Here is a 67,668-nt window from a genome sequence, read left to right as displayed (position 1 = left end):
TTTTTTGTTTACACCAATGAGATATTTCTTAATTATTTTACTTGAATTTGGTAAAAATGTTACTCTCTCCTCTACGTGGAATTTTGCACTGTTTCCTATTTTGATCCGTCTCATTTAATTTGCATTGCTTTTATTTTTAGATAATAACCATCACTTTTTTTAATCTCATCTATACATTTTAACTTTTTTAATTTCACCCACACAATTCAGTATCTTTCTTTATTTATTATCACTTTCTTGAAACTTATCTACTTCCTCTTTGATGAAAATCAAAAAGGATATATGAGTATTACTTTTAAAATTGGTTTACACGAAAATTGTATAGATCAAATTTATATAAAAGATTTTTTAAAAATTACTATTAAAAGTGATATATTTCCTCAATTTCATTAAACTTGATACTGGTATTGATATTTTTTTAATGAATCTATCACCATTAATTGTAAGCATTGAGAAGAGATAAAATATTTTATGAAATTAGTTATCAGTTGCAGTAGCAATTATTACTTGCAAGGAGGCAAAGGAGAGCCACATAGGCCCTTATTATCAACAAAACCAAACTTGTTCAACCCACTTGGAATGGGCCCACAAAGCTGATTATGTGAAAAATTAAACATAGTAAGCGATTTCAATTCCTAATGAATCACATTTTAAATCACTACAATACAAAAAAAAAATAAAAAATAACAAAGTAAACAAAATAAAATAAAAAAATAAATAATAAAAAAGTTCTCATCATATTAAATCTTACGACTAAGACCTTCTCGGACCCGACAGCTTATCGTGAGAAGGATTAATTTCTTTAAGACTCTTTAACTGTAACACTTCTTTTGGAATTGGACCCTTTAAACTGTTGGAGTTAAGATCAAAATGGTACAGTTTCTGGAGTTTCCCTAAAGATTTGGGAATACTTCCGGTGACGTTAACGTTATTAGCTATCGTTAAAAATTGGAAGAAAGGGAGATCACCGAAGTCTGACGGAATAGTGCCGGACAGTACTCCGTTGAGGGGTAAAGTGACGGCGGTGACCCGTCCGTAAGTTGATGATCCTTCTCGGTCACATGCAAGTTTTCTCCTTTCGTAAATTTGAATTCCCACATAATATTAATCCCGACGAAATGGAGACAGAAAATGCATGTAATCAACTTTGGAGATAAAATGGCGATAAAAAAGAGACGGAAAAAGTCCACAGCCAACCTTGATGACAAGACTTTTCTGTCTTCATCCCGTCGCCAAGCTCAGCGATAAATTGTCTCGAACTGAGTTTGTTTTTATAATGACAGTAGTTGAAAGTCCAGTCGGAAAGAGAGCCGTTTGGACCACCGAAATGGTCTCTTATTTTTAATAGGACGTCGTCTTGGACGTGACACGCTGGAATATCAGCGTTGGAAAATTGTGGGATAAGAGGAGGGAAATATGGATTAACAGATAATGAAAATGAGAATGTTTTGGTGAAATCTCCATCATTGATGGATAATAATTAATGAGAAGAAGAAATAGGGGTAAAAGGGAGGACTATGTATGGAGTCGTGAATGATCAAAATACCTATTTATAGGCTTTCAAGTGTGGATGGTGTTAATTGTTAAATAATTCGGCTACCAACGCAATCAAATATTGAATTTGATAAGCTCAAATTACAAGATATGCTATATAATCATGATACAGTCGCGGAACAAAGATTTTAGAGGTTCTATTTATACGATATTTTTTGAAATTGGACCCTTAGTTATATTAAAAGATAAAAAAATGTATTATAACATTATATTACCTCAAATATAAAAAAACGTTTACAAAAAAATCATTTAAAAAGTATTAACACGATTTAATATTCAAGACCCCTTATTTTAAGTGGCCTTAGGCGATTGACTACCTGGAATACCCCTAGAACCAGCCCTTGATACAGATAAAATCGTGATATGTAAGTATGTATTTGATCGAGATTTTTATTTTGATAAGGGCATAGAGATATTTAGGGTGGTCTTTGATATTAGGAATCCAAACTGTGTGCGTAAAATAGTAATTTAAAGGTTATTATGATAAAAGGACAGTCAAAGGAAAACAAATCCGCCATAATCTAGGAGGATTTTATGTTAATAAGTAGTTATCTGGGAACAATTATCTGGCAGGGTTATTAGGGGATTTTGTATACAAGTTTAGAAGGTTAGTGTATAAGAAGCTCACGTGCATGTGAGGACACATGTCCTTCATTAAAACATCAATTATATGAAGTGAGATATGTGTTAAAAGGAGAGATTAGAAACGTCACAAAAGACAAACAAAATATTCGATTGTAATTAAGGGATTGCACGTCTAAAGGGGAGAGTGACACATTGATAGATCGTTTTACTACGAAAAATAATTCCTAATTCACCTAACTAGTATAGTTGGGAAAGTAGGGTCGAACCACTGTGGAAGGACAAGTAAAGTTACAATTTGAACCAAGTTCACTATTGCTAACGATCAAATGTTGGATTTTTGTTTATCTAAGTAGAACGCAAAAACAAGAGATGAATAAAATTCAATAATTAAAAACCTAGGGCTAAAAGGATTCACTATGCATCGATCATGATTCATGAACAACAATTGGGATAGGAATGAATATAGGCGAAGGAAGATGTTGCTCTCGCATACAAATTCGACAATCAAACAATAAAACAAGCTATCGCAATTAAAGCTTAATTGTTCAAAGAAGGAAATCGTTCACTCAAACTCGCAACTCTCGCTTATAGAATTGAGCGAATAAAACTTGCAAATTGGCCAAACATGCAATCAATCTAAAACCCATCAATTGAATCGCCTAAACAAACCAAATTTAAATCCTAAAATCAAACAAGAATCATGACCTTTTGCATAGTTTCACCAAACCCTAGAAATAAAACTACTCACTAAGCATATTAAAACTAACAATAGATTCAACTATTAAATTCATGGAGAAAATCAAATTCAAATTTAATGGAGAAACAAACATTCAAAGATAACAATAATAAACAAGAACAAGAGATTAGAATTGAAACTAATACCTTCAATATAATTAAAATTACAATGTCCAAGTGTTGATTAAAAATCCCCCATGGCAAGTAATATGAGAAATCCCTTCAATACCAAACCCTCAAAACAGAGAGAAAAACTGTCCCCAAAAATTCCCCTCAAAAGCTATTTATATCCTCCTTAAAAGAGATCGGAGGATATGGGAAGTTACTATCAAAAATAACTGCTGGACCCGGCCGGGTGCGAAGCAAAACTAAATCTTCAAGACCAAAAATTTTCTAAGTTCAAGAGTAAACCCGGTCGGGTATGTGGAAACCTGCCCGGGTACGTAGCAGAGCAATTTGATCTTCAATGGAAGCCTGGCCGGGTGTCTAGAAACCCACCCGGGTTTAGAGGATCACCCGGCCGGGTATGTGGAAACCCACCCGGGTATGAGAGGCTCACCCGGCCGGGTATGTGGAAACCCACCCGGGTGCGAGTGGCAACTTTTTCTTCCAAATGGCATCTTCAAATTCTTCTAAGTACCAAGTGCAAACCCGGTCGGGTATGTGGAAACCCACCCGGGTATGAGAGGCTCACTCGGCCGGGTATGTGGAAACCCACCCGGGTATGAGACCTGGTCAGCACAAAAATGACCCTTTGAGTAGCTTATGACCTTCCAACTTGCAAATCTCGCTCCAAGAGTCGATTCTTAGCATAATTAGAGCTTTGTACCTACAAAATAGATAGGAAACAAACACTCCAACCAAGCATAAAAACCAATAGAAAATTGAGCAAAATACGCGAGAAATGCTATAAAAATACAATGGGGGCATGGTAGAAAATAATATATAAAACACACACATCAAACTCCCCCAAGCCGAACCTTTGCTTGTCCTCAAGCAAACAAGACAAGGTTTTAAGAATAAAAGTATGCTTCACCCTATAAAAGCAACATCACAAAACACTTGTGATCACATCCTCTCAATCAAAGCATTCAAATAGTTCAATACCAATCCAAGAGTAAAATATCATACAAGCGAATTCAAGCATTATCACTAAGGAATAACGAGGAATCAAGGAAAGAGTTCTCACGGGTGACACTCCTCTATCTGTGGCGAGTATAAAATGTACTCGATCGCTCTCCGCCCACAAATATGCAAAAGATGTGCATATGAATCAATTTTTGTAGCCTAAAATGCTAATAAGGCACCCTCCCATCTCAACATCACTCATGTGTTTGAAGGGGAAATAATATCACTCGACCTATAAAAGTCGACTCGAAATGTGGCACATACTCTCAAATCTTGGCAAGATATTAAATCAAGGAAGCACATATGACTGCATGATTATCAAGAAGGTCTTTATTGAGCTTGTAATGGGGTTCGGGTTAAAGGTAGGATAAAATTTGAAAATATGCGAGCTGAAAGTCTATGTTGGGGGAGCATAATCTAAAAAGTAACGTAGCCTAAAGATGAGGCTAAAACAACTCCAAATAACTTCAACTAGTTGTTTTGAGAATTAGTTGATTGGTTATTGTTATGATAATTAGTAATGGTGATGATTGTAGCTGACTATGATAGTGATTGTGGTGGTTGTAAAATGATTAGTAGTATTTGTTAGTTGTCATGTGGTTATTGTTTGTTTAGTAACATGGTGTCATTGTTGTTAATAGTGATTGACATTGTTGATTCTGTTTATCGTTGTCGTAAGTTGCGTAAACTTAGTTTTATGATTTATCTAAATAACTTATTTCTTTTTCATTGTTACCACCTTAAACTTGAATAATGTAGGAATATAAAGTAATACTATCATGAGTATTTTCATTATTATTTGGTGTAATACATTGCATTATAGAGCTTAAGTCTACTAATTTCTAAAACTTATGCTAGTGCAAAAAGTATATAATTAGAAGCTTTTTCATTAGATCATACCTTGATATAGAGTTGAGTATAAATTTTGTGTTGTGGTTAGATTTGTAATATGATATTTTAGTTCATAAGCTAGTTTAGGATTAAAGTCATTGTGTGTGGCTAAAGTACTTGTTAGCACAAGTTGAAACTTGTTTGAATGGCAGTAGAGTCATTTCTTTTAAAGTAAGTAGCTCTTAAATAAGACCAAAAAGGCTTATTAGTTTTCTATCTCAAACTCGTATAGGTACTCAGTATATAAGAGGGTCATAAAACCTCACCTTGGCTAATTATTGTGGCTTTTGGTCGTATTGTAGCAGTTTCAGGTACGTACACGCAGTAATAACCCTTATATGCAATTTTCTTTAAGACATTATTGTTTATTTTGATAATATGCATTGTATTGAAACTATGAAGTATTAGTGAGTACACTTTATATGAAGAGCTATCGACTACGAAGTGCTTGCGCTTAGAATAGTTTAGAGAATGAGAGTGTTAATAGAAGGCGGGAACCACCCCCTTATTTATTTAAGAATTAGATTATGCGTAATTGGAGTTAGAATGACTCCTTTATAGGTGAATTTCATATTCTATTGAGTGGCTCAGTGGGTTTTGGCGCGCTGCTATCCCAGGGCGCTCATTAATAGTTGAGAGTGGAAGTTATTCCCATCTAATAAGGTACTATATTATGATTAGCTGGCGTGACTTAACTGGATTATGTCCGGTTGTTTTATTAGTCCCCTAGGTGAGGTTCGACGGGACCACCGTAAGGGGGGTATGAGCATGCTTGGGTCATTGGGCGCCGGGAGGCCGATAACGCCCCTTGGCCGAGGTGTTACCATGCGGGCCTTGCAAACCCCAATATGGTGGCCTCTTCACTGGTTTAGTACCCCAGTGTGTTAGGTTTTTCCCGAAGGTAGGACCCGAGAGGGTCAGCTGGAGGGGGCATGAGCTCATACTTTGCCAATGGGCGCCGGGAGGCCGATAACGCCCTTGGCCGTGTCACTATGCCAGGAAGTAGAGAAAAGATCCACTGATAGAAAACTATTCAGTGGTAGAAAATTTATTCATTGATCGAAAGTTATTTATTGATAGTAGGTTCATTCTTTGGTAGAACGCTTACGCGTTGATAAAACGTTTACTCTTTGATAGAATATTTATTCATTGTAGAACATCTACTTATTGATAGAATAGTTCATGCTAGTGAGAAGTGTGCCTAAGTTAAGTTACCTCAAGGGTATTACGGACTATGATCAAACTTACCTTAAGATAGACAAGCTCTATAAGGTCACGCGTTAGGTATTCTGTTAATGCCTTGGTCGAGTTGATGCTATACGTGTTTGCAGGAGTTATGTTTAAAAAGAGGATCGTGAAGATCTGCATTCTACCCAAGAACACATGGTTCGGGTTAGAAAGCCCGTAGTGAAATTAAGAAGTATAAGTGGCCGATAAACGGTTACTACATGTAATGGTGTCTTATGAAATCGTCTTATGCTGTTTTATAATCTAATGTTATCTAGTAGTTGGCCTTATTATATTTGACGCTAGTTACTGACGTGTACGTGTTTGTGTTTATGTTTAATTGTTGATGACTTTCTATGATTGTCCTGCTATGACACATTGGCCTTTGGTCTAATGTCGAGCAGCAGGAGGATCATAGACAAGCGTAGCAGGTACTGGAGCTTCTTATGTATTGCATTGCATTTGGGAAGAGTGATGAGGGCGAAGCATAACCTGTGTCCTTACCGCTATCTTTCGATTTTGAATCTCTTGTTATCTTTTGTAAATTTTGATTGTATATGTTTTGTTATGAGGCCTTGTGTCCTCCCACGTGTATTTGTATTTCCGCTGCGTAGTCTATAACTATATATGGTTTTAAGGAATTAAAACTTTTTAAAACGCAAACGTCGACACTGGAACCACGATCCATGTTTGGCATGTTGATTTGAGAGGCCGGCGACGAATCATTCCGCCGTGACATAGTTTTGATAGGCCGTTAGTGCCTTTACTTTATTAGCTTCTTAATTAACTTTTGTTTTTCTACAAAGGCGCACAGTTTTAAGGCAGATGCTGCCAAAATTTCCACTCACCTTTTTTAAAAGTCAAAAATTAAAGTTTATCTAAATTCTTTTCTTTTTTCTTTTATGTAACACCCGAATTTCCTCCCGTCCTTTACGGTTTTGGTTTCGTTAAAGGGTCGGAAATTCTGGGGTGTTACACCCTTAAAATATAGTGCCAGAGAAGAATTTAAAGCTTATATATAATGCTAAATTATAAGTCAATCACATACATAGAGAATAATTATAACATATAATCTTAAACGAGTCTGTTGTACAATGAAATTGTTAACATCCGATTTTAAAAAAAATAATAATAATAATAATAAAATAAAATAGTAATAATAAATCTATAAAAACAAATTTCAGAAATTTTTTAAAAAAAAAAAAAAATAACTCCCTATTAACAAATAACTTCTCACTTCTCCCTCTAAATCTTATAACTAACCTCATTTACCCACTATAAATTAAACCAATTACCCTTAATTCATTCACATTATTACTCACACTTCCTTTTTCTCCAACAAACTATTTCTCCATCTTCCAATTGCTTAAAATTTAATCCAAGAAAAGGCAAGATTTTGATATTAAAGGTATAAATTTCATCTATTTGTTAGAAATTTTTTTTATTCAAAACCCAAAAAAAATTTATGCTATTAATTGAAAAACACCCATCTTTTATTTGAAAAATAAAAAAAATAAAAAAAAGTATTTCTGACCTTAGTTTTCCGGCGATACTGCGGTCACCGGGATACCACCGGAGCCACGGCCGGCCGACACCCTCTTCCTTCTCCCTCTTTCTCTCTCTCTCCCTTTCTCCTCCTCTCTCTTCTTTCCCTTGTTTCTTTTCATGGGTATTGGTAACCAGTACCAAATTTCCTAAATTTTGTAAAGCACCTTTATATTTATATTTTCTTTTTTCATAAAATCCTTTTATTATTTAAAATTTGTCCTTTTCTTTTAAAACTATTACTACTAATCTTTAAAATTTTAACTACATTTTAAAATTTGTCATTTTAAATAAATTATAAAATATAAATCGAGAGTCTTTTAATTTATTTATTTCGATTGGGTTGATCGGGGTTTTAATTTGAGATATATTATTTTATCGTGTAGACAGCGAATTCGTAGACAAAGATTATTAGGAGCGTACGTTTGTCTAGGATCGCGTGACAAGGTAATTCTCAATGTCCATCTAATTAAGACTATCCCATTAATATTATGTGCTAAGTGATAATTAATGTGTTTAAATAGAATGCATGATTTTATATGACATTATTTTGTATGATATTATGTTTTATATATTCTTAAATTATATCTACTATTATTTTTGTCAAACTTGAATTTATAATTACTATTTTGATAAAATTTATATTATTATTTTAATAACGAAATTAGATACGGTTTAATTTGAAAGAGAAATACTTATAATATTATTATTTTGATGAAAGTTATATTATTATTTTAATAATGATTTTAAATGCGATTGAATTTGGGAGAAAAATATTATGATATTAATATTGCAATTGAATATTCTTGAGATATATTTTTTTTGGGAAAACCTATGATCATAAAATAAAATGTATAATGTATGTTTGATTATATGTTTGTGTGCACACGGCTAATTATTACAATATATTAAATCACATAAAGTATAACACGAGGTAAATGAAGCTCTTATATTTGTTGTGATCCAAGTATAAGGGTGATGAACAAGTTGTCCTGTTTGGTTAGTATAGCTGCCGACATGTATTATTATTTCTGATACTTGATACGATGTTTGGTCTTCCTTCTATTTGTTGTGATCCAAGTAGAAGGGGTGTGCACACTAGGATTCTCTGAGACTACTCTGCTGGCCTTGAATTATTTGGGGTGACGACCTCTTGATGAAGTAGGTATAGGGGTAAAGCCTCGGCCTACTGGCGTTCTCGTTCCCTCAAATTAAAAATTGATTATGTGTTTGTCATTATTAAATATCAAATTAATAAATTGGTTTTATGTGATATTATATATATTGTTTTCACAAATTGTTTTTTTTTAAACTCAGCTATATATTATTTTCTAAAACTATTTTCAATTTGATTATATTTTATTTTCTTAAATCATTTTCAAACTTAATCGTTTTATGGGATGGAGTCGGAATTACTCAATTTCCTGATTTTGGGAGTTTTTCCCTTGTTTTTCTTGCATTCTTATGTTGCAGGTTATTGATTGCGTGGGAATCGTGGAGTGAGGATTACCTAGAAAAATAGCTTTTATTAGAGTCGTATTTTAGTTTAAATTTTACCTTAAGTTGTTTAAATTTTATATGGACATAGATTGCGTTTCAGTCTTTTCTTATGTTGTAAGACCCAGATTGCGTTTCAGTCTTTTCTTATGTTGTAAGACCCTTTGGTGGATTTAAAGTTATTAAGTTATTTCTTAGTCGTTAAGACTTATATTTATTTTATTAGAAATAGATGTGGCGGTAACACTTCTATAAGTAAGTTTTGGCTCATGTTTTTCATTAAAGGTATTTTTAAAAGTTCGACCTATTTTGAGGATGTTATAGAAATACATGATATATAATTGAAAAAGGACACCATTACACATTATTAATACCCAATACTAGGACTAGGAGAATTTAGTCCTTTTAAAATTATTATTAATATCGATATATTAGGAGAATAATTGTTAATATCAGTAGCAATCTCGAACCTCACTTGCAAGGAGTACTCAAAGGAGGACCACAAAGGCACTTATTACTAAGAAAGCTTTTTTTACCGAACTTGTTCAGCCCAGCTGGAATGGGCCCACAAAGCTGATTATGTGAAACATTAAACATCGTAAGAGATTTTAATGACGACACCGACGGGGGAATCGGGCCCGACAGCTTATTGTAAGATAAATCAACTTCTTTAAGACCCGTTAACTGTAACACTTCTTTTGGAATCGGACCCGTTAAACTGTTAGAGTTAAGTTCAAGATGGTACAGTTTCTTGAGTTTTCCTAAAGATTTGGGGATACTTCCGGTGACGTTAACGTTATTAGCTATAATTAAAAAGTCGAGGAAAGGGAGGTCACCGAAGTCTGAGGGAATAGTGCCGGAAAGAATTCCGTTAAGGGGGAAAGTGACGGCGGTGACCCGGCCGTAAGATTTTCCTTCACCGCCGCACCCGACGTAGGGGAAAAAACAGCAGTCAGAATCCCAGTCGGAAAGAGGGCCGTTTTTACCACCGAAATGGTCTCTTATTTTTATAAGGACGGCTTCGTCTTGTGGGTTGCACGGTGGGATTTCAGCGTCGGAAAAGGAGAAGTGAGAGAGCACTAGGAGGAGAGAAATGTAGAAGAGATAATGAGAATGGGAACGTTTTGGTGAAATCTCCATTATTGATGGATAATTATTGAGATTTGAGAAGAAGAAATGGAAGTGTTTATGGAGTTGAGAGTGATATATGAAGCATCTATTTATAGACTTTCGAGTGTGAATGGGGTTGAAGTCGTAAAACTCAACCTAAAACTTAAACTGATCGTACCGACGCTAATACTCATATATCCTATATAGTTTGAATCAATGAGAAAACTGATGTTTATATTAAGAAAAAGGTTGACAATGGTAATAATTAAAGAGAAAAAATGAATTGTGCGGATGAAATTGAAAGAGAGTTAAAATGTATTGATGAGATTAAAAGTAAGTGGTGAGCCATTGTCAAAAATAGAAATGATGCAAATTAAGTGGGACAGACTAAAACGGAAAATGCTGCAAATTCAATAGGACGAAGGGAGTATATGTTATACTTCATTTGTTTCATTATATTTATTGTATTTAACTTTTTATGGAATTTAATGTTTTATTATGAGTATTTATATATATAAAAAATTATGTACGTCTAAAAATTATAAAAAGTTAAATTTTATAAAAGTATGTAATTAGAAGATTCAAATAAAATTCAACTTAACTATATTTTCTCATACATATTAGTTGCAATATATAATAAACTGAATGCTACCATGTAGAATAATCTTACAAAAATACTATCACTGGCGTTTCATGAAAATTCAATGTTATCATATGAAATTTTTCAGAAAATTATTATGATAAAATGAATCAAAAATTAATCGGATATCGCGTCTCCAACCAACATGAACAATTTTTTTGTGGAACTTTTTATTTAAGAACGAAATTGTCATACTTAATCAACTTTAACACTTGAATTATTTATAAAGGCAACGGATCGAGCGTGCGACGACCTTATGATCAATTCTAAAAAAAATATACAACTTTATCTTTTTGATTTGCATTAAAGAGAACTTAAATTATTTTTAAAAAGTGATAATAAATAAAAAGACATAATAAATTATGTGAATAAATTAAATTAAAAGAAAATTAAAATGCATTAAATAAGATTAAAAAAATAATAAATTATTATTTTAAAATAAAAATAATACAAATTAAGTAGAATATACTAAAATAAAAAATACTTCAAATTAATTCAATGTTAGGAAGGAAATAAGAAAAAGCCATGTGATCGCCCTTTGTCGACTGGCAGTGGTCCAATTATCGCGTTTTTTTTAAGAAGATAGATGACGAGCCTATGTTTATCGCCTTTCGGCCGCAACAATTCAATGATCTATTAGTGTAAATGCTCCTTATTTTGAATGTGTTATTATAGGATCAAATAAAGTTATTTTAAAATTGGACCAAGTATTAATTTCACGTATGATAACTTTTTAGGAAAAAATTTACATCCCTGCATGGGACAACTCAAAAAAAAGTTTATAGAGCAACTAATCAATACAATTACACCCTTTTTTTTAAAAAAAAAAATTTTTTTAATTTTGAAATGTTTTATTTGTTGTTCTCATAAAAAATCTATCTATTTATATAATATATATTTTAGACAAAATTAATTTTATTCATTCTAATTTTAATATTTTAATAACTTCTACCATCTCACCGTGAGACGATTCCATACAATACAAAAAGTCCTTTATGCTAAAAAGTTCTATTATTGAACTATTTAATCCGAGTGTGAGACACGTCTCACAGTAAGACCATCTCATACAAAAATTTGTGATATTTTAATAATGCTTATAGTTCTCACAAATCTTCTACTAATTGCATTTTAACATTTTAATATTTCTTATGGTCTCCGCATGTTTTTCAATAATTTGATAAAAATATTTTTTAGGGATATTCTATCTGATAACAAGTAGCAACATACGTTTCTGAAATGACAGTGATAGCAAATCTTAGAAAAATTCCCTTTTTTAATTAGTTGTGGTCCCATATTTTTTCACTGACGTTCATTTAAAATTTTTTATAATATTTATGGTCCACACTTTTCCTTTATTTAATTTATTATTCAATTAAATAATATATTTACTATTTAAAACATTATATTCTTCTTAATTCTCATGAGCAATTACTACGAAAACCTTATTAAGAAACAGAATAAGGGGTAATAAAGTAGTATAAATGTGGACAAATACATAGAATCAATCACCAAAAGTATAGGCTTAAAAATAATTTGTGAAAAAGTCATAAAATGAAAAATTAAAATGAAGTTGAATATGTTTTTGACTCACATTTTGGAAATTAATTTATAAAATAGGAGTATAAACTACTAAGCTATTATCGGCTTGTGCGTGATCAAACATTTGGTAAATTTAGGGTACACTTATTAAAAACAAAACTTGCCTAAGTTACTTGCTTGGAATTATTCATCCATCGTTTAAAATTTGCTACATACATTCACTTGTTAATGGGATTAGACATTTTTTACACAATTTTATCATTAATTAAAATATCACTAAATATATCATTAATTAAAACTTACGCTTATTTAACCACGATAAAATGGTTTGGTCTTAACTATAAACGTGAATACTAGGATTTTTTAGTATAGGACAACACAACTTTTTAAAGAATTATGAAAACCCAATTTACTATATATACTTATTATATGTTTTTTAGGCCATATTTAATTTACTAATTGTCATGTTTCTAATGAGTTAAATCATAGTACATATTTTTAATGCATTAAACTTATTTCTTGTGCTCCATATTTTAATTTTTGTACACTTTATTTTTATTTAATTGCATTTTTTGTTAACCAATTAGACTCAATATTTTTTTCTAAGATGCAACATAACCATTTGTATTTCAAAAGATGGGGTGATAATAGCAAGGGCAATCATTGTACCACCTTTTGTATTTGTTTTTTTTTTTTTCACTTTTTGTTTACAGAAAAGATTTTTATGTTTTTATTGATATAAAAATCCCACATTATTATTTTTTTTTATTGATATGTATCCGCTTTTTTTATTGTTTTGTACATTTGTTAATATTTTATATTTAATATACAATGATCGCACTTGCATACAAAAATAAATTGTATAAATGAAAATAAACATTAATTATAAATATTGAGATGGAGTGGAAAATAAATTTATTAAGCTATGAATTTATTGAACTAACTTTAATACGGTAGAAAATCATAATACGAAAATAATAAAGTAGAGATTTGTGTTTGGAGTTTTGAATACTTGGTTTGTATTAAATTATCAATGAGAGGAATACCTTTATTTATATAAGAGATTAAATCTAAAATAAGGAAACAAAATATTAATATAAGAGCTTAAGACTAAAATAAGAAAACAAAATATTAACCTAAACAAAATAATAGGAAATAAAATAACCTTAATATCCTAAATATTAAAAAAGATCTTAAACTTCCTAAAACATAATATTCTGAAATAATATCTTTATTTTATTCTACTTCCTATTTTCCTATACTCCCCCTCAAGTTAGGTCTCGGGATCACCGAAATCTAACTTGCACAATATTATTCAATGCTTTTGATCCAATTGCCTTTAACAGAAAATCTGCTAGTTGATCTTTAACAGATAAAAGGTCATAAATTAGATTGGGTTGGTTTAATTTTTATTTTGGGTCAACAATTTGGATTTTGGATATTTGGATTAATTGGGATTCAAAGATAAATTGGGTTGATTTTATTTAAAGGGTATAAGGGTACAAGATATGGGTTTGTGGGTTAGTTCACGGGTTAGTGGGTTAGGGTTTTGGGTAGTTTTAGGTTAGACAAGGGTAAACAAATGAGTAGATTTCATATAAAACTTATTTTTTGGAAATATACTCTTAATTTTCATTTTTTGTTTTTTCTTTCTCTACTGATTTTTGGGATCCTGAGTTTGTAAGTTCAGGGATTTGGTTATCCTTGCTTACTTTTTCCTTTGGAAAACCTTTCTCCGGGTGTTTTTCGGATTGGAGTTTGGGTGTTTTTGCTTCTAGTTCGTTTGTCCCTTCTTTTGATATTTGATTTTTGTCTTTTTTCTTTACTCTCCCTCTCGCCATTGACTTGCATATTCACTTCTTCTACATCACTCCCCCTCGCACCTCACGATCGATGGTGCCGTTCACGGGAGGTAGCGAAGTTGGCCTGTATAGAGTATGAATCCAAGTCCATAATTCATGGGCAATAGTAGTAAATGATATAACAAGGTCGATAATATTAGAGTTAATACATGCGAGAATCCATGATATAACCCTGCTATCATATTGTTTCAATTGTGGAGTTATGGTTGTCGGGGGAATGACGGTGATATGATTGAGCATCCTCTGATCACCAAGTTCATTTTCCATTTCTTTACACCACTTGGTGTAATTTTTTTCGTTAAATTTTTCGGATATCTTTGTTTTTTTATTGATTTTTGGGTTTGTATTGATTTTGGTCGATTATGATCAACAATAAAATACCGATAGAGTTTTTCTGTCCAGGAAAACCTTACGGCGCTAATATCATATAGAAAATCATTATGCGGAAATAATAAAGTAGAGATTTGTCTTTGGGGTTTTGAATACTTGGTTTGTATTAAATTGTCAATGAGAAGAACACTTTTATTTATACAAGAGATTAAGACTAAAATAAGGAAACAAAATATTAACCTAAACAAAATAATAGGAAATAAAATAACTTTAATATCCTAAATATTAAAAAAGATTTTAAGAAAATAATATCTTTATTTTATTCTACTCCCTATTTTCCTACAAATACTCCAACTACCTTTTAAGTTCGAGGTTGATGAAGATAATTAAGATTTAATTAATAGTAATTAATTTCAATCAAAATATAACTATTTGTATGTTGATAATAATTTATAGGAAGGAGGAGCCCAAGGAGAACCACAAATTAAAGAAACTTTTTAGTATGCTATTCAAATTCACTAATCTCATTATCCTGATCTATCTCTAATCTCCCTGATTTCTGTTTTTCTAATAATTTTTCCAAATTACAACCGTATTTAAAAAAAAAAAGCTTTCAATTCATCAATAAAATATTTAGGCAAGGTATAAATATAGTTTGAGTGAACCATCTTAAAGTTTATACGGGTGCTTGACAAAGCCCTAAATTTTGTTCAATTTTAAGCCCTATTTTGTAGAAAGTCTATTTTATTCTTTATATGAGTAATTGTTATGAATGGTAGTATACTAATGTGATTATAAATGATACTATACTAATGTGTGACTTGAGTGCACATTAAAGGGTTGAATTCATGTGTGTGACTCTTGAGTTGTGGAATCCAAAAGGGTGTAATAAGGTGAAGAGTATTCATGGGAATTATTGGTGTTAATGAAGATTAAGGTGAAGAGTCTCATGTGTGTGACTCTTGAGATAATGCCTTTTCAAGTTCTTAGAGTTATTTCATAGTATTCATTACCCTAAATTAACTATGTATTTATGTGAGCCATTCATCTTCAAGTACCTAGCACTATAAATAGGGCTCTCATACCCACACTTCAAGTATGCAAAACACATCAAACACAACCCTTAAGCCAAACACATAGCCTATTGTTGTTATCTCTATCTCAATTGTAATTCTTCATATTGAAGTGTTGTTTGTATTCATTTGATATAATATAAACATAAACTACACACCACGGAGGACGTAGCCATCATTGGGTGAACCTCCTTAAATCTTTGTGTCCTTGTTTGTTACTTTGTCAAACTTAATTTTGCTCATTGTTGTTTGTTCTTAACATCGTAAGTATTTGGCGATCGTTTTCAATTGGTATCAGAGCCAAGGTTATTTTGCGGTGTTTTAAGAAATTATTACTTGAAAATCATGACTACAATGAAGCTCGATATTGAGAAGTTTGATAGGAATGTAAACTTTGGCTTATGGCAAGTCAAAATGAGAGCCATTTTGATTCAAAATGGTGTGCACAAGGCGATTGATGGTGTAGAGAAGATGCCGGAAGGAATGTCCGCATCGAGACGGGAAGAGATAGACACAAAGGCGTTATCGGCAATCCAATTATGCTTATCCAATGAAGTTCTAAGAGAGGTTGTTAAAGAAACAACAACCAAGAGTATATGGGAGAAATTGGAATCACTCTACATGGCCAAGAGTGTTACCAATAGGCTACTTTTGAAGAGTAGACTCTACGACTTACGCTTGGAGGAAGGTAAACCTTTAAAACCTCACTTGGATGAGTTTTGTTCCATTGTTATGGATTTACAAAACATTGATGTTAAGCTTGATGATGAAGACTTGGCAATTTATCTTTTATGTTCTTTACCCCCTTCTTATAAAAATTTTAGAGAAACTCTACTTTATGGTAGAGATAATTTGAGTAGTGATGATGTGAAGAATGCCTTGACTCAAAGGGATCTCATTGATACACAATTGTCACAAAAGTCACCAAGCAATGCTAGTGACGGTTTGTTTGTAAGAGGGAGGTCACAAGAGAAAGGTTCCACTAGTGGGAGTGGAAACAAGGGTAAAGGAAGGTCCAAGTCCGTGAGGCCAAACAAAAATAAGTCTTGTAACTATTGCAAGCTTAAGGGCCACATCAAGAAGGATTGTTGGAAGCTTAAGAGAAAGCTAGAAGAAGAGGCAAGGGAAGGAACTAGCAATGCCAATGCTAGTTATGTGAATGATAGTGATGATGGCGATGTTCTTGTTGCCACTCATGAGTACAAAGGTAATAATGAATGGATTCTTGATTCGGGGTGCACATTCCACATGACTCCCAACAAAACTTTCTTCCATACATTTGAAAGTGTTGATGGGGGAAATGTTACCATGGGAAACAACACCACATGTAAGGTTGTTGGGATTGGGAGCATTAAAATTAAAATGTTTGATGGGATTGTGAGGACCTTAACCGATGTAAGGTATGTCCCGGGCTTGAAAAAGAATCTTTTATCTTTGGGTACTCTTGATAAGATCGGGTGTAGAATCACTTGTGAAGGTGGAGTTATGAAGGTAGCCAAGGGTTCACTAGTGGTGATGAAGGGGAGGTTGAATGGGAGTTTGTATGCTCTTCAAGGTTCAACCATTCTTGGCTCGGCGAATGTATCCACAAGCACAATGTCCGATCGTGACACCAAACTTTGGCACTTGAGGCTTGGTCACATGAGCGAAAGAGGTATGTTTGAACTCTCTAAACAAGGTTTATTTGATGGAAAAAATTTTGGGAACCTTGGTTTTTGTGAACATTGTGTTTATGGGAAACACAAGAGAGTTAGTTTTAAACCCGCCATCCACAACACTAAGGGGATATTAGATTATGTCCATTCCGACTTGTGGGGGCCTTCACGAACGCCCTCCCTTAGTGGTTGTAGCTACATGTTGACCTTTATTGATGATTACTCTAGAAAAGTTTGGTGTTACTTTATAAAACATAAATATGAAGTTTTTGATGTCTTCTTGGAATGGAAGAAGATGATTGAAAAGAAAGCCGGTAGGAGCATCAAGACCTTGAGAACCGACAATGGTCTTGAATTTGTTGATAGCAAGTTTCTCAATTATTGTTCTAATGAAGGTATTGTTAGACATAGAACTTGTGCAGGTCGTCCTCAACAAAATGGTGTTGCGGAGAGGATGAATAAAACGTTATTGGAAAGGGCAAGATGCATGCTAAATCAAGCAAATTTGGGGAAACAATTTTGGGCCGAAGCGGTGGCTACGGCATGTTATTTGATCAACCGTTCACCTCATACCGCCTTGAAGTTCAAGTCGCCACAAGAGGTATGGTACAACACTCCGGTAAACTATTCTAGTCTTAGAATCTTTGGTTGTCCAGCTTATATTCATGTAAATGATGGTAAGTTAGAACCTAGGGCTAGAAAATGTATCTTTGTGGGGTATGGAGTGGGTGTAAAGGGGTATAGGGTATGGTGTAATGAATCAAAGAAAATTATTGTTTCTAGAGATGTTGTTTTTGATGAAGATAGCATGCTTGTATCTAATGTTGAAAAACCTTTTAATAATGATGATAATGAAGCACAAGTGGAGGTTGAATCCTCCAATGTTGATAATGAGAAAAATGATGATGTTCAACAAAGGTCTCCTCCTTTGTCCACAACTAGGCAAAGAAGGAAGATCGTGGCTCCAAGGAGGTACATTGAAGAGTGTGATTATGTTGTTTATGCTCTCAACATTGCTAGCGAAATCGAAGGGTTAAATGAACCAAGTACGTACAAGGAGGCTATGGCCTCAAATGACTCAAGCAAGTGGTTGATTGCTATGAAACAAGAGATGGAATCTCTTGCGAAGAATGGAACTTGGGATATCGTTGTTGCACCAAAGAAAAAGAAGATTGTGGGGTGCAAGTGGATATTCAAGAGGAAGGAGGGTCCTTCTAGTGATATTCCTCCCATCTACAAAGCAAGGGTTGTTGCAAAGGGATACTCTCAAATTGAGGGTATTGATTTTCACGAAGTTTTCTCTCCGGTCGTGAAACACTCTTCTATTAGGGCATTGCTTGCTTTGGTGGCAATGGAGGATTTGGAGTTACATCAATTGGATGTAAAGACGGCTTTTCTTCACGGTGAGCTTGAAGAAGAAATCTTTATGAAGCAACCGGAAGGTTTTGAGGTAGCCGGTAAGGAGAATCATGTGTGTAGATTGAAGAGGTCATTGTATGGGTTGAAGCAATCTCCAAGGCAATGGTACAAAAGGTTTGATTCCTTTATGATTTCACATGATTTTGTTAGAAGTTCTTATGATAGCTGTGTTTATCTTAAGAAATTTGAAGATGGTTCTTTACTATATTTGCTCTTATATGTTGATGATATGCTAGTAGCATGTAGCTCTTTGCTTAAGGCGGAGGACTTGAAAGTGTTGCTTTCAAGTGAATTTGATATGAAAGATCTTGGTGAAGCCAAGAAGATTCTTGGGATGGAGATTTTGAGAGATCGGGCTAAGGGTGTCTTATACCTTAGTCAAAGGAAGTACATTGAGAAAGTTGTTCAACGTTTCTCCATGGATGATGCTAAAGGTGTGTCTACTCCTCTTGCTTCTCATTTCAAATTGTCCAAGAATTTGTGTCCACAAACAAAAGAGGAAGAAGAGCAAATGGTAAGAATTCCATACACTAGTGCCGTTGGTAGCGTTATGTATGCTATGGTATGCTCTAGGCCCGACATTGCTCATGCGGTGAGTTTGGTGAGTAGATATATGTCTAATCCGGGTAAGGGACATTGGGAGGCACTAAAATGGCTATTGAGGTATTTGAAAGATACTTCAAATGTTTGTCTCATGTATGGGAAAAATTCAAGTGAGCTAACCGGGTTTTGTGACTCGGATTATGGTGGTGATCTAGATAATAGAAAGTCCACAAGTGGGTTCGTGTTTACTTTGGGTGGTTCGGCGATTAGTTGGCAATCATCTTTGCAAGATGTGGTTGCTCTTTCTACAACCGAAGCGGAGTACATAGCCGTGGCCGAGTCATTCAAGGAAGCAAAATGGCTTAAAGGTCTTGTTGGTGAAATGTGCAATAAGGTGTGTGAGGTAAGTGTGCATTGTGATAGTCAAAGTGCAATACATTTGGCTAGAAATCAAAATACATTTCATAGAAGGTCCAAGCACATTGACATTAAGTATAACTTTATCCGGGATGAAGTTGAGCACAAAAGGGTGTTATTGAAGAAAATTGACACTACGGAAAATCCGGCCGACATGATGACAAAGTCATTACCTACTACCAAGTTTGAGTTATGTGTTGACTTGGTAGGTTTAGCTCCTTGCTTGAGATAATGCCCTCTTGGGCATTTTGAGGTGTGTATGTTTTTTGAATATGAAGTGGATTGATGAATGTTGTGACTTGGGTGAACTCAAGTCAAGGTGGAGATTGTTATGAATGGTAGTATACTAATGTGATTATAAATGATACTATACTAATGTGTGACTTGAGTGCACATTAAAGGGTTGAATTCATGTGTGTGACTCTTGAGTTGTGGAATCCAAAAGGGTGTAATAAGGTGAAGAGTATTCATGGGAATTATTGGTGTTAATGAAGATTAAGGTGAAGAGTCTCATGTGTGTGACTCTTGAGATAATGCCTTTTCAAGTTCTTAGAGTTATTTCATAGTATTCATTACCCTAAATTAACTATGTATTTATGTGAGCCATTCATCTTCAAGTACCTAGCACTATAAATAGGGCTCTCATACCCACACTTCAAGTATGCAAAACACATCAAACACAACCCTTAAGCCAAACACATAGCCTATTGTTGTTATCTCTATCTCAATTGTAATTCTTCATATTGAAGTGTTGTTTGTATTCATTTGATATAATATAAACATAAACTACACACCACGGAGGACGTAGCCATCATTGGGTGAACCTCCTTAAATCTTTGTGTCCTTGTTTGTTACTTTGTCAAACTTAATTTTGCTCATTGTTGTTTGTTCTTAACATCGTAAGTATTTGGCAATCGTTTTCAGTAATTAATTAACAATGCCATTATTATCTCTCTTAATAATATTAACCACCAATATTCAATTCCCTTATACTTCCACCACCATTACAAACGTTATCAATGCTACAACTGTCATCGCCGCGCCGCCGCTGCCACCACCACTACCAGAAATTTAATGTTCAATGGGGTGGCTGTACTTAGTGTCTGGATGTTAAAACTTAACGCCGATGGCATGAAGAGCAATTTAGTAGGTGATTGTTGGTGGTAACAGGTTAATCGATGTTGGGTCTGTAGAGTGATGATAAGTTTTTTTCTGTGACTGCGGGTGGTCGGTGTGTGCAATGCGGTTAGATTGTGTCGGTGGGAGGTAGTGGTTGGTTTCGTTTTAGTTTGTTTGTTTTGGTGGAGGGTAGTTTAGGAAAGTACACAAATAAGGTTATAATTTGAGCAATTTTTAAAGTTGAATTTAGCATCTCATTAATTTCATTGTGTTACATGCTTTATTGATTCAGTCTGTCGTACAATTTCTTGATTTTCATTTAGAGTTTTATCGTTTTCAAATCTTCTCAAATTCAATTAAAGATTCTTGGCAGTTGGCACACATAAGTCTTAATTCCAACACTGTTAGTAGGACAATACATAATTTATTATGGGACGAGAACGCCATTAATACATTGATAGTACGTTAGTAATATAGGGATGTTTGTCACGTGAGAATAGAAATTAAGTGAGTGGTTGAACTTGGATTGAGACTTTAGAATCAAATTTAAATTGAAACTTTAAAAATAAATGTCTTGTATTTTTGTTTGATAAATGATTAAATAAATAAGAAATTAGATAAAAATTAATTATATTTATAAAGTTGTCCTTATAACTCATTATTTTTCTTTACATTTTTTAATGACAAAAATATCTTTTATAAATTACGTAAATCTCAACCCTAAATTTAATCTGTTCGTTTCTTAAAGTTATTTTTATTTGTCTTTTTAATGTTGTTTTATTTGCTATTTTCTTAAATAATTTTGCTAATTATATTATAAATTTTAGACATAATTAAACTTATTTATTCTTATTTCAATACTTTATTAATGTCATCGTCTCCACATATATTATATTAATTTTATTTTATTATTTTTATATTGCTTATAGACGCCACATGCTTACCGCAAGCTTTTTTTGAATATTTTTTAATAGCTATGATGTCGGATCCCCTATTATTTCCTACATTAATCTTTGTGTCCTGAGGAGCAATCTGATATACATAATCTTTCATGTCAAATTTGCTACCAGTCAACATCTCCATTTATATTTCGAAATAGGTGGGAATTGTTACTTGTTAATATCTACTATTCTTAATCTCCATTTGTTAATCGCTACATAAAAATTATTAATACTATTTATCTTTCAGGCTTATTTTAAGAAAAAATAGTCATATGACTACAAAATCTGATATTGGAGAACGCCAAAAATAATTGAGTATGAAATAATGCATAGAAGTTAAAAGTACTGAAACAACAATAGTAGGTGTCGCATCCAGCATCCTAAAATAGAAAAATATTTAATGTATTTATCATGTTTTTAAAATTATTACAATTTTGTTTTTTCCCTATCGAATGTACAAATTTTGATAAAAAATTTTAAATAGGTAATATTTTAAAAATACGCATTAAAATAAATTGAATAAAACTTATTACTTGGCTTTATTTTAAGTATAATATATGTCAAATAAAATCACTAATAAACAGTTGTTACAAAAGTACTCTAGCAACTATTAAATACAAAAGTACTACTTACACGGTTCCATCATAGTTGTTATATTTAACTCCTTTTGCGATCTAATATGTTATATTGATTATTTATAAATTGAACAATACATATTTAAAAATTATAAAAACTTAATATTATAAAAGTATGTGACTTGAAGATTTAAATAAGATTTCATTTTAATTTTTTTCTTACATATTACCAAGAATACATAAAATAAGCTAAAGCGATGAGTAGTCCCAATAATTATAACATATGGAGTATTTAAGAGCGGAGTAAGTATTTAACAACCGGCAATATCACTTGCAAGGAGTTAAAGGAGGTCCACAAAGACACTTATTATTATCAAAACTCGTTTTACCGAACTTCTTCAATCCACTAGGAATGGGCCCACAAAGCTGATTATTCGAGACATTAAACTGCGTAAGCGACGACAATGAAGAAACCGCCGGCGGAATCGGCCCGGACAATTTATTATTAGACAGATCAACTTCTTTAAGACTCTTTAACTGTAACAATTCTTTAGGAATCGGTCCAATTAAACTGTTCGAATCCATTTCAATATGGTACAATCTCTTAAGCTTCCCTAATGATTTAGGCAAACTTCCAGTGACATTAATATTATCAGCTAAAATAAAAAAACTAAGATAAGGAAGATCACCAAAGTCTGAAGGGATACTGCCGGAAAGTCCCCAAGAACGGCTGAAAGTTACGGTGTCTATACGACCGTAAGATTTTCCGGTGGTGCCGCAGCCGACGAAACTCCAATCGGAGCAGCAGTCGGTGGTGTTGTCCCAGTCGGAAAGACGGCCGGTTGTACCGCCGAAATGGTCTCGGACTTTGAGAAGGACGGCTTTGTCTTGGGGGTTGCAGGGTGGAAAGTCGGTAGCGTGGGAGAAGATGTGAAAGAAGATGAGAGATGTATAGAAGAGAATGGTGAATTTTAGTGGGGTTAACATTATTGATGGGTAATCAATGAACCGACAAGGTTGAAAAGGGAAAAATGGAAAAGGACAGGAGAAGAGTATTTGGATGAAGTCTATAAATGATCATGTACCTATTTATAGACTTTTGACAATAGCTACTGTCTCGAGAGAAGCTCTTTTTGACTAGGTTGCACTAAAACGGACACGGACACGGATACGACACGGGTACGGGAAAACGCCAACTTAAAAATGACGGACACGGGGATACGAAAATAATAATATAATAAATATATCAAATTAAAGATAATTTTACAATCTTTATTAATTTATTTAGACAAAACCATTCAAACCCAAAAAATTTCCAGAAATACCCACATCAAATTTAGAAATCCCAGTTTTGCCAACAATTCATACTAAAATTTCCTTTCTAGAAAAAATTACCTCAAATTCCCCACAAAAATTAAGTGATTCTTATTCTTCCCCAAATTCTGTTCTTCTAACATCAAAACTGCAAACCATTTTTTCTGGGAAAATATCAGAAGATTTTGAAGATTATTCAAAATCAGAAAAGGAAAAAAACCCAGAAAAAATAAAATTAAAATTGATTTCTTCTCCATTAAAGGGAATAAACCCAGAAATTACCAACAGATCAAGAAGAAAAAAGAAGGGATTAAGTAAGAGTTTATCTGACCTTGAATTTGAAGAATTTAAAGGGTTTATGGATTTGGGTTTTGTTTTTTCTGAAGAAGATAGAGACGCAAAGTTGGTTTCAATCATTCCTGGGTTGCAAAAATTAGGAAAAAATGATGATAAAATTGAAAATAATGATAATAAATGTGGTAATAATTCATCAATATCAAGACCATATCTATCAGAAACATGGGAAGTAACGGAGAAGAAAAGAAAGGAAAATAGTTTTTTTTAAAAAAACGTGTCCTTGACTGCTTGCCGTGTCCCTTGCCGTGTCCCTTGCCGTGTCCTTGCCGTGTCCGCGTGTCCGAAAAAATATTAAAATATTGGACTCTTCATTTGGCGTGTCGGACACGAATTTTCGCGTGTCCGTGTCCGACACGTGTCCGACACGGGACACGCCAGTTCAGGGACGTGTCCGTGTATTCCAGCTTTTTGATAGATACATCTAAAGCTCAGCCTATTAAAGATTAATTCCTATTTCTTAATGTCTAGTTATATTATCCTTAATGCTTACTTATGATATTCTTAATGTCTACTTTCAATATCTTAAATGTCTACTTACATTATTTTTAATACCTACTTACAATATTTTTAAAAATATATATTGGACGACGCAATTAGAGATGTTATCTTAAAGAGACCGTCTCTTACAAGAATTTGTTACCCATCAATAATTTGTTTGTAATGATTTCTAGCAAGTATTGTATGGAATCGTGAGACGAGCTTATACATGCAGTCTATTAGTTAAAAATATAATAAAAGTAATAATAAAATTTGAATTCACATCAGTATAGGAAGTAGTTTTTTTTTAAATAGTTGAGTTGATCCATTAAAATTGTCTCATGATGAGACGACTTTAATAAAAAATTAGTGATTTCCTAAATGATTTTTATATTGGTTTTTGGTTGATTTATACTGGTTACATAGTTAAAAATAATATTTTCTCTGTTCTAAAACACTTGTTACTTTACAGTCATGTACACTATTAATCTTTTAAGTTTATTTTTTCAAATCGCATAATTTTATAATATTAATTTTTTATAATTTTAGATGTATATAATTTAATATATAAATAATCAAAATAACATATTAAATTACGTAATTAGTCAAATATAACATGTATGGTTGAAACAAAGGATATATTTGGTTAATAGCTTCTGACTTTTATGCCAAATAAATGACAATTTTATAAGAAAGTTCTTGTAGCTTGTATGATATTGGTCATTGGACTAACAAACAAGAGGATTAGGGTTTGACCCAATATATGTTTACTGTCTTAAAATATTTACTTATAGCCTTAAAATAATCATTTATAAATATAAAGTGATCACTTATAATTTTAAAGTAGTCAAATAAAGAAATAAACTAACCATATGAATTCATCGTAAAATTGCTTTACAAAAGAATGATTTTAACACAAATTCATGAGACGGCCTTACCCAAACCGTAACGCACGACATATGCCTCCCTCACCCAATACTATTCTGATCTCCCTCTCAGGCTCTCACTGAAACTGTCCCCTTCTCCCTCCTTCAAAACCCTCACCCAAAACCCGCCGCGTAGCCCACCGCAGTACAGCCCACGACCGTACATACTAGCCGCATCCTCTCACCCAACCCAGCCGCACCCTCTCACCCAACCCAGCCCTCACGACATATGTAGCTTCTCCCTCTCACGCTCTCACCCAAAACTCGCCACCACCAAACCCGACGCCCACCACATCTGCTTTCAGCCGCTAGGTATCCTCTCTTCTCTTCTCATGTTTTTTCGTGGGTTTAAGTTTAGGGTTCTATGTTTTATGTATTTCGAAATCTTGTCCTTTTGGGTTTAATTTAGCTTAAATTCAAATTCCATTAATTTTAAGTTTAACCTTTTCTACATAAACCCTAACTCTATCGTCTTTCATCCAAATTATTATTTAAAATCACACTTGAATTTGGAGAGGAAAAAATATGATTAGATGAAAAATGATAGAGTTAGGTGTATGTATTAGAGAAAAAGATTGAAATTGATGGAATTTGATATCGATGGAATTTGAAAGGGTGAGTCGCACGTGCTTCAAAATTAACGTTTAAATGTTCTATGTGCAAAAAGTCATGGTAGAACAATTTGGTAAAACTTAAGGTGACCGTATGGATTTTTTAAAAGTTTTGGTTACCACACTTAGGTGCCACTTATATTTTCCCTTTGATTTTTTAATATGTTTGTCTAGTGTTTTGTTTTGTTTTATAATTTGAATCTGCTTTGATTGCTGACAAATTCTGTTTGTTCGGTGTCCTTTAAAACTTTGTTATTGTTATCAAAGATCAAAGTTCTGGAATTAATTTTCACTAATTATGGGAATTAATTAAGCGTTGTTTTTAGTAAAATTAGAGATTGGTTTTGCTTAAATTTTGTATAGTTTTTAAGGAAAATTCTAAATAGTTCTGTTTTACATATTTTGAATCTCAGATAGTTAAAGATGGTAAAACCAAAGCACCTAAGCTCAAAAGATTATGATGTCACTGAAAAGTCTTCACAAAATCTTCCAAACCTATCATCTAAAGATCGAATATCGAAGTTACCTCAATCTCTACGACATCATATTCTTTCAAAACTACCTTCTGAAGATGCAATGCGAACAATGATACTTTCTAAGGCCTGGAAAGACGAATGGCTAACTTCACCTTGTTTGGATCTCGCCAAAGAAATGTGGGATAGATTTCCCGCGGATATCCAACTCAGAATTAAGTTTGTTGATTTTGCTTTTCGCATACTCAAAAGGCGTAATGATTTGAACTGCCCATCAATTGAAAGACTTAAGCTGTTTTTGCCAGGCCCCCCAGAAACCCGAAAACCCCGTCTTGAGGATCAGGGAACTAAATTGCTTGATTATGCAGTAACCAAATATGTGATTCATGAGCTGAAGTTAAGCTCATATTCTAAGTCTCCTCACTACAGGCTTTCAAAGAATGTAATTCAGCACGCCCGTTCTCTCACGTTCTTGTCACTCAAATGTTTGAAACTAGACCAAAAAACTATATCCGTTGTAGCTGTTCATTGCCCTCTTCTCAAGTCTTTAAACTTAAGTATTGTGAATTTAGAGATCTGAAATTTACTGTCTTGGGGTTTCACAAACTTGTTAATTTGAGTGTGACTGCCACAACGACATTGAAAGGTGATGATGTCAAGGTTGAAATTGTCGAAGCACCTTCTCTTGTGAAATTTAGGTACTATGGCCTCAGTGCTTCTCGTGCTAATAGTCCGCATATTATTGTGATTTCGGATTCAGCCTGTGAGGGAGTAAAGCATATGGACCTTATTCATGTTTGGTTTGATCTAAGTTCCCTTAATCGGGTTCTCTCATTTGTTCCCAATCTCGAACACCTTAAATTATCATGCTACTTTCTTTGTCAACAACGCCTTGACATATGTAGTCCCAATTTAAAGCACTTGGAGTTGAAACTTGAAAACTTGCTTCAGCAACTACATATTGATGCTCCCAATCTTACAGACTTTGTTTATGCTTTCCATGCTTGGGACTCTGATGCAATGCCGATCATATTCTCATCCAATGCATATGCTTTTCATGCCGAAAGGGTAACCATTAATATAGAGTCTAGCAACAGAAGGTTAGGGAATTTGTTGCAAAATGCACAATTTGGGCAATTTGTTAGAGTACTAGAAGGTTCTTCCCAACATCTGAAAGCACATATACCTATCTTCTTCAAGGTAAGTAAATTTTCTACCACTTTTGTATTCCTATATTATGAGTATTACATGTTAAATTTCCCCACATGTACTTCATATGTAACATGTGTAATATTTCCTTTCTAACTCTATTCTTGCACCTTAATCTTTATGCACGCTATTTTTATGCACAAATTGTATAATGAATTTCTCTAATTATATATGTTTAAAATTAAAAAAAGTTGATATGAAGAAATTTGCATTGAGATAAATATAACAAGATGTCGTTTGACTATGTTATAACTTAAAAATTAACAATAAAATAAAAATTAAGGTTGGTTGATGAATAATGTCACTTTTATCGATGATGCAAACATATAGTAACGGAGGAAGTATGTAGAAGTATACCCGAGTTTGATGTTGATTACTCGAGTTGTCTGAGTCCTTCATTCTCTTAGGCTTATCATTATTATGCAAGATAAATTGTTAGAAATTGGGCTGCCTTTGCCTATGATTGTGGCCGTTGATCTCATGAGGGAATCCTAATCTGGCCTAATAGGACATTCCCTTAATGAATCCACCCACAAATTCCTATAGTTAGAGGGTTCATATTTGTGATCTTGGTTACAAGGTGATATATATTCTAATTTTGAGGCATTGTTATCGGATATTTCATTGTTAATTTACTATTTTACTGTGTTAAAACAAGTGGCTTTTTTTTTCCAACTGCTCAGTATGCAAGAAATTCTATTTTTGAGAAATACAAGTTGATGCAGAGAAATTTGCATTGAGAAGAAGGATTTGTGCTTATTATGAAAACATTCATCTCTATTATAACCAAAAATCCCCTCCTACAAAAATTTGAAATTCATTTTTATCCGCTTTCAACACTTTAGCGACAATGTGGGTGACACAATAAGTATTTTTGAAATTTGAATTTTTTTTCCCTCCCAACAAAGTTGGAGACAAAGTGCCTTTGCCGCTAGCTTTAGCAACAAGAGTATTTTTTCGCTTGGTAGCGACAAAGGCTTTTTGTCGCCACTCTTTTGTCGCTAACCTTGTTTACACTGAATACAGGTTTGTCTCCAAACTGAGTTCTTTTTGTAGTGTATGGCGTATAGTGTTGAAGTTTCATGGTACCAACTTCTATTATTTTGACGACATAGTGTCTTTTTTTATCCGTGATTTATAGGTATCTTTTCTATCTATGTTGAATCATATAATGTACTTATGTACTGCTCTTGTTCTGTGATTATCTGAAAATAGGACACCTTGCAATGTTTGAGAGGACAACAATCTTCTATATATGACTTTAAACATTTGGTGCTTTATTATCAAGTTTGTGAGGGATATTCATGTGAGGGATACATTGGATACGATGATGATGATGATGATGATGAGGGATATTCATCGCCTTATAAACCAGCAACAAGTCAAGTTCTTTTTACTACTGTTGTTGATCCAGTACTTTGCCTTTTCCCAAACCTACAAACATGTATCATTTTGCAACGCAACTCTAAATGGGAGCTCATGGAGTTGAAGCTTGAGGTATGTACTGCTATTGGTTTGAGTGATAAACAAATCTGATTATTTATTTTTTTATTGGAATGAATTCTTGATGGGAGCTTTTGGGTTTGCTATAATTTTATGTTTCATCTCTCTTTTTGAAATATCGGGTTGTGTGTAAGTAATTTTAACCTAAATCATGTACACTAATCAGAGTCATAAGTTGTCCTCGATCTTTACTCTTAGAAAGAAGCTATGAAAATGGATGATTTAATGAGTTTGATAATCAAATACAATAACAACAACAATGCCAGAACTTTAATCCCTAAAGACTATGGTCGGCTTTATGAACCAATATATTACTTTCAACGGTCGTCCACATGGATTCTTTTTCTCCATTCATTTCGATTTTATACCATCTCAATATTTAAGTATAGATATTTCATGTCCTTTTCCACTCCTGTCCTGTAAGTTATATTTGGTATTCCTTGTCCTCTTTTCAAGTCTTTTGACTCCAACTTTCTATATTTATCACTGGTTGGCGGATACCTCGTCTTTGTACATGCCCAAACCATGTTAATGTTTCTTTTTTTATATTTCCTTTATTATTTGCAACTCCTAAACCCTTTCCTATATCCTCATTTCGAATTCTATCCCTCGAGGTATGCTCACTCACCCATCGAAGCTTTTGCATTTGTGCTATCCCTAACATTTTGATCCATATAGTAGCGACTTTCTAATGGACTTTCGATAAAACTTACCATGTAACTTTAAGGGCACACCTCAATTACATAATATTTTATTAGTTCTCTATTTTTGTCTCCCACACTTAAATTTATGTGTCACATCTTGTTAGATGTCCCCACTACTTTGTAATATAGACCCAAGTTATTTGAAACATCCACTTGAGTCGATTTCTTTATCTTCTAGCTTTATATAGCCTTTCGTTAGCTCGTTTATGATATCATTTGCTCCATGTACTTTGTCTTGCTAAGACTTAATTTAAAACCTCGTCATTTCAAATCTTGCCTCAAACGTTCCATTTGAACATTTACCTTCTCTCTGGTCTCGTCTACCAAAACAATATCATTTGCAAACAATAGGCACCAAGACACTTCACCTTGCATCGATTGAGTTATCGAAGGGAGTGATTGTTGTGTCTCTTACAACATTTCGTTGTTCTCTTTTAAATAACTCATCATAACACTTTATCCATCGATCCTTAATGTTATCGTCTTGAACTAAAATATTCTTATCCTAGACACACTTCACTTTCGCTCTATGTTGCCTATTCTAGTCACAATAAATAATGGCTACATTTCTGCCTTGTAGTACACCATAGCTTGCAAGTGCAGCCTTGAATGTTTCCTTATTAGAGAAATGTTGACAACCTTTCTTAAGTAAAAGGAGGAGTATTCATCTCATCCTCTCTATACTCATACTCAGATTAACTATCAGCATTTTCACCATGAACATTCGGAATTGAATTTTGAACCCTAAACTGAGTTACTGAACATTGGCTGCATTCCTTTCATGTTGCACTATACTTCTAAACAATTCATTACAAGTGTGTTTCAATTTGGCTTTGGCCTCCTTGTACTCGTCATCACTAGACTCCTCTGCACCAGCTTCATTTAGTTTGTTTAATTTTAAGAAATTATCAATCCTTATCTGAACCATTAAACTCTTCATCATCAAACTCAGTCTTCACTTGATTCTAAGTTCTGATGCAACACAGTCTTCATCTTCTGAATCAGAATATTCTGGAAAAAGCATATCCAACGTTATATTCCCTCCCAGTATCACCTAAAAACTCATATTCAACAGCAAATGGGGTTTGTTGTTTGGGAGGGGTTTAATTCTAACTATTCAACAGCCTAAGGTAAGCAATAAAGAATTATACTTTGACTACATGAAATGGTGCAACCGCTTATTCTTTAAGGATTCTCGAGCCAAGAGATTTTTTAGCCTCATCCTCCTTTATGGGTATGGATTGTCGTCTTTCTTCCCTTCTTCCCTACACCCTGATTATAGTTTCCCATGAGTAGAATACACTGATTTTGCATTGTGTTAACAGTTCAAGTACAAGGGATCTGAAGCTCGTGGTTGCTGGCAAAAACGGTTACAAGAGGTGAAGATTGAAAATATTCGGGGATCCACAGACTATATTTCTCCTTTGAGCGCTCAATTTGAACAGGAATTAAAACCCAAAAAGATTGTTATTCAGTGTTAAGCATCATCTCCTAAATTTCGACATTTCTTAAGTCTATAATTAGCAGTACATAATGTTTAGAGACTAGTCACTGCTCTTTCTACTATAATATGCTATCATTTTAGGTTCTAATCTTTCGTAAAGGAAAGAACATCAAATCCTTTTATCCCAAAGTTATAACTTAATGTAAGTCAAAAACAAAGACATTACATTTCACTTGTGTTATTAGCATTATGTTTGGATTATAATTTTGAAAAGAAAATAAATAAAAGAGAGAGAAAGGAAACGAAACGGAAAAGAAATGGAATATAAGAAATTCTTTTTTGTTTAGGAGAGAAGGCGAGGTGAAAGAAAAAAGATAAGAATTTTTTCTCTAAATATTTTGAACTTTTAAAAGATTAATACTTTAACAAAATTTATTAATCTAATCTATTCAAATTCTTTTGCTACCGTTTTGTCATCTAAAGAAGGGATTACTTATCCCTCTAAATTCTCTTTTTTTTTTCTTATTATTTCCTTGCATTCAAACACACCTTAAATGTGACAAATTATAAAAAAATTAAGGGTAGCAAATCACAAAAAATAGATAAATTATTGTGAGAGACACATTAGATATATGGACTAAATTCAATTAATATAAATTAAGAAGAAAATAAAAATGTGAGATTTTTGTTTTGAGTTAGTCTCTTTAAGAGATGGTCTCTCATAATAATAGCCGAAAAAAATAAGAAACAAGAGGAGGGTCATTACGCATTACAAATGACTTATGTCACATTCAAATTGTCGACACCCGATAGCAATCAAACCCTACAAAATTGCATACTTAATCAACCTTAAGGGGATAATTGATTTTTAGGCATTATAATTTATTAGTGCTAAACAATTAATCAATTAATTAATCAATTTGAATTAAGTAACTACAAAAATAATTTACAAATAGTCAAATGAGTTTCAGTCATTTTTCTAAATATTGCTATTTATGGAAATAATTCCCACCTCATGTCAATGGGAAACATAATTCCCTATCCACTGTCCACGTAGGATATATATATATATAGCGGTTCATCCTTTTTTTTGGGTTTAAAATTTTTATTAAAATAAAACCGTCATTTCATATAGCGGTTTACTAAATGTTTTTTTGTTAAACCGCTAGCTAAAATAGTGATTTTATTTTAACAAAAATAAAAAAGAAAATATATGTGTTTGATACCATCCTACGTAGATGGTATACAAGGAAATAAGTTTGCTTGTTACACAGTTATGAAAAAAATTAAGGGAAAATTAGTAAAATATACCATTAAATGAGGTAGAGGTTTATAACTTCAATTTTGGTAATGAATCTAACTTTTCATATTCTATGAAAATAAAATTATACATATAAAAAAAGACAATGTTATACGAAACTAGGTTTAATGGTTATATTTAGTTTAAAGTTTATCTTTATTTTAATTTCTTGCTTGGGAATTAGTCTTTGTATTCTTATTTTAAGGCTTATTTTTAATTTTAGAATAAAAGATGAGATCGATGTTGTTTCTTTATGTCTTTAAGTTCTCTTCTTTTTAAATTTCTTAACTATTACATTTTAAGAGTTAGATAACATTCTGCGTTGGTGAGATAAAAAATTAAGAATAAAAAGGAATAAAAGATGAAATATAAAAAAATTTAATATTGAGTGTTTAGTAAAAGCATTGGGCAAAAGAAAAGCCTAATAGGCCACAAGTAGCTAGCTAGAGATGAAAAGCCATTACCATGGAGTGTTGGAGAAAGGTTCTTTATCAAGATTGTAGAGAGAAGTGTCTTTTAATAAGTAAAGGTTAATAGAAATTGCATCAATATAAGAAAATGTTGGTGAAAAGTGCATTTATATTTAATAGTTTCGAATCAAATTTTGTGTTAGATGACATATTAGTATGTTTCAAAAGATTGTTCATCATTTTAGTTAGTAAAGATAAATAAATATTCCAAGGAATTAGTAATATTAAAATAAGTAGTTTATTAGCTTTTTTTTTTAAAGATTTTTATGAATATTACGTTTAGGGCCGTTTTTAAGGATAGTTTTAGGTGCAACCGCTTAAGCCCAACTCATAAAGGTGTCCAAATTGAGTTAATCTTTATAATTAAAAATTAGTATTTGTATAAGTAGTTTCTAACATTGATCGAACTTGTAGCATTAGATTTTTCAGTAAGCGCAAAAATACTAAAATACATAGTTGGAGAAAAAATAATCAAAACTTTACTTATATAATAATTTTTTTTTATTTTTCGCCTAAAACTCAAAAGTAAGCACTAATTTTGGTAATTAGTTCTTTCACTAGTATAATTATTCTACTTTTTTGCTTTTTGATGTGTTCGTAAAATTTGAGAAAAGCTTACCATTGACATACATTTTTTCCCTTTTCAAGACTAGATATAAAATAATAATAAAATTCCAAGCTAACTTAAAATATGCTTGAAAGTCAAGTTTTATTAAATTACTTTAATATCATTTACCTAAGTAATATCTCATAAAATTCTAATAGTATATATTACCATTTAGAACCAAGTACAAAATAGATATATAAAGACATTCACTATATTAAAATGTCATTCAACACAAATTATTTTTAAAACTCTAATAATATCTATATATTGATCAAAGCATTGAAATATAAAAGACTAATAATACACCCTCATCCCATTGAGTTTTTCCCTTTACTTACTTTTGTGAGTATTTGTAGTTAAAGTAACGAAGTAGTATTGAAAAAAACATATTTAGCCTACTCCTTTAATTATTTTATATGAGATTATTATTAATCAAAGGGCTAAACTCGAAGTAATGCAGTAGTATCAAATCATAACATACGGCCATATCATATCATATCATCATACCCTCTAAATTCACTTATAAAGCCAAAATTCGAGATTATATAACATATACAAACCATATTCGTACCCTTAAAAACATGTTATTCACGTGCAACACGTTGTGGGTCCTACTTGCAAGGTGGTAATGGCGTACCACACAAACACTTGTTATTAGAAAACACAGCAGGATCAAATTGTTTTAACCTTCTTCCAGTCGGTATCTCCCCACAAAGCTGATTATAACTCACATCCAGACTTTGTAACGCCAATTGCCCAATTTGTTTAGGAAGTGACCCATAAATATTGTTATGGCTTATATCAAAATTCTTCAAACTTATAGCAAAATCAACCCCAGAAAAATCGAAATTCAGCAAATTATTATCAATATCTATACTATTCAATGATGTTTTTTCCTTTGAGAACAAAAAAGATGCATCCCCACTAAACATATTATGATCAATTCTTAAAGTCTTTACATTAACATTTCCAAATGATCGCGGAATCGAACCTGATAATTTGTTGAAAGATAGACTGATTGAATCGATTAATGGAGTTTTGAATGATCCAAAAGATTCAGGAATTGACCCGGTAAGCTGGTTTTGGCTAAAATCAATGGAAAATAGTTGAGGAAGAAGGTATAATGAGGATGGGATTTTGCCGGTAAGTTTATTTCCATTTAGGTAAAGTTCCCTTAAATTGGTCATATACCCAAAAAAATTGGGGATTATCCCATATAAATGGTTGTTGTAAAGCGCAATTAATTTAAGTTTTTGTAATTTACCAAGTGATAAAGGAATACGACCCGAAAGGGAATTGGAACTTAGGTCAAGATACTCTAGATTTTTGATTTGGGTAAGGAAATCTGGGATTGTACCTGTCAGATTGTTTCCGGCGAAATCGAGGTGTTGAAGGTTTGTTAATTTGGTTAAAAATGGCGGAATTGGGCCTGTTAGCTGGGGAAAAGAGGAGAAGGATAGAAATTGGAGGTATGGGAGTTGGGCTAATGCGGGCGGAATGGTGCCGACTACGCCGTCGTCTATACTGACAGAAAGGGAGTTAACGCGGCCATGAGCGTCGCATTCGATACCACGCCAGGTGCAGCAATCGGTGGTTGGGTCCCATATGGAGAAAACAGAGGCATTGTTGAAATAGTGTTTGATTTCAAGAAGGGCGTTTTTGTCATTTGGGTTGCATTGTTTTGTTGAAGAAGAGAGGTTTATGGATGAAAAGAGGAGGAGGAAAGTTATGGTAATGGAGGGAAGATTGAATTGTAATGGAGTTTCCATTTTGGGTAGTTGATTGATGATATAAGTTTTATGGAGGGGAGTTCTGTATATTTATAGAAAGGTTTGCCTGCATTATTGCGTTGGTGAAGTACATGCATGGGTTTGGTTACTCGAAAATAATGTCTTTGTTAGTTTATTATTAATACCGGTAAAATTGTGTATAGAGCTGGTTAATAAGATGGACTGGCCTAATGGGCTGCAAATTTGACTATATTTAGCGGGTCATTAACGGGACGAGTCGTTAATAGATTTTATTATAGTGAGTTGATAGCTGGTCAAAAATAATTCTTAAAGGGTCAAACATCAAGCAACTTAGTCTATTTACTAGATTGATTAACTATGTATTGTTGGATGCATGAAAAAATGGTGTTTAATTTTTAGTTTTATTTAATTAACTTGATTTATTCTCTATTTTTCTATATTTATGATTATGTTATTATAATGATAGCATTTTAACATGGTACGATAAAAAAAATTAATTATTAAATTGGATAATAATGTCAAAACAGTAGTATTAATGTATTATAGTGTTATAAAATCAATTAACTAATTAAAATAACAATTACAGTGAACGACCTGTTAATGATCCGCAATTCGCCCTATGACCCACATGACTTGTGACCCGGCCGACACTTGCGAAAACATTTGATGATCATGACCCGTATTCGACGCGCCCCACATCCAGCTCACTCCGCATTCAGTCCAACCCTTCCAACTACCACGTCTAATTGGGTATATTAGAATCTCTACTAAATAAAAGTTACTTAATAACATTGAGATAAAAATAAATATTGCAATCACCTTAGTGAGTCACTAGAGTACTGGATGTTTCGCATCATTGAGTGGACTGATGGCGGGCCGGGGGGTCTAGATCATGGTGGGTTAATCTATTTAAGATTATGATAGGTTCAAGTTGGATACACTAGATAAGGTATTATTGTTATGGTCATACAGTAGCAGCCTTCAACTTTGTTCCCATCTGGTCAAATAAGATGTACTGTGTATTCACTACTCTTCATGGTAATTGACAAGCACATTAGATAATAGGATATTTTTATAGTGATTGACTTTTAATATCAGCTATTAAAATACTCAAATTCAATAAAACACTAAAATAATGAGTTAATGACATTTGGTAGTTGTCGAATGTATAAAATTAAATGCAATTTCGATGACAATGTGGATTGGTAATAGTTGGTAGTTGACCGGTTGTACTTTAGACAGATTCAGAATTAATTATAAAACTATTTATTTGGTTGTCTTAGGAGTGCTTGTATAGGCTTTTTAATATCAAGCAAGTGATTTAATTCCCATCATCCCACATTTTCTAGTTTGGTATAATATTAGAGTAAGCCAATTCATTTTTTGAGGAGAATAAATACCCTTATTTTATTACCAACCATTTATGACCAGCAATCCCTCCTCTCCCGTTCCTCTTCTTTGGCAGTATGCGATTTCTTATCTCAGCTCTGCGAATTTTTCATCTCACCTCAACCAATCAACACAATATGATTTCCAACTCTTTTTATGAAAATTTTATTGTTTTTCTCTTTGTTATTTTCATTTAAAGTTTTCCGCTTTTTTAAAGAATTGCTAGTCATTTCTGATGAAAAATAGAATTTTTAAGGTTTCTAAGAACTCAAATACGCAATATATAGCATGTATTTCTATAGTGATTTACTTTTAATGTCAACTAATATTATAAATTTAATAAAGTACAAAATATTGAGACTTGGAACTTGGTCATTGTTGGGTTTATAAAATCAATCACACTAATTCTTTATTGATACAGTCTTATTGAGAGACGATTTCAATTAGGTCACCCTAATTATTTTAAAAAATTGCTTCTAATAGAAGTGTGAATTCAAATTTTATTATTTTTTATGTTTTTTTTACTAATAGACTATATGTATGGGGCTATTTTACGGTGAAACGGTCTTATACATAATTTACTAAATCAATTATATACAATTTTGATGGGAGTGTGCATTGATAATCGTTAGTAGTCAATTGGTTGTCTTTTCTACATATTAGAACTAATTGAAAATCCATTTATTTGGTTCATATGCTATATATACTCATGTAAACATAACTTAACAAATAATAACCCTTGAAATCATCAAGTGAGAGATTATTCCTCTGAGATAGAAAGACATAAAATTATGGTTAATGAGAGAAAATTAAAGGTTTTTAATATTTTTTTGCAATTTTATCTGAGTAACTCTTTGTAAAATTTGAATTAGAGTGTAATTATGAAGTCTAAACATTAACAAAGTTGTCTTCCAATTGTCATAAGTGGGGTTTTATAGTCTAAGATCAATATGATCTTATGATTTTTCCCACCTTTCAAATTGTGTTCTTTTTTCTCTTTTGTTTTTGCATTTTGATTTATTTTCAATGCAATTTTATTGTTGTGTTAATACCTTATTTGAATTTTTGTTCTAACATAAATTTTATTAATATTAATTTTATATAACTTTTAGTCATACACCATTGGAGATATTTAGAGTCGTGCAAAAACATAATTTACTAATAATAGTATATAAAATATATATTAATATATAAAGATACAACAAATTATGATGTCTTGTTCGAGCACTTTGTGTCAGGTCACTACTGATTGCTATTATATGTTGCTTTGTGATTCGAGCAATGATTCGATCAAAATCACCTTTAAAATTGGCTAATTTGACACATGCGCTAATATGATTGAGTTGACTGGCGCCGAGCAAAGGATGTCATCAGTCAAGGTGCATAGTTTTAGGTATAATTAATGAGATAGTCAGGGTCGGCCCTTGGCCATGGTAAGTTGGACCTATGCCTAGGGCTTATTCACAAAAAATATAATGACGTTAGTGTTGTTGCTAGGGATTGAACTTGAGACGTACAAGCAATTTGATGCACTGCTTACCACCGGACGACAATCACCTACAACAAATGTTTTGGTTTTTGTTATCAAGTTTATTTATTAATAGATAGATTATTGTTGAGAGAAACCGTTTTCAGTGAGACAACCATAAATAAGAATCTCATATTCTTATAATATATACTCCCTTCTACTCAGTTTATGTGTTCCATTTTCTTTTATGGTCGTCACCTTAATTGTCTCATTTCTATTTTTGGTATGGGTTTTTGACTTTTATACCCTTAGTAGTTTTATCTTATTTTCAATTATACCCTTCATTACCTATACTAATTTTCATCCCTTACATTAAAAACCCATAATATCACTCTCTTTTCTACCCTTAGGGTCCTATTTTTAACTCTCTTTAAAATCCGTGAAAAGTCAAATGGAATCTTAGGGTGAATAGGAGAGAATATTTTATGGGTTATTTTATCTAAATATAAATGCCTTAATAAAGACAAAAAGAGGACTGCGGTGCCAAATCTCAACTTCTCATCTAACGATCACAGCTTTGAGTTGGATAACATTATTGATTATTCTACTAGATTCTAGATTTGGCTCTCTGTTGTTTTCATCCCAACGTCACATTATCTGATTATGACCATCATCCATCCCAATCACCATTCACCATCTCTTTAAATTATTTTGGAAATTTTCGACTAATCTACATGGTTATTTTTATATTTTAATTTTTTCACATATTAGATAAAAAAAAGTTTTTTTTTAACTCTATGCTATTTTACCTACATAATGACATTTTTCAAAAAACAAACATTTTATTTATAGTAATTAATCACATATTTTGAAATTCAATCAAAATTTTAAAAATTTCTACTACGTGAAAAAGTTGAAAACTCAAAGTTATCATGCTGATTTAAAAAACCATTTGTAGAAAAACTAAAAAATCATGCTCGTCACATGAAATTTCCCAATTATTTTAGACATTACGGATTTTTAATCCATCAAAATATTATTTCCTCTCTTCTTATAGGTTACACGTTGTATAGAAAAAAAATTTAATATCAATTGCAAGTACAATAAAATGGAGGAAGTATAATTCAAAAAGTTCTATTATTTGATTCACATGGTGCAAATTCAAAAGAACATAGAGTATATAAATATACATAAACTTTTTAACGTATTAATTATCAAAGAAACAAATCAACCAAAAATTTAAATTGATGGTTAAGATCTCAAAATATGTTATATATACTCTAATTTCAATTACTATATTTGTTTAATTTTACTTTTGACACAATTCAAGCGTTATTTTGATTATATTAAATCATGCATACTAATAATAATGGATCCCCTTCTCCCCACACAACACTACAAGTACTAGGTATGATTCTTTTTGTGTTGTCTTTATGCTTAATAATTAATGACTCATATTTTAACGCTCTATAACTTTGTATAAATTTATTGAATATTTAATAATCAGAGTCTATTATTATAATTATAGAATTCTTAGCGTATTATTGTTAGTAGTGTAATAATAGTTGTATTAGTCGTATTAATGTATTATTAATTATATTATTATAATATTAGTCTTATTACTATAATATTAGTTGTATTAATGTGGTATTTGTATATTGTGAACCCTTGTATTGAACCGTAAAAATAATAATCGTATTATAATTAGTATATATTTTCGAATTAATGTTTATTACTACATTATTAATTGAATTGGTTTTGTATTAATATATTATTAGTCATATGAGTATATTATTAGTTGTATTAGTATAATGTTAAGCTTATTTAAATGATTAATAATTAAATAATAAAGTTGGCTGCCAACCTCCCATTAATTTTTGGTAGCTATTTAGTCGGAAATAAAGGATGAAAAATTTTCTAACATTTCCCTTTTTGCATTGAGCAACTATTTCGACCAACATTGTGGTAGTTTCAAATTCAGTTGGAAAATAGTCAAAAATCGGTGAATCAATCAGTGAAATTATGACTAAAAGGTATAATCGGAATTTGCTAGTTGATAAATCGTTTGTTTTTTAGTTAAAGATGAATAGTGCTTATTAACGTAAAGTAACAAGTATTTCAGATCGTAAAATACCTAGTTGATGAAGGAAGTTTAACCGTTATTTATGATCTTCAAGGAGCAGATTGATCAGGTAAGGTTATGTTAGCGTCTATAATTGAGGAAGAAGTGGTTGTTGGTGGGGTAAATATGTCAGTAGGGAAGTTAGTTACAAAACACTCTTTATCTTTTATTGATGAATGTGAATAAATGCTGAATGAGCTCTATTTATAGATATAGGGCCTATAGGCTCATGACAACATAAGGGAAAGATCAAAAAGTACAGAAAAGGTTTAGTATATTATCCGCACGTTTGGTAGTCGATTTTAAATAATAATTGGTAGTAAAACGTTAGTGTAATTTTATTAGTGATATATTTTAATACGTTTAATAATGTCCCGACATAATTCGTTATATAATTATCCCGTGGGTCCACTTGTGTGGACATACTTTCAGGCACATGTGATCTCAGGTTCATAAATCCATGAGTAATGAGCTTTAGACTTGCATACACATTATACACTTGATAAAATTCACTTTTTATTTTCCAAAGCCATATGTTACTAAGAGGATTACCAATCGAGCAGTATTATATATAAGTTCACAACTCACTATTTTAGTGATATTTGATCTTTCTATATGTGAAGTATTTCCAATAAAGATCCAGCTTCTTCCAATTCGACACTCTCATTTTCTTCGCAAAATTAATTCCAAAGCAATACCATTTGAAAATTTGATATTAACTTGTAATGAAAAATATGAAAAGAAAAAAACTTTCTTATGATCGATATTTCATTACTCTGTGAATTAATGACATTTTATCATGAAAATTTACTATATAATTTATTCCAATTACCAGTATTTAGTACTAATAACCAAACAGGTTCTAGTTGTTTTAACAACCTTGTAACAACCTAATAACAAAGTCGTCTTGAAAAATTTGGAGTCCAGGACAAAACTTTTACTTTACGCTTTATTTTAGTAAATAAATATAATTATTTTATTAATAAACTTAACATATTTATTTTTTTATTTACTATTTTCATATACGAGAGAAAAAGGCTTCATACGGTCGATCAGCTTGCACATCCCCAAAGACCCCTCTGCGTAATAACTACATTAACTAACTTGAGCTACGTAGCTAGTGTAGAAAGTAGTCGTTTTACAGCTGAATGACTAGCTAGGACTTACAAGGGGGCAATGGAGCACCACATAAACACAAATTATGCTCAAATGGAGAAGCATCAAAAACTTGTAATCCTCCTCCGGCAGTAGGGATGGGCCCACAAAGGCGGTTATAGCTAAAATCGATTATACGCAAATCTGGTGCTTCTCCTAACCAATCAGGCAACTTCCCATAAATCTGATTATGGCTTAAATCAAGTATCAACAAGCTGGAATTAAGCTCACCAACAGGCATTACCACCTTTGAGAAATCAAAAGACAATCTATTTCTGGAAAGGATTAAGTGTGCCAAATCGGTCTTATCTTCCCCAAATAGAAAGGATGCATCACCCGTTAATTGATTTCCCGAAAGATCTAAAATCTCAAAATTAACCTGTCCTAATGATTTTGGAATTGACCCAGATAAGTGATTGTTGTGCAAATCGATGAATGTTTTATGGGTAAATGACCCGAATGTGTTTGGGATTGTGCCAGTAAGATGGTTTTCGTAAAGGTCTAGTCCAATAAGAAAAGGGAGGTGACCCAAGAAAGATGGGATAGTACCCGTGAAATGGTTGTTGTTAAGACTAAGTGTAGCTAAATTTGTAAGTTGGGATAAGAAATTTGGGATGGGTCCGCTTAGACTGTCCCAATTTAGCGAAAGGTATTGTAGATTTGTGAGTTTACCTATAAATGGTGGGATTGGACCCGTGAGATTGGGTAGTAGTCTTAAGATTAGGGTCTCAAGGTAAGGGAGGTTTTGTAGTGAAGATGGGATTGTACCCACGATTTGATCCGATTGGATGATTTCGAGGAAGTTAACACGGTGGGTATTGGTCTTGGGGATCTTCTTGCAAAGAACACCAGTCCATTTGTTACAGCAGTCTGTTTGGGGTGACCATGTTGAGAAGTCACTAAGGTTGTTCCCAAAGTAGGCTTTGATTTCAAGTAGGGCCCGCTTGTCGTCCGGGTAGCAGCGTTCCGGTGGTGGTGGGGGTGGTGGAAGTGAGTGAATGAGTGAAGGGAGGTGGAGGAGGAGAGTGGAGATGAGCAAAGGGAGATTCATGTATGGTTTGCTCATCTTGTTTACAATATGAAATCTATGTTGATTTTTTTTTTTGATTGTTGGTTTACAATGTACATACAATAGAGTTGGAAATTGTATGTACATATAATATAGGAAAAATTATCTAGGATAATTCAACATTTTTATTATAATCCTATAATAATCTCATCTATTGATTAATCATGAATAATTTCAACTTTAGAAGGTATTTTCTTAATGTAAACCTGGTAATCCGATAACTTATTATAGCAACGTTTTTTTAAAAAAAAAGATAAATTTAAATAAAATGTCGGAAAAAATGTGAAAAAAGTATTAAAAAAAATCTGATTTTTTTAATTATTCATAATTTTTTATATGAATTTTCCAAAATTTTCTCTAATTATTCAATTTACTTTTTTTTTTTGTTAATTACCTACTAAAGCAGATCATCGGATTACCCAAGCTATGTACTTCGTTGTACAAAATTATATACTCCCTCTGTTTCTTTTCAATTATCTTATTTAGTTTTTAGACACTATTCATCATTCAATCTTAACTTGTATTTTATTCTTGATCTATATGTTAAAACATTCAAATGGATCTTGTTTGATTCTTTCTAACATAAGATTTATTAATATCTAGTTTATATAATTTTAGTTATGTACAATTAGAGATATTAAGGATAATATTAGTGCATTGGCAAACGTGCCCAAATTAAATGGGATAATTAAAAAGAAACGGAGGAAGTACCTATTATTTTACGTTATATTTAAGTAATTAATTTATATTAAAGCAAAATTGAAATCTAAACACAAGTACGGATTGCAATTTTGTTTTAAAATCATTATCGAATCTAAATTCATTAGTGAATCTTTCTTGAGTCAAGGGAGTTTTTGACCGTATTATTCTCCTTTATGAGTATGAGTTGTTGTCTTCATTCCTTTTCTTCTCAAACCCTGATCATAGTTCTTATGAGCAGGATACACTGGATATGATGCTGAATTGTTGATGATGATAAAGAAAAAAATTTTAAAAATAAATTGTGCTATATTGTAGTTATGTTTCTTTTGACTATATTTAAAATATATATGCGTCGTATTATAATTTTCAATTAGTTACTGACTGTAAAACTTCATTTCATGTTGATATATAGTTTATGCTTGGAGGCTATAGACAAAAAATTAAGTGGTTTATGTAAAAATAATCATTACTTAAATATAGACAAAAAAATATATTAACTAAATAAGTAAATAACCAATAGGAAAATAGTAGTACTATTTGTAAAGTATGTGGAGTTTATTTTCTAATGTCTTAAATGTTGTAATTTTAAAAAGTTAAAAATTCAACCACCGTAAACAGTAGTGTAGTTGTGTATTATATTATATAATAAAAAAAGTTAAAATTATATATTTTTTTTTTCACTATTATTGTGTCATTTGATTTTTAAACATTATTTAACAAATTTTTCTTAATTTTTAAGTATAATGCATTGATAAATGTGTCAAAATTAAATAAGACAATAATAATAAATAAGAGATAATACTATTTATGATAATAACAATAAACACATTATCATTGGGGTTAAAAGGGAAAAAGATTCATAAAAAAGTAACATATATACGATTTTAATAAATTGAGATAATATTGTGATGTGGTGTTTTAATAATAGTTATTATATACTTTTAAAAGATTAGATTAACTAAACAAGTTAGATAGTTTATTTATTTCTAGATTACCTCAATAATCTCAACATTTTCTACTACTTTTAAAAGTCAAAAATAAAAAATCTAAGTCAACTCTAGACAACTCTCATTCCCTACGACCTACGTTGTACGCATTCCCCTCCTTTTCTCTCTTCTCTCTAAAAAAAATAAGTTAGTTTGAGACTATCATTAAACTGTTGATTGATGGTAAGCCTTTAAATTTGTCTATTTTAAATTTTTTAATATGATTAAAATAAATATTTATTCTCTTCCTTCAGGAGAGTTGTTCTACTCATTCATTGGATTGATTCTATCCATATATTAGGTTTTGATCTCTCTTTTCGTGAGTTTGAAGTTATAAAGATTGGTTTGTAATTGATTTGTTGGTAGAGATTAATGCGGTAATGCAGCAGACACCAAAATTGCAATTACCATCAACTACATCAAATTCAATTCTATCTCAAAACTACAACAGATCGAAAGATCCCTCGTAGAAGGCTGTGTTAAACAGCGATGTGAAAGAATATATTAAGAATTGTCAGATCTCATATACAATGATTGTAGATTTATTAATTTTGAATTATCTTTAATTAAAGTTGTTATTTACTTGCTAATTTTTATTTATAATGATGTTGTATGACTCTTTATTAATGAATTAGATATTATTAAAAAAAAAAAAAAGACTTAATCAATGTACTACTCTTTCAGATAAGATCTTGAATTTTATCTCTTACTTGTCATACATAATAAGTAATAACTGACAAAAATATAGCAAGAGTAAGTTTGTGCCAAAAAAGAGTTTCTCTTATGGAGGAACGTCTACCGATGAGACGATTTCAAATAAATAGTTTATATATTCTCATAATTTGTGTGAAATTGGCTATTTAACTCATGTATAAGACGCGTTTTTCGGTAAAACTGTCTCATACAACATTTTGTGAAAAAAAGCACTTGGAAGCTGTGTCACATGGACCTGTTCGAGTGTGCTTGTATTCCTGGGTCCTAGCATGGTGGCTAATGAAATCCGGACCTTTAGAACAAGCAACTTGCAAAAACATGATTACAAACCCTTTACGAAAAGAAAATGGTCCTCTATTGTTGTTCAATAATTAAGCCAAAAACATTGAATATTTATTTTTGTTTACATTGATTGTATATCCTGGTCTTAATTGGTGTACTTTAAATTTCTAATAAATTTATTGTATATTAAAAATTGTTAGATGTTCAAATCGTCTTAGACAATTTTGAAATTGTAAGTAAAAATAAAAATGAGCTAACGTACATGATAATTAGACTTGTAATATGACTTGGGTCATAAACTAAAATGTGTTAGGCTGTGTCAAACTCCACCAAAAATGCCTAAATGGGCTGGTTTTGAAATAGTTGAATATTTAAAATTAGAGAGAATATAAAAAGTAAAAGTGATAGGTTTTTCCAAAAAAATTGGACAAATTTATTACGACAGAATAAAATAAAAATAAAATAAAATAAAAATGGAATTTCATGAGTATTTTTGTGGAATTTCTTATATTTTTTAACATTATCACAACTTCAGCATTAACGTGCAATTGTGCAACGATTAAGAATATGTATACCTGCACTTTGAGGGAAGTTGTATTTCTGATTCCATTTACCGCTACTCCTACATGTAAATGCAGCAAGCACTTTTTTAGGGAATTTGGGTATTTTACATTGTATAAGTTTCTATTAATTAATGTTTGAATTACATCATTAATCATTTTCAATTAATTAATGTTCAGCCTGTATATATATAAGGTCAGTTTAAAGTCCGTTTTTAATCCGTCCCGTTAAATTTATATGAATAGAGGGCTCGTTTAAAAACCAACCAGTTTAAGGCCCTACCTTTCAAAGCCTGCAATTATAAAGATCGGACCCGAACTCCTGATGGGCCACTAATCCATTGCAAATGCACAAATTCTTGTGAGAAACGGTCTCTTTAAGAGACCACTTCTAATAATACTGGCTCATTAAGGAAAATATAGAGTAAGATATTCAGTGGCATTAAGGATATTATAAGTAGACATTTAAGATATTATAAGTATTGCATGCTCACTCGGTGGGCATTAAAGATATTGTAAGTAGGCATTTAAGATATTATAAGTATTGCATGCTCACTCGGTGGGCATTAAGGATATTGTAATTAGACATTTAAGACATTGTAAGTAAGCATTAAGGATAAAGTAAAAATTTAAGGATGATATAAGTAGACATTAAGGATGATTTTAGTAGACATGAAAAATATAGTAAGTAGCATTAAGTTTTAATTGGTTGGGCCTGAAAGGCGTTTCACGGAGAGAAGGTCTCTCAGAAGACCGGTTGTTATACATTCGTAATGACAATTGACAATGCACTAATTCTTTATTGAGGCCGTCTCACCATGAGACGACTTTAATTGGATCAATCTAATCTATTTTAAGAAAATAACTGCTTCTTGTATACAAGTGGAAATTTAGTTTTCAGTGGTTTTTTTATGTTGTTTTACTAATGGGTCTTTTGCATAGACCCATCTAATGGTAAGACAGTCTCATACAAAATGGGTTTTGACAATATAGCGAAAATAGACATTAGCAAGAATTTTATTAACAGTTTCAGAAAGCAAAATGTGAAATTGATAAAGTATATATAAAAATATCATAGAACTTCAAACATTGGCTAATAATTACATCATTTGATTTCTTGATATGGTATAAAAAGCTAATATTACGAATTCAAATCTTATTCACCCCTCAACTTAAACTTTAGATCAAAATATGTTATATACTCTATTAAAGATTTGGTTACATTTTACAAGTATCATATTAATACTTTAAATATCAAAGTAAACTCTTTTTTTTTTTTTTTTTTTTTTTTTTTTTTTTTTTTTTGTAGTATCCCTTGACCATTTTGTAAGGGATGTATTCTTTCCCGTAGAAATTAATTACTCCTAGTATATTGTTTATGTGTGCCTATTAATATTTATGACTCCAGTACGCATAGACTTTCAAGGTCTCCCATCTATAAATTATATACCTCCCGTTTTTTTTTTATTCTGGTTTTCTTATTACACAGTTTTTAAATTAAAGCTTAAGCTTCAACTTCACTAAATACGCAGCATAATTTTTTAAAATATTTAATAAAAAATACACATTAAAATGAATCATTTCACATGGATATAAAAACCTTAATAAAATTTTCCTTTTCTAAAGTGCAATATTTTAAATGTAAAAAACATTAAAAACAGAAAATTTTAAATTAATTATTACGTATTTTCTAATAATAAATGTTAAATATAACTAAAATATTTCATAGCCCCTCCAACTTTTTTTTGTCTAATAATAAATTATTATAAAATAACTGAGAGAAACTCATAGTCAAACTCATAGTTGCTGCGTTGCCATTTTCTGCTTGTGTTTCCACCACCATCTTAAATACTACTCAATATGCCCATATGAATTTGTGTTAAATAAGTCAAATATTATGAACTAGGATAAAGATTTGTGCAATGTACGGATTTTTAAATACTTTAATATTTTAATGAAAATTTAGATCGCAAATCATGTTATATATTTTTTCCTAAAATTCAAAATTATTATTATGATAGTCTAACAATGTAAATGACTGATTTTGATGATCAATTAATTGAATTTTATGTCATTTTAGTTTTAAATAACAATGGGCTATTATGTACGTCAAGTAATTTTCTAAATTGCTATATAATTTTATACACAGTGTAATTTTACAGTGTAATTTTTTAAATAATGTAATTCCAATTACACTGGAATAAATGTAATTTATCATGTAGCATAATTTTCTACGCGATGTAATTTCAGAATTTTATCAGACAATCTATGATGTTTTACACAGTGTATTGATATTTCCCATCATAATTTTTTAAATAGTGCATTTATATACAACTGTGTAATCAAAATAATTGTTATTTATTGCATCCATTAATGTATTAGTTTTTCCGAAAATATATATTTGAAAATATAGTAAGTGTAAATAATGCAAATAAGTCAAATTTCATTAATACTTATCAAATGAAAAAAAGATAAATGACATGCTTACATTCAAACTTCTTTTTTGCTATTATACTTTAAAATTAATATAATGTATGATTTATCTCAAATAAATTACTCCTACATTAGTCCCTTCAATTTGCGTCAAATAAATTATATATACACTCCCTCTCCCATCACTCATTAGAATTTAATCAAAGAGATAGTGAGATTTTTTAAAGAAAAAAAGGATAATAGTAATAAATAAAAGGATAAATTATTGTGAATAATACAGTTTTTTGTTAATTTTTCTATAATAATATTTACTATTGATTAAATAGGAATAATACCAACTTAGGGTTATTTTCTTAGAATAATACTAACTTTAATTTATTAACTAATTTTCAATTTTTTGTCTTATAATCACTTATAGTTTTGATTTTTAACATGTTAAAGATTTTCTAGAAAGAAAACTCTTTAAGTTGGTATTATTCAATATGGTTGATCAAAAGTTCGTATTATTGTAGAAAAATAAGTAAAAGATTATATTATTCATGATAATTTTTCTTAAATAAAAAAATTAAATTGTGTGGATAAAATTAAAATAAATAAAAATATATAGACGAAATTAAAAGAAAGTAAATATAATACTCATACTAGTACTGTAGTTACGTACTATTCCCTCCAATTCAGTACTAATGTCCCATTTTCTTTTTGGACACTATTTATTTCTTACTCTAGATTTGTATTTTATTAATAATCTACAAGCTAAAACATAGTCATGTGAGATCTTATTTGATTCGTCTCAATGCAAGGATTACTCATATCAACTTTCCATAATTTTTAATAATGCACAATTAGAGATATTAAAACTTAAATAAGTACATTAAATAGAGTGTATAAAATAAATGAGACATAGAAAGGACTATATTCCTAGAACAATAGCACGTGAGCTGGTTTTTCCCACTTATTTTCGTAGGGCGACGTACATTTTTGAATACTAGAAACAAGACCAATGTTTAAGACTTGCAAGGAGGTAATGGAGCACCACACAAACACAAATTATGCTGAAATGAAGAAACCGGAAAACCCTGTAATTTCCCTCCAACAGTAGGGATGGTCCCACAAAGACGATTATAGCTTACATCAAAATTATACAAAAGTGGTGCTTGCCCTAACCAATTAGGCAACTTCCCATAAATCTGATTATGGCTTAAATCAAGTATCAACAAGCTGGAATTAAGCTCACCAACAGGCATTACCACCTTTGAGAAATCAAAAGACAATCTATTTCTGGAAAGGATTAAGTGTGCCAAATCGGTCTTATCTTCCCCAAATAGAAAGGATGCATCACCCGTTAATTGATTTCCCGAAAGATCTAGAATCTCAAAATTAACCTGTCCTAATGATTTTGGGATTGACCCAGATAAGTGATTGTTGTGCAAATCGATGAATGTTTTATGGGTAAAAGACCCGAATGTGTTTGGGATTGTGCCCGTAAGATGGTTTTCGTAAAGGTCTAGTCCACTAAGAAAAGGGAGGTGACCCAAGAAAGATGGGATAGTACCCGTGAAATGGTTGTTGTTAAGGCTGAGTGTAGCTAAGTTTGTAAGTTGGGATAAGAAATTTGGGATGGGTCCGCTAAGACTGTCCCAATTCAGCGAGAGGTATTGTAGATTTGTGAGTTTGCCTATAAATGGTGGGATTGGACCCGTGAGATTGGGTAGTAGTCTTAAGATTAGGGTCTCAAGGTAAGGGAGTTTACCGATTATGGGTGGGATGGGACCCACGATGTTATCGGACCCGATTATTTCGAGGAAGTTGACCCGTCGGATATTGGTTTTGGGGATTTTTTTGCAGAGTACACCGCTCCATTTGTTACAACAGTCGGTTTCGGGTTTCCATGTGGAGAAGTCAGTAAGGTTGTTGCCGAAGTAGGCTTTGAGTTCGAGGAGGACCCGTTTGTCTTCCGGGTAACAGCGTTCGGGTCTGGGTGGAGGGGTTGAGAGGGTGAGTGAAGGGAGGAGGAAGACGAGAGTGAAGATGAGTAAAGGAGGAATATTTGGTTTGTTGTTCATCATGTTTACAATATGAACTTGATTTTGGTTGGATCGGACGGAAAATGTTTATATTTATAGAGATATTTGGAGTTTGGATAAGCATTGTAATTTTAATTCAATCTCAGTAACTGTTTGAAATTGTCTCTCTGAAAAATGTCTTTTAGATCCAGTCTAATAAATCTTAATACGTATTCGTATTTTTCATTTTTCTTTATTGATGGATCTAATTATAGTCGATCTCATGAAGAGATCATTTCTCACAAGAATTTATATTTTCACTATTTGTCTTTTAAATTATTGTGGCATGTAGGCCATATGCCCATATGGGATATTTTTGGAATTCACTTTATACAATTGATGTTGATAGTGTCTCCGTTTAGAGTAAATGTCTTATTTTCATTGTAAAGCAGTTTATTTTAATTGTCACATTTTTATGTTAAGTAATTATTTTTGGTATATATGAACACGTTTTTGTTGATATTTTCTCTCTTTAATTTGTAAATGTGAACATATTTTTGTGGTGGACTGCTTCTTAATTTGTAAATGTGAAAACAATTTAATTGTGGTTCCCTTATAATTTGTAGTTGTAGACGGAGATGAAAAAAAATTATTTTAATTAATCCTATAAATTTTGTGGTTGTGATTTTATTTACTATTATATATATTGGCACATCACTCACATGTTGTACTTCAAAAAAAGAATATAGAAAATCCGTAATTTAACATTGTAGCAATAATTTATAACTTTTGATCATTTTTTTACGTGGCAGCAACATAGCTTGCAAATTTCATTAATAAATAATTTTTCATTGACTTTAGGTTTTATGACATATTTTTTTGAACTTTTATGACTAAAAAAATTATATTTGAAAAAAAAAAAAGTAACTCTAGTTTCTCTCCACCAATTCTCAATTCTTTAGATCTTGAGACCCTTCGGCTTCATCAATGGCGTTTCAAGCGCGCATTGCCCGAGATAGCAGTAGCGGATGTAATTGTATTTAATATTGTTAACTGTTATATTTCTAAATGTGTTAATAAGTGTAGTTCTTAAATTGATTTAAATATTAGTGTATGATAATATTATTTTTGATTTAACTTTTACTATTTATAATTTTTTAAAAAATAATACTTAATATATTGACATTATTTAATTTTATTCTGAATCTATCCGACCAGATAGAATAAGGGAAAATTAGATTGAGAATTACAAGAAACCACAGTCATAATAGCACAATACAAACACAATCCAATTTAAACTTTCAAAGACAGTCCAATCCTAATTTTATGGACGTCAATACGATTTACGAACATTAAAATCACTATAATAAATAACTTTTCGCGACATTGAATTAAAGGTATTAAAAAAATGTCACTGATTTATATTTTTAGAGTAATAATTATTAGTTTTGATTTAAGTTCCACTATAAAGTGATTTAGCGACACTTTATTTAATCTTTAGTGGCATATGTAATTGTTACTATAATCTATAATGACATTTATGAGAAATGTCACTAGATCCTATGTCGCAAAAAATTTTAGTGTGATTTTTTATTTTGCTGCTAAAGGGTCTAAAATATATCACTAAATCCTCTATTTATACTATTATAAATTTAAAGTAACGATATTTAAATTAAATATCGCTAAATATATCCAACTAAAGCAAATTATGTGTAGTGAATATAAATGACAGAAATATATTATTCAATTTACCGACCCAATTATCAGTTAGTTTAGTAACAAAATGTGTTGCAATTATCAATTAAATTGATAAAATATTGATAAAATATTTACAAACACACAAGAAATGAAGTTATTTAAATTGAAAATGTAATTTCTAAACGTGTCCGAACAATCAAATGTACACCTTTAGCTATGACAACGTGAATAAGTCGTTAATTTATTTTGTATTAGTTTGAATGATTTGCATAGGTTGCTTTAGTTCGTTATGAGATATTTCGCAAATAATTGTTGATTGCTAGTTGTTTGTCCTTTCATTTAGCTTTTTTGACATGTTGAATGTCTTAGTTGTTATTGTTGGCATTTAAGTTGGTTGAATAAGCCAACTGTTTAAGGATATGTTTAATAAAATCAAATATTGGTTGTAAAATGTTTATTAGAGAAAACAATAGGTCAACAAACCATTGAAAAAACTAACAAAATTAGCTATCTCATTTTAGCTTAAAAGACTGTTTTTTCATGTGGCTGAAAAGCCATATACCAAATATATTTTTGGCATTTTGAGCAACTAAAACCAATAATCAAAAGGCAACTAAAAAACCATTTACAAACACCCATATGTCATAAATAATAAATGGATTTAGCCAGAGGTAGACCTACATGCTAACAAAACCTTAACCAAATTCACATTAAGGGCATGTTTGGTTGGCTCTTTTTTAATGGTATCACAACCATTTTAATGTTTGGTTAGGCCTTCTTACATTAGGAATTAGGATATCATACCCTCTGGATTCTCATCCCATTCCAATCCTCTAGAATCTCATACCCTCCTACCTCCAAGTTTCAAACTCCATTTCATCCCATATTCAAATCCTAATTCACTCTCCTCCTTCTCATTTCCCCTCTCTCCTTCAATCTCCCGCCTCCGATCTCAGAAATTTTCGGTCAAACCATCCCCTCACCGGTCTCAGTCGTGTCTCGCACCCATCTACTGCCACCACCGCCATATTCCACCGGCCAGGGTCTCCCTCGGATCCACAACATAACTACTGATCCACAATCTCCCAATCTCTTTACCAGTCTTATTTTCGCTGCCATAATTAATTTGGACGAGACTTTTGCCATAATTAATTAAATATTTAAATTTTCCGATAATCCAAGTTTTTACATAATTTTTGGTTCGATCGTTTCATTGGATAGGCTATCTATCAATTTCCGGTCCCACCTAATATTTGAGGACCCCTCTTATTTGTGTTTTTCCAATAATTAATATTCAGTACTAGTGGGGTTAATATTCTCGTAGTTATTTCAAATACTCTTTTTCGTTTTTATTTATTTATTTTACTATTTGTACGTATTTTAGAATAATATTTAAAACTCAGTATTTTTTTAAATGTATCATAAACAATTATATATAAATTATATATTAAAAAACTTTATATTAAGACGAATCTAATAAGATTTTAAACGAATATATTTTTTTTCAAGATAAACTTAAAAAATCTAATTCAAATTTCTCTCTCTTAAAATAGAATAACTTAAATTGGACAAATAAAAATAAACTGAGAGTAAATTTTATAAAAATCGGTCTGAGTAAGACCCATTTGAATTCATCTGATTTTTAATAATTCAATCGATCGATTTTTAATGATTAAAATTAATAATTGATCAAATCTGATTTTTACTGATTTTCTTCTTCTTATTGACTCAAGAAATTAATAATAATAAAATAGATACTTTTAATTAATCCACTTAAATTCGAATCAATAGTGTGTTATTATTGAGAAAACAAAGAAGAAGAAAGCAAAAGATTGCGCCGCTTTTTCTTTCTATTTACCTCTGCCAACTTTCTATTACTGACTATTACATAGGGTGTTGCTAAACTTCGCCACCCTTTTCATTTTTTCGCCACCCCCCTCCAAATGAAATTACGAATTTGCCCCTGATTTTTAAAAAATTACAATTTTGCCACTCATTTCAAATTTTTTATTTATAATAATAATAATAATAATAATAATAACAATAATAATAAAAACAACAATAATAAAATTAAATAATAATAATTATTATTCAAAAAAAAAATAAATTTGAGACTCAATTTTTTTTTTCTTTTTTGGAAAATAATAATAATAATAATAATATTAATTTATAGATTAATGTGGTCTATTAGCTCAGTTGGTTAGAGCGTTGTATTATTAACGTGAAGGTCACAAGATCGAGACTTGCACAAGCCATTATTTAATAATTATTAATTTTTTATCATGTTTATAATAAAAAATTAATAATTATTAAATAATGACTTGTTCAAGTTTCGAACCTGTGACCTTCATGTTATTAGTACAACGCTCTAACCAACTGAGCTAATAGACCACATTAATCTATAAATTATTATTATTAGTATTAATATTATTATTATTATTATTTTCCAAAAAGAAAAAAAAAAGAAAAAAAAATTGAGTCGCCCAAAATTGGGCGACTGGTCAGTCGCCCAATTTTGGGCGACTCAACTTTTTTTTTTTTTTTTTTTTTTGAATAATAATAATAATTATTTAATTTTATTATTGTAGTTTTTTTTTATTATTATTATTATTATTATTATTATTATTATTATTATTATTATTATTATTATTATTATTATTATTATTATTATTACTGTTATTATTATTATTAATTTTATTTATTATTATTATTTAATTTTATTATTGTTGTTATTATTATTATTATTATTATTATTATTATTATAAATAAGAAATTTGTAAGGAGTGGCATTTTTGTAATTTTTTAAACTACAGGGGCAAATACGTAATTTTAGGGGGGAGGGGGTGGCGAAAAAATGAAAAGGGGTGGCGAACTTTAAGGATTGGGATTACATATTTATATACAAAAAGTTAAAACCCTATTTGACAAATAAACCGTAAGATCATTTATTAAGGGCAATTGAAGTGGCCTTAATTAATATATATCTGGTCAATAACTGATTCTTAATCTATTTATATAATTTTTTAGGATCATGCATTTAATTTTATTTAGATTAATCTCATTAATCTAAAATTGTAGTTTTTTTCTAGCAAGCTATATATATATATATATATATATATATATATATATATATATATATATATATATATATATATATATATATAAAATGTACCATGTTTGTTGAGATATGTTTGAACACTTTGCAGGGGTAAATTACTAATTTATTATCAATTCGGATTTGCAAATTAATAATAATTCACAAAAAATTGGAAATCCATAAAACTTAATTAGCAGGGCCTTGAACACAACAAAGTTACAAATTTTTTTGATAGTTTTATTACTACAATCTAATACATCTTCTTCTTCATAAATTAAGTAAGAAAATTACTTCTATATTTTTGATTGATGGATTTGCAATTTTTGTTTAACTTTTACTTGAAAAATGTGATATTCTTCTTTCAATTGAAATGCTTTCCTATTTTAGCTCTTTTTATCTTAATTAATAATTTCATTTAAATTAAGTTGGACAGATAATTTTTAAAGATTTAAACATGGCCTCCAAAGTGTCAAAGATGGTCATATTTACTATTATTGTCTTATTTATTTTTTTATACTATTGGTTGGTCACTTTTAATTTATATTTTATCATTGATCTATAATTTGTCACTCTTAACTCATATTTTATCTTAATCTATAATCATTAATCATTCTTAACTTACATGTTGATTCAAAACCCAATTCTCATGGGTTTGATCACTTGATTACTCATGCCTTATCTTGCACTCTTGAGAGTGAAGATGTAAAGGACATGAGCTATGGAGGATTGAGATTTGGATCACTTGATGAAGTGATCAAGGTGGATGATTTGGGGTGTCCTAATGAAGGCAAGGCACGAGGATTGGGAGGTCTTGAAGACTGCTCGAGTGGTCGAGCGAGAAGGGCTAGATTGAGCCAAGATGAAACAGCAAGACAGCAACCTTTGGATGCCTGCTCGACTAGTCGAGCCTAGCCTGCTCTCCAAACAGATTTTTTTCTATTTTGTATCCGATTTTGTTTGGGCTTTTAGCTATTAGTCCTAAGGCTCCCTAATATGTCATGGGACTACATAAGGGGTCTTAGGAGTTCATTAGAGTTTAAGAGAGAGCCTAATACTAAGAGTTAATTTGGGTTTTAGCCAAGAGAGTTTTCTGCATATGTTTTAGGGCATTTGAGAGAGATTGACACCAAAGGTTCAATCTTTGCTTTGAGAGGCTGTTCTTGAAGCTTGTAAGGTGAGTCATTAATGTATTGTTGAGTATATTAATGATAAGATACTTATTTTGAGGGGGAGCTATCATTAGATACCTCATATCATTAGATACCTCTTTGAACAGATAATCAGCCCATGAACAATGTTTGTCCACAGGGCCACATGCTTACGTTAAACAACACACCAGTCATTATCAGCAAATCACAACCATTCCAACCTATCGCACTAGCTATGTGCACCAACAACACATCAACTGCACATCAACACTCGAACATACACTTACAGCCCTTGCATCTTCACATTTTTGTAGTATATTGATCTTTCAATGTTTTCATTCGTATTATTATTAATAAAATTATATAAAATAACATTTTAAAATTCGATAATATAATTTGGGGACCGCATGCGTAGCGCGTGGCCCCACCTATAGTAGCCAAAAAACATGGGACTTGAGATGTCCGTACAAATTAATAAATAAAGTGAGATAAGCTCTTTACCAATTACATCCATTCTTCCAATCCGTATAATGTTGCAATAATGCAATCAGGTCTGATATTACAGGAAGACAAGAGGGGCATGTATCTCGTGTCATATAAAAAATTAAAAATTATTTTCTTTAATTCAGTAGTAATGTCTCATTTGCTTTATGCATTCCATCTAATATACTTATTTAATCATTAATATATTTTATTGTGCATAATTAAAAATTATGAAAAGTTGATATGAGTAACCTTTGCATTAAGATGAATCAAACAAGATACCACTTAATTATGTTTTAACTTATAGATTAATAATAAAATATAAATTAAGAGTAAGAGATGAATAGTGTTCAAAAAGCAAATGAGACGTTAGTGCTGAATTGGAGGGAGTAATGTATTACTAATATTTAATAGTTAGGAACCTATGATAATATACTTTCTCTGAATTTTATTCGTAGTTTTTGTAGCAATTACTGTTCATTAACTGATCTAATTTGGTATATTATTCTCCATGTATAATGTAACACATAGTCAAATGTGATCTTGTTTGATTCTTGTTAGTGCGTATATCCATAATATTCACTCTTTAGAATTTTTTTATCACATTAAATTAAAGATATTAAAATTTAAAATCGTAGATCGGATAATATTAAAAATTAGAATATAGTAATTATTAAAAATAAGAGAAAATATTTTGTAATTAAAGCTCTATAATTAATAATTACTTTTGACCTTTCACATCTAAAAATGATCCTGATTGCAATTTCTTAGTAAGTGATAGAGAGGGAGTAAATTGTAACAAGTTCCACATGCTAAACCTAAACACTTCAAAGGAAACTATGAGATATTTTTAGCTAATCGAGAGAGTAAACAAGATCTAACTGATTGAGACTCTTTTTTTATTCATATTTTCAAATGTTTATTTATTTGGTTTTTTTCTTAAAAAAACTTTACAATGATTTTAATAAAGAAAAGTGTGTGTTATGATTAAAATTAGAAACGTAGCAATTTTTATGTAATAAAAGAAGTAACACAAAATAATAAATTTATTATTAGGTTTGTATACATTAAAATTCATACAAGAGAAAAATTAACTGCACACAAACTTAATGAGATTTCATCCTAAATTAACTGATAAATATGATAGAATAGCACAATAAATATATATGTCGTTTGTCAATTTCTCTAATTATTATATCTGAAATCACATATGACTTATGTGATTATTTTCCAACAATAAATATAGTGAAACTATGAGTGAAAATATAAAAAATTTATTTATACTATGTGTTAAGGTGATTCTAATATATAATAAAAGTATCACACAACTATTACACACTTTATTATAAAAAATAATCTATCTATTAAAAATTCAAAAGAAAATTTATAAATATTATAAAACTAAAATATTGCAAGTACATCAATATATAATATAGGAAAATTTACCCAGAATAATCTAACCTATTTACGATTTTCCTACAATAATCCCAACTATCGATTAACCATGAATAATCCGAACTTAGGAGGGTCTTTGCCTTGGGTACACCCGGGTGACCTGCTACCTATTGTAGCAAGTCATTTTGAATATAAAAAAAAGATAAATATTTTAAAAAATGGAAAATTTACCCAGAATAATCCAACCTATTTACGATTTTCCTACAATAATCCCAATTATTGACTATATGCCAGAAAATTACCTGTTGCACCGGTAAAAACAAGAGCAACAACAGCACAGGTTAATTGAGTCAATAGTTGGGATTATTCATGGTTAATCGATAGTTGGGATTATTATAGGAAAATCGTGAATAGGTTGGATTATTCTGGGCAAATTTTCCTATAATATATTTATTTGCTAAACGTATTTTTTAACTTACTTTTATAGGACTAAATTTATTATCATGGAGGACCCTCTATATAATGGCCTTATGTTTGTGTTTCAAACATTATTAATACTTTAGTTGTGGGTTCTAATATTGTCAAAGTTGATTTAATTTATCACATAATTCTGTTCTACTCCCTTTACTTTCGTTTGTCCTTTTCGTTTATTTTAATATTTTTTTTTCAGATTTTAATGTAAATATAAAAGTCAAATTAAATGTAATTGTGATTTTATAAAAACATTTTTAAAAAATAATATGATATTTAAAATATATATATATATATATATATATATATATATATATATATATTAAGACGAATTTATTATAATCTCACTTGAATATGTTTTTTGATAAAGATTTATGAGAATTCATAGTCAACGTTTGACACTAAAGTTCAACGATTTTATTTGAGAAAAACATATAAAAATAAAGAGGGTATATTTTTCTAAAGTATAAGAAAAAATATAAATGGAGTGAAAATATGTTTATAGTATAAACTTTTTGATATTGATCATTACTCCCTCCGTTCTTTTAAGTTTGTCCACTTACTATATCGGGTAATTTTAAAAGTTTGTCCACTTTAAAATACTTTCTATTTTTAAAAATTTTTATTTCCTAATATACCCTCATTTTTCTCTATCACTCCCTTATTTCTTTAGTATATTCTCTCTCTCACTCTTTTTTTGTTCTTTAAATTTTGTTTTATTTTAATTTTCTCTCTCATACTTCAAATACAATCACTACTTTACACCACTATCTAATTAAAATAATACTCACTACAATAAAAGATTCTATTTTTCTTAATAAGTGTGAAAAACTCAAATTGGACAAACTTAAAAGAACGGAGGAAGTAGTACATAACTTATAAGCAGGGCCATTCTTAAGACATCCGGGGTAGTCGATCGCCATGGGCTTCTAAAAATAAGAGGCCTTAAATATTAAATTGTATTATTCAGGTTTGGTTTTTAAACAACACATCTAAATGATTTCTTTGTAAACAATTTTTATAATAAAAGTAATATCATGATACAATATATTTTTTCTTGAATTGTTTTATTTGAAGTGGAAAAAATTTTATCTTTTAATATAATTAAAAATCTCATTTTAAAAGGCATCATAAAAATAAATAGGATTTTTAAAATCTTTAGTCTGCGCCTACTTATAAGATTGACTAGTGCATTAAATAGTTTAAATAGTTTAAAAATGAAACATAGCACATGTATACAGCCATGGAATATAATAATTATAGTCATAAAAATCAACCATCGTTCATTAAAAAGTGAACAAAGACTAATATTGTCATTAACTATTATGCATTTCATTACATTCCACTACAAGGAGTGAAGGAACTTGCTTTTTAGAAATAAGTGTGTTACTATTTAAAGGCATGACTCAATAATGATTGACATAAATATTGATTATAAAGATAATTAAACCTATTAAAGACTAGTTACTTTTGTTCATCAATAAATTAATTATTTTTCATAAATATTACAAATGACAAATAAATCATGTGACGACGATGATAAAGCTAATAAAAATAATAATGGTTAACATTTTTGTGATTCTAAGTAGAATATACATTATAAGATAAAATAAATAAAAATAAAATTATTACTATTGAATCGACATATTTTTGTCAATTGTATCATATAACTAATTATTCTAGAAAAATCATCTCTCTTACCTCCTCATCTTTTTATTTTCTTTGTATACTATTATTATTTTATTACTAAACTATTCCCCAAGGCTTCAATAAAAGGGTACAACTCTTATTCAAAAACACTTTAATTAACTAGTCATTTAAAAATAATTTGCTCTAATAAAATCCTTAAAATTCAAATTAATTAAACCACATATGTTCTATGTTAATAAATTAATTAAATCACATAACAGATTTAATTCTTCACGTTAATATTTTTCAAATAAATATCACTACTTAAAAAGTTGTGAAAATTCAATCCTTCACATTTAAAGTGTTAAGAAATGATGAGTTTAGCTTAGAAAAGGTCTTGGTATTAAAAAAGATTATTTTAGATCTTTTATTTTGTTGAGATTAATGGTGACTTGAGTGTACCAATTGATTTGTGCATTCATGTGTGAGTTATGAGATGGAATTCTATGAGTATATTTAATGGGTGAATTAAATTGTTAACTAAATTTTTGTGATTGATGTGATGTTTAAGAGTGTAGTTAATTCCTTGAGTTAATGATGGCATTTAGAGGCGTCTTAAACATGTGTAAATGATGATGTTAATGAGATGATGACAGGTCTTAATGGAGTGCCTTGGAAGACCAAGAAACAAATTGTGCTCAAGGTGCTCGAACAAGGCATCCAAAGAAAGACTATGCCTTGAACAAGCGATACAAACAGAAGCAAACAAAAGGTTCTAACTCCAAGTGCTAGAACGAGCGAAGCCCGCTGCACAGATCAGAAGCTCGAGCTAAAAACCGCTCGAACGAGAGCCATTATTGCTCGAACGAGCACTTCTATCAGACTGCATTGGATCCTGTTTTTCGACTCTTAAAGTTCTTGTTGCAATTTTAATATAATTAATTCTTAACATTAAGACTGTGTACTCACTAAAAATAATTAGCTTTAAAAATAGTGAGCTTATTTGTTCATTTGTTCACTTTTATACGTAAATTATTATACAAGTACAAATAATGCTGAAATTTTATCCTTTATTTCCAACCTTTTCCAACATAATCCAACCTTATCCTAATGGGGTTTCCATTGGAGCCCCAAATAGATTCCTTCTTCGAGGTTTTCCCTTCCACTTCAAAAGCAGCAATTTTCATTAGTAGTTTCTCCGTTTCTAAAGTTGTTCTTATATTTAATTTTAGGTTATTGTATTTATTTTTTTCATAATAAAACTTCATATTTATATTACAAATTTGGACATAATCAACATTTGTTTATCCTCATTTTAATATACTTATTATTTTTAAATATATTCCTCTAATTTCATTTTAACATTTTTTATATTGTTTATGGTCTCTACATATTTTCTTTTAACTTTATAAAAATATATTTTTAATAGTTGTAATTTTCATTTTTTTTCCATTACCATTATTTTAATTTTTTTTAATGTTTATGGTCGTCTATTTTCCTCCATCAAATTTACTCCCTCCAATTCAGCATTAACGTTCCATTTGCTTTTTGGACACTATCTTTTACTCTTAATTTGTATTTTATTATTAATCTACAAATTAAAATATAGTCATGTGGGATTTTGTTTGATTCCTTTTAATGCAAGTATTATTTATATCAACTTTCTATAATTTTTAATAATGCACAATTAGAGATATTAAAGATTGAATAAGTGCATTGGATAGAGTGCATAAAGTAAATAGGACGTTTAGGGGTGTTCAAAACCGGGTACCAGATCGACCCGGATCCGGAAATCCGGGTACCCGCTTTTTCGGGTACCTAAAATTGTGATCTGGTTCCGGCCAGGTTTAAATCGAGTCGGAAATCGGATACCGGGTTTTCTTAGAATGTTTTTTTTTTTTGTCTTTTTTTCGTTCAACTATGCGTTTTTATCTCTATTTTTATTTAAAATATTTTTTTATATAAAATTCAAATACTAACTCTTTAAAAATATTTAGCTTAATTAGTCATAAAAGAAAATTAAAGAATAATATTGTTACACATTGGTTTAAATAAGAACAATTATACAAAAAAAATTTATCTACGATAGAAAAATTATATTAAGATTCAACCCAAAATTAGCTTAATAGATACAATCATTATTTTATTTTAAATTTTTTTTTTAAAAAAAAAAAAAAAAAAGGCATACCGGGTACCTAGTTTCCAAAAATATGTGACCCGGGTACCCGATCCGGATTATCCGCTTTACAAAACCGGGTTAATTATCCGGTTTTGAAAAGCAGATACCGGGTAATCCGGATCGGATATTTCGGATCAGGTTTTTTTGCACACCCCTAGGGATGTTAGTGCTGAATTGGAGGGAGTATTATTTAATTAAAAAATCCACCCATCACTTAAAAGATTTTATTTTTTTTAATTCCCATGAATATTCCTTGTGAAATCTTTTTAAGAAACAGAAAGGGTATAATTTACATAACTATTAGACACTTATCAATGCACTATTACAATTCTAAATCCCTATTTGTGATGGTTAAATTAAATAAAAAGTTATTATTAAAATTTATATTGAGGATGAAACAAATAAAATTGCATTTAATTTTTTTAACTTATAGAATGAGAATACAATACAAATAAAAAGTAATCGGTAAATAGTTCTAAAAACACAAAAACACTGGATTAGAATAAGAGTGAGTATATGAATAATTAAATATCTAGGAAACTAAAATTAAAATTATTATTAAACACGGACTAATTATGCATGATTTTGTTGTAAATCTTTAATTTAGCAACAAATATAAAGAGCAAATTTAATGTTGATATAACTATATAAGGATCGTGTTAGTGTTGTATATCCTCAGTTATCAAATTATGTTTGCAATTTTGTGATTATTGTTTACCTAGTGTACCTTCCACCCAATTTAAGTATAAAAGGTATGAGTATGTTTTCCTGCACTCCGAGTTAATATTGAACATTTGAACCCTAAATTTTTTTAAGTAATAGCCTTAACTTATAAATTAAAAATTAATCACAAATTAAGAGTAATAAATGAATAGAACATATCTTGTAATGTTGCAATATGAAAAAGTACTAGATTAGGAAAATGAAAACCTATCAATTCTACAGAACTGACTCTTCCTAAAAAGCTTTACCAAAGCTTGTCTACCCACGGAATATATCGTTGCCAGCCCTCTAAGAAGCTCAAGTTTGTGAAGACTAGGACTAGAAGTCTACTAACCTCTTTAGGTGTTGTAACTTGCTGGGTAACCCAACACATGTATTCTTTACCTGCTTATACGCACTAACACGCATTCTATTCTTTCCCAGACGTGCAGAAGCCAGTGTAGAATGGAGCAATTGAACGCTAAGCCCTAGGGTGGAATTTGCATATGCGTCGTTGAATACCTAGCCTAGATTTAACATTATGTGTCTATACCTTACCCCAAACAGGGTTTTAAGAAGTCGTAGCTCCCACCTATCAGGGCTTCATAGAGTCGGGTGTGCGCAATTTACTCGTGTAAATACAACACCAGACCAAAACTATGCTTATGGATGACAATCACATCACGACGTCACATTAACCAAACACATCATATAAATATGTAGTTTCAAACTAATACTTTCAACACACAATCAAAGCATAAACAAAGCAAAACCAATAGAAGTCCACATTTAAATTAAGCATTATGGCAGAAGAATATATTTGCTCCATCTAACAAAATTTCAAGACTAACATAAGAGTCAAGTATTCATGGATATGAAGATCATGACTAGAAACAAAATAGACACCAAAACAGCTTCAACAGGGTGGAAAAACCGCTAATTAACTCCTTTAGAACACAAGTTCATGAGGTTTCATGCCTGACTTCAACGAAAACCTTGCTGCCAAATAGGCCTTCAAATCGGGGACAGCTTCAATGTTCTTAGTCAAAGGAGCATCGACAGCTTTCTGCGACTCTTTCTTCTCTGCTGGAAGTTCCTTCTCCTGTTTTAGAAATTTGAGTTTCACATGATGAGACAATTAAAGTAAGGAAGCATGAATTAAGATTTAGCAGATAAAACAAACTGAAGAACTAACCTCTTTCTCTGCCTCAAAAAATTCTCCTTCTCCCTTCTTTTTCTTCTGTTCAACTTGCTTTGCAAAGTACTTGTCATCAATGTTTGACACATCCACTCCAGAAACATCAACCCTGGTAGATGTAGCAATTACATATGCTTGGTTGACTCGTCTAAGAGGGACACCATTGATCTTGAAGGGGCCTATTTGGAGCAATATAGATGTTTGTAAATTGGAATATACCAAGGCACATTTTTTCAAGACCTTAACGTAGTCGCAAACTTACGGCCTCAATTAATCACAAAGGTAAGAAACTGTAAGTGCGACAATTTGTCAAAATCTTAGTCATTTACCAGGATTTTAATACTTAATACACAATCAAGCATGCCTCGTGCCTACATCCAAGAGCTAGAACATCTCATAGAAACATTTTAAAAGTGTATTATGGCTGCAAAGCAGAAATATCATTTCAAAAAGGAACTAATAACTTCCATTTTATCAGGATAACTGGAAATTCTAAACAACAAATGTTGGTAATCAAAAACTTCAAAGTTTTATTCTGTACATAATTAAAAGCAAGGCCAAAAATTGTGTTCACTTAGTAGAGGCTTCAATGAAGTTTCCTTATCTCAATTTTATAGCTTTACATGCAATTTCCACCAACGGAAAAGCAATTTTCTCAAGGTAAATAGAATTCAAAATTAATTTGAAATGATACACGGCAAAAAACATCAACTACCACCTCTTCTATAAGCAACTAATAATAAGTATTACATATTGCATGTGAATTGACCCATCTAGACCAACAATTTCACCAGAAAAAAAGTAAATAATATACAGATATCCTATCATAATCATAAACTAGAAAAAATATGGTTTTGATGACAAGCCACGACAACAGAAGCAAAATGAAAAATCAAAAACTTTTAAGATATGGCAATGAGGCCTTTTTCACTATGATCCCCAAATTAAGATGTCATACAAACTACAGAGATTTCACCTATCTTTAAATAAAAACAAAAGTGAGACGTGCTACAATAATGAAAACAGCCAACATAGATTCTTGGTCACATCTCAAACCAGTTTCAATTCAGTATAAACGTGGCATTATCATGTATTCCTCGGGATACTAATTCCACGCATTCATAGCCATTTCAAGCCTCCATCTTTAGGTACCAATAAAAATTTGTATTTGAATCAGAAATAACTTGCAAAATGTACATTCTAAGCTCCACCTCCAACCAGATTCACATGATTACATCCATATAACTTCCCAACAATTTTCAACAAAACATCAATAATGCAAAATCAAGCATTACAATCCATCAGTTATGCGGCAAAATCAAATTCCATAGATCCAAACATAAAAATTAGATTACAAGCCCATTAAAATAAAATAAAAAGAAACTCACCAGTGATAAGAAGTAATCCAGAAGAAAGTTGCTTCAAGAAAACAACGCGTTTTCCCATAAACCTTCCAGCCAACAAAATCAACACTGTACCTGGTGTAATACTCGCCCTATACACATGAAATCAAATTACTAATTAACTACCAATCCAAAAAGCCTAAAACATATTCCTAAAATGAAAAAAAAAAAAAAAGAAAAACCTGAGCTTCGTAGGCTTGGGTTTACGCTTGTTAATCAATGGCTTCTTAACATCATCAGCAGGGTAGAATTTGGCTGGCTTCTCAACTGGAACATCAGCAGCAGCTTTCGGTGGGTGAGTAGGGAAAACGCCACCGTTTTTGGCCTTGATAGCCCAAAGACCTCTCTTATGGTACATTTTGGATCTGCTATACTTGCCGATTCCTCGAACCAGATCTGGATTTCTGCTGGTTTTCCTCGGTTTCGCCATTATTACTGCCGGCTGATTGATTCTGCTTGTTCTGGTTTTAGGGTTATATCTGAAATGAGGAGTAGACGATAAACCCTAGAAACTGAGATGCTTTTATAGTCCTACATCGGAGAACAAGAAAGTGGATTTTAAACTTTGGAGATAAATCGGCCCAAAGTTTTACTCGAGCCCATTAAAAAATATACTTATATCTCAACAAATTGTATGAGACTGTGTCACTCTGATACGATATCATATAATTAGTCAAATTCTCTAAATCACTTTAAGATCGACTTTGATAGTTTCATCTTAAGACCGTCTCATTATACTTCTATCACACATTCTCAAGTTGTATGGTGAGACAAATTTCTTTAAGGATGGTCCATTGTATATTTACAGGTTTAAAGTGATAAGTTATGACCTTAAAATAATTCATTACAATTTTAAAGTGAAAGTGATTAGCTTTTTTAGTCTTAAAATCATCACTTCTTTCTTGCCAAGAAATTGCAACAGCCCATAATTGCACTTTAATTAAGAAAATGGTTGAAAAAATTAAATAGTATAGATAAGATTAAAAAAATGAAAAAAACGTGTGAAGAATAGATTTAAAGAAAATGGTGGAGATATTAGTCAAAATAAAAATATTAAAAAAAAGACTAAAATAAAATATTAAAAACCTAATGGGGCAAAGTTTTAACCCTCTTTTACACTACTTGAGTAATATATATCTTTGGTTATGCCTTCTGTTTTTTAAGTTATAAATTAGAAACATGATAGTTGAAATTATTTTTAAAAAGTTTATAAAAATACCAAAGCCTTAATTTCAAAAGATTGGGGTCAGTGCATGAACCAATATATCATTTTCAATAGTCGTCTACATGGAGTTTTCTTTATTTGTTTTGATTTTCTACCATCTCAATCTAGGAGTCGAAATCTTGCTTTTCCCTTTTCATTCGTGCTCTCCAGGTCATCTTCGTTCTCTCTGTCTCACCCTTTTTAAGTTCTTCGAGCTTCAACTTTCTATATTCGTTACCAAATCGCTATTACATCATTTTTGCATATGACCAAACCTTCTTAAACGTTTCTTTTTTATTTTTTCGCATCTTCCTACTGTGATCATTTTTATGTGGGGGATTTAAATTGTGGAATTTATTGACCATCATGTGATCTTCTTTAAGTATTGTTAAACTCCTTCAATGTGGGGGTATTATAAATATTTCCCCTGTCAAAGATAATATTTATTTAAGTATTTTTGATGAAATTATTTAAAAAGTATTTACTAAAGGTTATTGATTGTTGTGTTCTTAAACCTCTTTAAATATGTGATGTTCCCTGTATTTTCCTAAAATATTATTAATAGATGGAACTACTTTGGGTTTGAATTGAACCTATGAAACGTTTAGCAATTAATGAGTCCCTTTGTGATTTTGTTCTTGATTTTG

General features: G+C 31.1%; 7 protein-coding genes across 7 annotated transcripts; 1 reads left to right on the top strand and 6 right to left on the bottom strand.

Moving 5' to 3' along the window:
• Nucleotides 1-9,526: 9,526 nt before the first annotated feature.
• On the bottom strand, nucleotides 9,527-10,468 carry LOC130813099 (polygalacturonase inhibitor 2-like). Its single transcript, XM_057678830.1, has one exon. The coding sequence runs from the start codon at nucleotides 10,300-10,302 to the stop codon at nucleotides 9,634-9,636; it is 669 nt and encodes a 222-aa protein (XP_057534813.1). The 5' UTR covers nucleotides 10,303-10,468; the 3' UTR covers nucleotides 9,527-9,633.
• Nucleotides 10,469-22,354: 11,886 nt separating this feature from the next.
• Nucleotides 22,355-23,458, bottom strand: LOC130813116 (polygalacturonase inhibitor 2-like). The gene has a single exon (XM_057678853.1). The coding sequence runs from the start codon at nucleotides 23,370-23,372 to the stop codon at nucleotides 22,713-22,715; it is 660 nt and encodes a 219-aa protein (XP_057534836.1). The 5' UTR covers nucleotides 23,373-23,458; the 3' UTR covers nucleotides 22,355-22,712.
• Nucleotides 23,459-25,469: 2,011 nt separating this feature from the next.
• On the top strand, nucleotides 25,470-33,010 carry LOC130818533 (uncharacterized). The gene is made up of 4 exons (XM_057684702.1): nucleotides 25,470-25,771; nucleotides 26,484-27,743; nucleotides 28,968-29,249; nucleotides 31,285-33,010. The coding sequence occupies exons 2-4, from the start codon at nucleotides 27,027-27,029 to the stop codon at nucleotides 31,438-31,440; spliced, it is 1,155 nt and encodes a 384-aa protein (XP_057540685.1). The 5' UTR covers nucleotides 25,470-25,771; nucleotides 26,484-27,026; the 3' UTR covers nucleotides 31,441-33,010.
• A 909-nt stretch (nucleotides 33,011-33,919) lies between these two features.
• Nucleotides 33,920-35,901, bottom strand: LOC130818529 (polygalacturonase inhibitor 1-like). Its single transcript, XM_057684696.1, has one exon. It carries the CDS (start codon nucleotides 35,547-35,549, stop codon nucleotides 34,392-34,394), a length of 1,158 nt encoding a protein of 385 aa, XP_057540679.1. The 5' UTR covers nucleotides 35,550-35,901; the 3' UTR covers nucleotides 33,920-34,391.
• Nucleotides 35,902-40,708: 4,807 nt separating this feature from the next.
• On the bottom strand, nucleotides 40,709-42,808 carry LOC130826778 (polygalacturonase inhibitor 1-like). The gene has a single exon (XM_057692363.1). It carries the CDS (start codon nucleotides 42,729-42,731, stop codon nucleotides 41,667-41,669), a length of 1,065 nt encoding a protein of 354 aa, XP_057548346.1. The 5' UTR covers nucleotides 42,732-42,808; the 3' UTR covers nucleotides 40,709-41,666.
• Nucleotides 42,809-49,415: 6,607 nt separating this feature from the next.
• On the bottom strand, nucleotides 49,416-50,477 carry LOC130810819 (polygalacturonase inhibitor-like). The gene has a single exon (XM_057676945.1). It carries the CDS (start codon nucleotides 50,475-50,477, stop codon nucleotides 49,416-49,418), a length of 1,062 nt encoding a protein of 353 aa, XP_057532928.1.
• Nucleotides 50,478-63,974: 13,497 nt separating this feature from the next.
• On the bottom strand, nucleotides 63,975-66,381 carry LOC130825861 (60S ribosomal protein L6-like). Its single transcript, XM_057691309.1, has 4 exons — nucleotides 66,000-66,381; nucleotides 65,803-65,909; nucleotides 64,412-64,593; nucleotides 63,975-64,318 (listed from the first exon to the last, which is right to left on the bottom strand). The coding sequence occupies exons 1-4, from the start codon at nucleotides 66,245-66,247 to the stop codon at nucleotides 64,166-64,168; spliced, it is 690 nt and encodes a 229-aa protein (XP_057547292.1). The 5' UTR covers nucleotides 66,248-66,381; the 3' UTR covers nucleotides 63,975-64,165.
• Nucleotides 66,382-67,668: the final 1,287 nt, after the last annotated feature.

This window comes from Amaranthus tricolor, chromosome 1 (assembly GCF_026212465.1).
Source record: "Amaranthus tricolor cultivar Red isolate AtriRed21 chromosome 1, ASM2621246v1, whole genome shotgun sequence".
In the NCBI taxonomy this organism is placed as follows: Eukaryota; Viridiplantae; Streptophyta; class Magnoliopsida; order Caryophyllales; family Amaranthaceae; genus Amaranthus; species Amaranthus tricolor.
This window is presented reverse-complemented; position numbering and strand designations above follow the sequence as displayed.

What these genes read in the sequence shown, in the direction of transcription:
- LOC130813099 (XM_057678830.1), bottom strand. Translation starts at nt 10,302, where the DNA reads ATGGAGATTTCACCAAAACGTTCCCATTCTCATTATCTCTTCTACATT.
- LOC130813116 (XM_057678853.1), bottom strand. Translation starts at nt 23,372, where the DNA reads ATGTTAACCCCACTAAAATTCACCATTCTCTTCTATACATCTCTCATC.
- LOC130818533 (XM_057684702.1), top strand. Translation starts at nt 27,027, where the DNA reads ATGTTTGAAACTAGACCAAAAAACTATATCCGTTGTAGCTGTTCATTG. An exon ending in ATATACCTATCTTCTTCAAG is followed by an intron (nt 27,744 to 28,967) that starts GTAAGTAAATTT and finishes ATCTGAAAATAG; the next exon opens with GACACCTTGCAATGTTTGAG. An exon ending in TCATGGAGTTGAAGCTTGAG is followed by an intron (nt 29,250 to 31,284) that starts GTATGTACTGCT and finishes TTGTGTTAACAG; the next exon opens with TTCAAGTACAAGGGATCTGA.
- LOC130818529 (XM_057684696.1), bottom strand. Translation starts at nt 35,549, where the DNA reads ATGGAAACTCCATTACAATTCAATCTTCCCTCCATTACCATAACTTTC.
- LOC130826778 (XM_057692363.1), bottom strand. Translation starts at nt 42,731, where the DNA reads ATGAGCAAACCATACATGAATCTCCCTTTGCTCATCTCCACTCTCCTC.
- LOC130810819 (XM_057676945.1), bottom strand. Translation starts at nt 50,477, where the DNA reads ATGATGAACAACAAACCAAATATTCCTCCTTTACTCATCTTCACTCTC.
- LOC130825861 (XM_057691309.1), bottom strand. Translation starts at nt 66,247, where the DNA reads ATGGCGAAACCGAGGAAAACCAGCAGAAATCCAGATCTGGTTCGAGGA. An exon ending in CCCAAGCCTACGAAGCTCAG is followed by an intron (nt 65,910 to 65,999) that starts GTTTTTCTTTTT and finishes TCATGTGTATAG; the next exon opens with GGCGAGTATTACACCAGGTA. An exon ending in TGGATTACTTCTTATCACTG is followed by an intron (nt 64,594 to 65,802) that starts GTGAGTTTCTTT and finishes TGCTCCAAATAG; the next exon opens with GCCCCTTCAAGATCAATGGT.